This window comes from Semicossyphus pulcher, unplaced genomic scaffold (genome assembly GCF_022749685.1).
Source record: "Semicossyphus pulcher isolate SPU_LCO1_2020_fin unplaced genomic scaffold, fSemPul1.0.p SCAF_1, whole genome shotgun sequence".
NCBI classification, from domain to species: Eukaryota; Metazoa; Chordata; class Actinopteri; order Labriformes; family Labridae; genus Semicossyphus; species Semicossyphus pulcher.
The window spans coordinates 38,409,696-38,481,784 of NW_027211603.1; the positions used below are offsets into that span (position 1 = coordinate 38,409,696).

General features: G+C 42.0%; 1 protein-coding gene across 1 annotated transcript; it reads right to left on the bottom strand.

Moving 5' to 3' along the window:
- Nucleotides 1-6,743: 6,743 nt before the first annotated feature.
- On the bottom strand, nt 6,744-39,246 carry LOC138585329 (anoctamin-9-like). The gene is made up of 24 exons (XM_069657625.1): nt 39,064-39,246; nt 30,484-30,543; nt 29,178-29,300; nt 28,954-29,093; nt 26,215-26,264; nt 24,230-24,288; nt 23,724-23,803; nt 19,009-19,143; nt 17,824-17,917; nt 17,153-17,213; nt 16,949-17,031; nt 15,602-15,706; nt 15,355-15,519; nt 12,182-12,218; nt 11,902-12,013; nt 9,976-10,030; nt 9,736-9,833; nt 9,452-9,648; nt 9,087-9,239; nt 8,451-8,595; nt 8,251-8,373; nt 8,069-8,162; nt 7,839-7,951; nt 6,744-7,723 (listed from the first exon to the last, which is right to left on the bottom strand). The coding sequence occupies exons 1-24, from the start codon at nt 39,130-39,132 to the stop codon at nt 7,690-7,692; spliced, it is 2,385 nt and encodes a 794-aa protein (XP_069513726.1). The 5' UTR covers nt 39,133-39,246; the 3' UTR covers nt 6,744-7,689.
- Nucleotides 39,247-72,089: the final 32,843 nt, after the last annotated feature.

Sequence of the window (72,089 nt, forward strand, 5' to 3'; positions counted from 1 at the left end):
ACACATAGGGTCTAGCAGGGGCAACTACACAGACATGTGCAAGTGACTCCATATCTGAAGCGCTCTCTGCAATAGGTGGAAGAGGAGTCCAAAAGATTTTCCACTCCTCATCTTGTTTCATACATCCCCAGTCGGATGGGCTTGGCATTTCCGGTTGTTGCTTTAATGCCTCTCCCCACACGTATCCAGCCTCATAAGCTGCACGTTTGGCATGCTCCTTGAGTGCTGCTTGAGTTGGTGGGATCAGGTCATATGGTCTTTGTTTTCTGACAAAGAGATCAAGCCTCGCCTCATTCACAGTTGTGACATCGCTGGATCTGTCATACATTAGCACAACAAATCTCTCCAAAGCTTGCAGGTCGCTGTCATCAACTGCAGAGGGGCATTCACTGAGTTTTGCAAATGTGTTTGAGACCTCATCACACACGTCCCATGTTTTCTGAACGAGTTTTTCCTTTGTGTCCTGCTGACAAATACAACATCTGTCCCAGTTGGTTTTCTGAACTGAACACATTCTTGTGTCGGATACAACTAGGTTCATGCTTTCGCCCTACACCTAGTCCGATCGTTCATCCAATGCCATTTAAATCCTGTGCGATCTGTAAACCATCCGGTTAACTAAAACCCCGTTAACCTTGGCTCGGCTCTGCCGCGCTGGCACAACCTCTCAATTCAGGTGCGGCTATCTAACTGATTTGGGGTAAATTAGATAACATTTGGGATACTAACTTTCAATTAGCTGACATTGAACCCCACTCTGAGTTTAACAGCAGTGATATATCACCAGTGTGCCCTGGTAGTGCAGATATTCACTCTAGTCTAAATGACCTGTAATCACCAAATCAACACAAGTGTATTTCTATGCATCAGTGTTAGAGGTCATAAAATGACTCTAAATCCTCTTTACTGAAAAAACAATATTTATATGAGAAAATGGACCTTTTGAAGATCCATTAGGCGGCTCACGCCAGTTTCCATGCTTGTATTAGCCTAAATGCTCCAATAAGGTGGCAGCCATCTTGAAAAATGTCCGCCATCTTGAAATCTCAATTGGCTGTGAGCATTTTCTGGTCAACTGACCCATGTACACTGCGCATGCAAATTTTCATGTGTGTATCACCAACTAAATGATTACATCACTTAACTGCTCTACTAAGGTGGTGGCCATCTTGAAAAATGGCCGCCAACTTGAAATTTCAAGTGGCTGGGACAATTTTCTTGTTGAGTGACCCATGGAGACTGCTCATGCCAATTTTCATGCTTGTATCACCAAATGCACGATTCTGTGACTTATCTGCTCCACTAATTGGCTCTCCAGTATTTAAAGTTATTATTTGGGCTCATCTTTAATTTCAAACAGACTGGGGCATGATCTGAGATGGTGATTGTTTCTATATTACATTGAATAGCTCTAAAGGAGTCTGCCCCAGACATCAGGAACATATCTAACCTTGAGTGGGTGCCGTGAACATGTGAGAAAAAAGTGTCTTTTTCCTTGGGATGAAGGTGGCGCCAGACATCTACCAAGCCTAACTCCTGCATCAGTGTAGATAGAGCAAGAGACTTTTTAGATTTAGAACCTAAGTCTGCAGGGAGTTTATCAAAAGATGCCCTCAAAACACAGTTAAAATCTCCCCCTATCAGGAGAATTCCCTCTGCTCTATCTGCAATCAATGATGCAATATTTTTGAAGAAATTTGGGCTATCCTCGTCTGGAGCATATAAATTAAGCAGAGTTATTTTAATGCCCCCCACACTCCCAATTACCACCAAATATCGCCCCTCTTTATCAACGAAGCTTCTCTCATGACAAAAATAAATAGATTTATCGAAGAGAATTGCGACTCCCCTCTTTCTCCCATTTTGATATGAGGAGCTGTATTGTTGGTCTACCCATTCTCTCCTTAGCTTCACATGCTCCTTTTCTGAAAGGTGTGTTTCCTGGAGCATCGCTATGGCACAGTTAAGCTTTTTTAACTGGTTCAGCACCTTTTTTCTCTTAATAGGACTACCCAAGCCTTTAACGTTATAAGTAACACAAATAAAATTATCCATCTCGTTGTATTATGTACACATCTATTTTAACGCTGTATTGTTTCACACTTAGATCACAAAAACCTCATTCATTACAGGTTATAGAGTAATGGCCCATTTCCAGTCTCAGGACAAAAAGAACATTTACAATTGAAAGGATAACAAACGAACAGAACAGTGTTGGCTTCCACATACCAGACTGTATCCTCAAACCTGAGTAACCCAGTCCCCGATGTATGCTGGGCGGAGGTTGGTGACCGATCCTCCGTGGGGAAAAAAAACGGTGCGTGTTGTGTCGCTGTAGTCCGGTCTCAGAGCGGTCCGTTGCGGCTTAGCCGCGGATAGGTGATCCTCCACTCGCTTTTCTTTACGTCGCGTGCAAGGTTGAAACACTTTATTCTTCTTCTCCTAACCTGTTTTGTCAGAACAATCATATGAACTCGGCGAAGAAACACTTCACTCCTTTGTGCTGAAGAAGGTTTTAATCTCTGCGTGAGTAAATCCTGATCTCGCTCCCGCAGTGCTCCATCCGTCCCGGGACAGCTCCGTTTCCAGTCGCTCCCTCTCATCCACCCTCACCTGCACACCCATCTTTTTCAGTGCTGGGAGAGCGTACGACATTGTCGGGTAGGTTTTCTCGCCATCCTCAAGGAACACTCTCAGCTGTGCAGGGAAGATACACTTCGCTCTGATATTCTTCATTTTTAGCTGCTTTACCGCGTCTCGCACAAGCATTCTCTTCTTCTGCAGCTCGGGAGAGAAGTCGTGATCAAAGTAGATTTGCCCTTCGCTGTACATTACTCTTCTCTGCTCCCAGGCTTTTCGAAGTATGGTTTCTTTGACAGAGTAATCCAAAAACTTGACAATCAGAGAGCGCGGGGCAGTATTGGGATTCTTCGGCTTGGCGGTGAGGGCTCTGTGTGCTCTCTCGATGCCGATGTTGAGCTCGGGGGGAAGTTGCAAGACAGATTTAAGCAGCTCTTGTACAAAAAGCTTAACATCCCTTCCCTCGCTCCCCTCCGGCACACGATAAACACGATAAGTTATTTTGCCGAAGTCTGTTCTGCATGTCCTCGCACCGCACAGATAGGTGTATTTCTCTGTGCAACAAGTACCGAATGGCCTGCTCATGGCGCTTGGCGGTGTCCTCATTAGCGCTAATACGGCCCTCCGCCTCCGTGGTTCTATTTTTCAGTTTTGTCACATCTCCTCTCAGTCCCTTAAAAGAAGTTTCTAGTCTTGTTAAAGAGAGTTGGGTTTGCGTGTGTCCCTCTTGGTTGTCTTTCCTCAGTTTCTCGAGCTCTGCTAGTATTTTTGACTCCGAGTCATGCATGCTAACATCTGTAGCCGCAGGTCCACAGGAGGCTTGCTTCAGAGTTAACTGTTTCAAATTGTCGCCCTTGTCTTTAGCTTGATCCTGTTTGTGCGGTCCCTTACCTCTCAGGGATGATGCCATATTGTTTTAGGGAAAATTTGCCGAGTATTTTGTTAGTCAAGTTAGGAAATAATGAAATATGGACGGAGCATATACTTTAGGCTGCCACCTGTAACATGGCGTCACCGGAAGTCCAAAATCTCATTAACTCTTTTAATGCTACTTTTTCACCTTTAGAATTTTGGAGAAACGATGGTCTTTTCATGACTTTGTATGACCTCTTGCTCCACAATTCTACAAAGCGTATTAATGGGATGGTTTGTTACATTAGGACAAAACAAGCTCTTATGTTTAAAAGGAGCAGTGTTAGGGTCTGGACTTTTCTTGTGTTGTTTCTGGTTTTTTCTTTCCTCTTACCCCTCCTCATTGTGTTACCTTTTTTCCACAGTGTGTGTGGCAGGAGGTGTGGCTGACTCACTCTCGTGTGGAGCTGCAGCAGAGGCACACCTGTTCTCAATCTTCCAGTGATCACCGACTCCATAAAAGGCTGGTCAAGACTCCACTCTGCCAGATAATTCCGTCTTGTTCGGTAGTGCTAATGCGTGTACTTTTTGCCTCTAGCGTTCTTTAGTGTTTTTGCTAGTCTGTGTTTTCTCCCTGCTACCTGTAGCTTTAGCCTTTGGCCTAGTAATTGCTTTAGCTAACAGCTTTTTCTTTGGTGTTTTTTTAGTGTGTGTGCCCTGCAGCCTCGTCAGCCACCACCACCTGGCTCATTTTGGTTTAGCCCTTTATGGACTTTTTACTTTTTTGTTGAATAATTTTGCCTGTACTATTAATTAAACACCTTTAAATTGCTTTCTGTGTCTGTCTCCGGGTACTGTGGTCCTAACACTAGACCAGCCTTAACAAGTAGGCCCATATAATGTAGTATTAGCAGTAAGGTCAGTGTGGCTTCTAAAAAAATATCTCAGTTTGAGTTGCCTGAAACATTTAAACAGATATATGCCAACAACATTTGTACCCTCATTTGGTACAAAAGAAAGTCCTTTAGACCAGTGGTTCTCAAAGTGGGCCTGGGACCACAGCCTGGGGGTCTGCGGACCACAGCCTGGGGGTCTGCGAAATATAATAAAATCATTAAAAACTGCATGTCTACATGTGAGGACCATTTGCGCCAATGAAACAAGCATATTGTGTCCATTACTCAATTAATAAAAAGTGCAGATGTCATTCGGTAACGATCAATCGTTTTGATCGCTACGTCATTAATAAAGTCCCTCGTGCACACCCGGCTCACGTGCTGTGAGAACTGAATTGCAAGAGAAAATGATGCAGACAGTCAACACAGCAGACAGAGAGACAGACAGAAAGAGGGGGCGGGGCCAGCAGCTGTGCAGCGAGCAGAGGTGCAGGTGTGTTGGGGGACTGAAGCAAAGTGATCAGATTAAAGTAGTTTGTGAATTAAAACTTAATTAAGGTGAAGCAGAGAGAACAATTAAACTGTGGAAGGAAAATAAGCATCTAGAAAGAGAGTCATCCAGACTGAGTAAGTCTACATGTGATGTGCTGCTCACAGAAATCATTGATATATGTGATGATTGCCATGTGATGCTTTCAGCATATTGTTGAGCGTGCAGAACCTTTGAGGTTCTTCTGTAGAATATTCTGGACAGTATTTGTCTTTGTTTTGGAATGTTATAATAATAATACATTTGCATAAAGGAAGCATATTTGTCCATTGCCATGTTGATAAGAGGATTAAAAACTTTAAAAATATCTCTTTAAGGAACATGTACAACAGGTAAAAAATGTGCGATTGATTTGCGATTAATTGCCAGTTAACTATGGACAACCATGCGATTAATCGTGATGAAATATTCTAATCGATTGACAGCCCTGTTACAGATATAATGTAAAGTTGGCCGTCTTGTTGAAATGTGACCTGGCTGAATTGTTAGAAACGCTCAACTTAACTAGCCTGCTAAAATGATCCTAAATCATATCAAACGTAATATGGAAATAACATTTCTTACATGTTTTTGTGAAGCCAATGCCTTGCCTTTCCCATGACGTGCTGTGTTCCCTCCAAAAAACCCAGCTCTCGTGTAATGTTGTTGTGTTTTTCGTGGGCAGAACAGTTACTGTAAGTGGATTTACAGTAGACTCACACTACTGTTATAATCTACTTGTAATTATCTACTTGGATGAACCTGATGTCGGCTTGCCTAATTTAATGAATCTACTAGAATCCTATGGTCAGTACTCAGAACCTGTGTTTTTAATTTTATATCCTGTCCCTGAACTACTCTCCCTCTCAAGAAATCAAACATGAACAATTTCAGGTGGGATTCAAAACGTATTAGATATATGTAACATATGTATACGTCCTCTCCTCTCAGAGAGAGGCTGGGGGGACCACCACCCACACCCAGAAAATATTCTGCAGATGTGGAAGCCCCAGGCTCAGCATCCAGAGTGATGGGACATCCTGAAGAGTGTGAGAAGGTGGAAAGAAAGGGCTCAGGGAGAAATCCTCTTTTTCCTCTTAGGCTCATTTAAGTAAATGTTTCTTCCCCCTTTTAGCATTCAGGGCTAACCTCTAGCTCCATCCAGGACCAACAATTGTTTGTGTTTAATGTTTAATGTAATGTTTATTTAGTTGTTAAGGTTTTATGTTCTCCTGGTCGCAGCCCAGCCTTCTCAGAAGGTCTGTGACAACCACATAAGGGTCATCACGACTGCAGGACCTGCAGGACCTGTACGACAAGGAGCGCCCTGATGCAGGACCTGTACGACAAGGAGGGCCCTGATGCAGGACCTGTACAATGAGGAGGGCCCTGATGGAGGACCTGTACAATGAGGAGGGCCCTGATGCAGGACCTGTACGACAAGGAGGGCCCTGATGCAGGACCTGTACAATGAGGAGGGCCCTGATGGAGGACCTGTACAATGAGGAGGGCCCTGACGGAGGGCCCTGATGGAGGACCTGTACAATGAGGAGGGCCCTGATGGAGGACCTGTACAATGAGGAGGGCCCTGATGGAGGGCCCTGATGCAGGACCTGTACAATGAGGAGGGCCCTGACAGAGGACCTGTACAATGAGGAGGGCCCTGATGCAGGACCTGTACAATGAGGAGGGCCCTGATGGAGGGCCTGTACAATGAGGAGGGCCCTGACGGAGGGCCCTGATGGAGGACCTGTACAATGAGGAGGGCCCTGATGCAGGACCTGTACGATGAGAATAAACTGGGATCTTTGGCCGAGCTTTATTGCTGAAACAGGATTTTAGAGGAACATCAAAAACTACAGACCTTCAAACATTCCTGCATCATTTTCTTTATTTGTTTGTCAAATGTCAGATTGTATTTATTGTGTCCATTATTAAAATAAAATATGATTACATGTATCTTATAAAGGTAAAGCCTTGTACACAAACATGCTTGCTTAGCTCATGTTGTACAACAGGAGAGGCAGTCAGGCTGGCTGTGTGGAAACACATCTCCAGGTCAGAGAGAACATCCCGTCTAATACTGTTCACCATGCACAGGTACGTTCATATGTATTAACCATTTACATTGTCCAACATGAGAACAGGCTGACTCCATCCTGAAAACATTCTTCACCAGTAATGACACAGTAATAACTTTCTATAGACAGAGTAATGATAGTACTATAACACTAATTACACAGTAAAAACACAGTTAAAAACACATGGCAGCTTACTGGACACACTTATTTACAGTCTTTATGAACATGTGACAGACTATATAGTAAAAAAGCTATATACTGAATATAGTGTGACATAGCTTTAACTTCATGTCTTTTGCTTGTTGTTAGTCCTAAAACCAGTTCTTAGACTGGTTAGCACCCTCAGCTGTTGGGACTGATGTGGAGCAGTAAACTGGTTGAATGATGGCAAACTGGGAGGCGTGTTTAAATTCACTTATCATAACTGCACATTTAACAGGATGTGTGTATATACGTTACCATCTATAGCTGGGTAATAAACTGTTCTTTTAATGAGGTCACTCAGTGAACCTGCTTCTTCAAATAAAAATAACTTACAAACAACATTTACTGACAGAAACATATTCTGCTGGTGTGGAATGATGGTTGAGTGTTAGCATGTCAGCAGGAGTAAAGAAATTAGACACGTGAAGCTCAAACAGCAGTTCAGTCGATTTAGAAACCAGCCTCGAGATCAAACAGTAAATATAAATGAGAAAACCATCTTTCCCTTTGACTCTCCAACCAGCTGGACTCACGAGCAGGTCAGAGGTCAGACGTCTGTGGATCTGCTGCGTTTCCTTTCACTGGAATGAAAATAAAAACACATAGTGAGGAAACAGTGTAGAAACACAATTCTTTTATATTGTTTTTTAAACTAGCATTTTTAATTATTATATACATTTGTCCTGCGGTACTCACCGTAGCTCGTCTTTGAGTCGAGCCAGTTTGTCGTGCAGCCGATCATTCTTCACATGAATGGGATTGTTTGGGACAAACCAGGCAGCTATGAACTTACACACCACCACAACGTGCTGCAAAACGCACACAAGACAAACACTGTCAGACCCAAACCAGAGACTGTGTAACTTTAGTTTATATAGACGATAACATTTCGATGACACTGGCAGAGCCAAAGCCAGAGTACAAACCTCAAACAAGATGACAAAGGCAAAGCGCACAGCCAGGACCAACCAGAACTGAGAGGTCAGAGTGTAGTCTTCACCACTCCTGTAGTCTCTATAGCTGTAGGCACAAAGAGAGACAGACAGGTTGTCCTGTGCATCACTTCCTCCATCGCCCCCTCTGTTGTGTGAAAGGAAGCTCTTCTCACCTGCACTGTGTCACATTGTAGTTATGTTCTGTTACCATCTGCTCTGGGAGGAAGTCCTTCCCGACAGCAGGGTGAGACAAAAACGCGTTGGACAGAGTGTCATTAATGTAGCCCTGCATGCAGCTGCAACAAGCACAAACAACATGAGACACACACCTGACCTGGGATCAGCTGTCTCTACCAGCTGAAACATGACTCACTGTGTGTGCGTGGTCCCATTAGCACAGGGGCCGTAACGGTAGCGATAGACGAGGCGAGGGATAAAGTCCGAAGACACGCCGATGACCAGACCGTTAGCAATCACTGCTAACACGCCGATGACCTCCAACACCTTTGTCCACACACCTGCAGTGAGAGGTCATGAACCGTTACACAAACACCTGGGGACAGAAGACACTCTCACCTTTTACACCTTCATGGTCAAAGAATTTTCATTTAAAAACAACAATGTAACTTACTCATATTGTAGAAAACAATCGCTGCTAGCTTTGTATTTTCTGATGGTAATTTAATTATGTTAGATTATGAAATTGTCTTTCTTAATACTTGACAGTGGTGGAAAAAATGTCTTTGTTCAGACACAGTTAAAAGTTCTGAACAGAAGTGCTTTATATGACCATGTGCTTTTAGCACTGAAGGACACAACTTTAGATTTGCATATTCTAATGATTTCAAGTTTCTCTCTCATCCAATCACTGACGAGGAAACAAAATAGTACAAACTGTATGTAATTTTACATTTTGGAGTGCTCTTACATGGACCAGTTCGTTAGCGAGTTTGGGTATCTCAGTTTGCTCAGACTGTTCTACTGCTCTGCATAGAAACCTTACACTCACCAATGTCATTGGTCTTCCTAGGAACCAGCCGCCGTTCCAGGCGGACCATCTTGATGGCGTCCAGGCGGATCTCGAAGATGTTGTTGATGAGAGCCAGCAAGGGGGCGAGGGGGAATGCTGCCACAAATATGGTGGTGAAGCTGAACTGGACCACTAGAGGGGACAGTCGTAAAGAACATGAAAATGTCACTCTGTTTAGTACTGAAAAAGTGTTGAGATGAGTGAGAGAAGTTTACGTAACTGTTATGATGGAACAAACAGGAACTAAGCATCAGCAGGCACTGTGTGTTTGAGGATACAATCCACACTAAAACTAGTGAGTGTGATCTCCAGGTGTGAGGGTCTGGGGCAGCCTGTGGACTTACCCATCTCCAGGAACTCGTTGAACAGGCTGAAGGCGTCCGTGTTGGCCAGGTGGTAGTTACGCAGCCAGTCCCGGAGTTTGCAGATGTCACATGGTTCAACCTGTCCATGCTCATCTCTGCAGGCCTTCCTGTAACAGTGACCACACTTCCTCTGCAGCTTCTTCGCAGTGTTTCTGCTCAGGCAGCTCTTCAACCAGCTGGAAACACAACATGTTCACATGAGTGAGACAGTGATGTCACTATGAAGTGCTGCCTCACAGGAGGTGTGCTATGAAAACACTCACGGCACGGTGAACTCAAAGATGTTGTTGAGGGTCTGTTTGAGCAGCATGATAACAGCCATCTGGATGAAGAGGTCTGTCAGACAACCACTGGGATGGCACTACCACACACACACACACACACACACACACACACACACACACACACACACACACACACACACACACACACACACACAGGTAAGGGGAAGAGCTGTGCTGTCGACATGCTGGACGAATGAGTTCATCATGTGAGAGAATCACCTCCTCCAGTCTCCATCCAGCGATGCGCACGTAGTCTCCTGGGTGGCCGTTGATTCTGTGACAGGAACACATCAGCATATTAAGCTTCAGACTTTAGGGGCTGGTTGCTGACACACCAGTTCAAGGTGGGGGTGGGGGTTGCTCTAAGTGCAACTTTGACCATCAGCTGTAAATCGTTTATACATGGCCCAAAGAGTTACAGACACTCAGTTATGTTAAAGACAGACAGACATATTAGAGACAGGCAGTTACAGACAGACAGACAGACAGACAGACAGACAGTTATGTTACAGACAGGCAGACAGACAGACAGAAAATTAAAGAGACAGTTAAAGACAGTTACAGTCCCCTCCAAAACTATTGGAACAGCGAGGCCCATTCCTTTATTTTTTGTGCACTGAAAACATTTAGATTTGACATCAAAAGATGAACATGAGACAAGAGATCAGCATTTCAGCTTTTATTTCCAGGTATTTACATCTAGATCTGTTAAACAACTTAGAAGATAGCACCTTTTGTTTGAACCCACCAATTGTTCAAGTGAGCAAAATTATTGGAACATGTGACTAACAAGTGTTTTTCGTTGCTCAGGTGTGTCCTATCACACTGATAATTCAAACAAACTGAATGTCTACTCTCAGTGTCAGCTTTGGGTCTTGCCTGTGCAGACTACATTTACAGTTCAAAAGATGTAACCAATATGAAGCCCAGAGAGCTGTCTATGGAAGAAAAGCAAGCAATTTTGAAGCTGAGAGAAAATGGAAAATCAGTCAAAGCCATTGCACAAACATTGGCCATAGCCAGTACAACCATCTGGAATGTCCTGAAGGAGAAAGAATCCACTGGTTTACTGAGCAACAGACGTTAAACCGGTAGACCAAGGGAAACATCAGCAGCTGATGACAGAAGCTTTGTGAGAGCTGTAAAGAAAAACCCTAAAATAACTGTCAGTGACATCACCAATAACCTCCAGAGGGCAGGAGTAAAAGTATCACAAGCCACCATGCATAAACAAAAGTACAGAGGCTACACCAGAAGATGCAAACCACTCATTAGCAACAAGAATAGGAAGGCCAGATTGGAATTTGCCAAAAAGTACAGAGACAAGGCTCAAAACTTCTGGGGCAAAGTTTTATGGACTGATGGGACAAAGATGAACCTTTACCAAAGTGATGGAAAGGCTGCTGTGTGGAGACAGAAAGGATCTGCCCCTGATCCCAAACACACAAGCTCATCTGTAAAACACGGTGGAGGTCATGTCATGGCTTGGGCTTGCATGGCTTCTTCTGGGACGAGCTCATTGATCTTCATTGATGATGTAACACATGATGGCAGCAGCAAAATGAACTCAGAAGTCTACAGAAACATTTTGTCTGCCAATTTAAAGAGAGATGCAACCAAACTGATCAGGAGATCCTTCATCATGTAGCAAGACAACGACCCAAAACACACTGCCCAAACAACCAAGGAGTTCATCAGGGCAAAGAATGGGAAGGTTTTAGACTGGCCAAGTCAATCTCCAGACTTAAACTCTATTGAACATGCATTTTACCTGCTAAAGGAGAAACCCCCCAAAACAAACAACAACTGAAAGAGGCTGCGGGGAAAGCCTGGAAAACCATCACAAAAGAAGAATGCAAAAGTTTAGTGATGTCAGTGGGTCACACGCTTGATGCAGTCATTGCAAGCAAATGGATTTGCAACTAAATATTAATTATCATTTATTTCTATTTGAAGTCTGTTCCTATACTTTGAAATGCTGATCTCTTGTCTCATATTCATCTTTTGATGTCAAATCTAAATGTTTTCAGTGTACAGCAAAAATAAAGGAATGGGCCTCGCTGTTCCAATAGTTTTGGAGGGGACTGTATGTTACAGGCAGACAGTTAACAGACAGACAGACAGACAGACAGACAGAAGCAGTACCTGCCCAGGAAGAAGGCCACATAAAAGAGTGAGGAGAACAGAGTGAAGAACTGGAAGGTGAACATCTTGACTGTGAAGCTCCTCTCTGTGGCAGCGAACGAGTTTGTCTTCTCTGAACACATGCACGCACACGCACACGCACGCGCACACACACACACACACACACACACACAACACACAAGTGTTTGAGACTTATCATGATGGATCAATAGATTCTATATCTCTACATATGTATACTTCTGAACAACATAGTAAATAAAGCCTGGTACTGTGTTCTCACCGATTTCACAGAGCTTGAGAGAGACCCATCTGTTCACCTGCAGGAGGTGTTGAAGGAGACAGACACACAGAAAGGACACGTTTAGTTTCTACATTTTTGGCAGGTAGATTTTCATGATGAATAAGTGTGTTTCTTCACAGTTATGAATGTATGAGCTGCTCTTGACCAGCTTTGTGTCCCTCAGGGTCTGATGATGTTCCTGCCAGCTTGAACAGGATGGACAGAGCTATGTGAGAGTATTCATATTTACAGGTTTGTGAGGACATCATGATGATCATCGTGAGATGTGCTTCCACAAACTGAGAGCTGATGATTGACATGTGACCTTGTTTTGTTTCTGCCTCCAACTGCAAGTCTGTTCTGAAAATGTTAGTATTAAGGAGACAAAACTTCCCATTTAGGTGAGCTATATAGACTTTATTTAAACATATTCTTTTTATCTTGATAAGTGTATGTTTACTTTTTTGTACATGTATATTTTTTTTACTATTCACTTTTATATTCTCTTCACTATAATATACATTTACTTTTTAAACCTACAGACAAAATATTCTGTTGTTTTTATTTCTTCCCTTCCTTCTGCGTGTGTTTTCATGTGTACTTGTTTGTCTTTATGTGTACTTGTTTGTGTTCATGTGTACTTGTTTGTTTTAACGTGTACTTGTTTGTCTTCATGTGTACTCATTTGTCTTCATGTGTACTCGTTTCTTTTAATATGTACTTGTTTGTTTTAATGTGTACTTGTCTTCATGTGTACTTGTTTGTCTTCATGTGTACTTGTTTGTTTTAACGTGTACTTGTTTATCTTCATGTGTACTCATGTCTTCTAATGTGTACTTGTTTGTTTTAATGTGTACTTGTCTTCATGTGCACTGGTTTGTTTTCATGCTTACTTGTCTTCATGTGTACTTGTTTGTTTTAATGTGTACTTGTCTTCATATGTACTTGTTTGGTTTCATGTGTACTTGTTTGTCTTCGTGTGTACTCGTTTCTTTTAATGTGTACTTGTTTGTCTTCGTGTGTACTTGTTTGTTTTAATGTGTACTTGTCTTCATATGTACTTGTTTGTGTTCATGTGTACTTGTTTGTCTTCATGTGTACTTGTTTGTCTTCATGTGTACTTGTTTGGTTTCATGTGTACTTGTTTGGTTTCATGTGTACTTGTTTGTCTTCATGTGTACTTGTTTGTTTTAATGTGTACTTGTCTTCATATGTACTTGTTTGTTTTCATGTGTACTGGTCTTCATATGTACTTGTTTGTCTTCATGTGTACTTGTTTGTTTTAATGTGTACTTGTCTTCATATGTACTTGTTTGTTTTCATGTGTACTTGTTTGTCTTCATGTGTACTTGTTTGTTTTAATGTGTACTTGTCTTCATATGTACTTGTTTGTTTTCATATGTACTTGTTTGTCTTCATGTGTACTTGTTTGTCTTCATGTGTACTTGTTTGTTTTAATGTGTACTTGTCTTCATATGTACTTGTTTGTTTTCATGTGTACTGGTCTTGGTGTGTACTTGTTTGTTTTCACGAGTACTTGTCTTCATGTGCACTTATTTGTTTTCATGAGTACTTGTATTCATGTGTACTTGTTTGTTTCCATATGTAGTTGTTTGTCTTCATGTGCACTCGTTTGTATTCATGTGTACTTGTCTTCATGTGTACTTGTTTTTTTCATGTTTACTTGTTATTTTTCACGAGTACTTGTCTTTATGTGTACTTGTTTGTCTCCATGTGCACTTATTTGTTTTCATGTGTACTTGTTTGTTTTTATATGTACTTGTTTGTTTTCATGTGTACTTGTCTTCATGTGCATTTGTTTGTTTTCATGTGTACTTGTTTGTTTTTATATGTACTTGTTTGTTTTCATGTGTACTTGTCTTCATGTGCACTTATTTGTTTTCATGCTTACTTGTCTTCATGTGCACTGGTTTGTTTTCATGCTTACTTGTCTTCATGTGCACTGGTTTGTTTTCATGCTTACTTGTCTTCATGTGCACTGGTTTGTTTTCATGTGCACTTGTCTTCATGTGCACTTGTTTGTTTTCATGCTTACTTGTCTTCATGTGCACTGGTTTGTTTTCATGCTTACTTGTCTTCATGTGCACTGGTTTGTTTTCATGCTTACTTGTCTTCATGTGCACTGGTTTGTTTTCATGTTTACTTGTCTTCATGTGCACTGGTTTGTTTTCATGCTTACTTGTCTTCATGTGCACTGGTTTGTTTTCATGTTTACTTGTCTTCATGTGCACTGGTTTGTTTTCATGTGTACTTGTCTTCATTTGCACTGGTTTGTTTTCATGCTTACTTGTCTTCATGTGCACTGGTTTGTTTTCATGTTTACTTGTCTTCATGTGCACTGGTTTGTTTTCATGCTTACTTGTCTTCGTGTGCACTGGTTTGTTTTCATGTGTACTTGTCTTCATGTGCACTGGCTTGTTTGTCTTCATGTTTACTTGTCTTCATGTGCACTGGTTTGTTTTCATGTGTACTTGTCTTCATTTGCACTGGTTTGTTTTCATGCTTACTTGTCTTCATGTGCACTGGTTTGTTTTCATGTGTACTTGTCTTCATGTGCACTTGTTTGTCTTCATGTTTACTTGTCTTCATGTGCACTTGTTTGTTTTCATGCGTACTTGTCTTCATGTGCACTGGTTTGTTTTCATGCTTACTTGTCTTCATGTGCACTGGTTTGTTTTCATGCTTACTTGTCTTCATGTGCACTGGTTTGTTTTCATGCTTACTTGTCTTCATGTGCACTGGTTTGTTTTCATGTGTACTTGTCTTCATGTGCACTGGTTTGTTTTCATGCTTACTTGTCTTCATGTGCACTGGTTTGTTTTCATGCGTACTTGTCTTCATGTGCACTGGTTTGTTTTCATGCTTACTTGTCTTCATGTGCACTGGTTTGTTTTCATGCTTACTTGTCTTCATTTGCACTGGTTTGTTTTCATGTTTACTTGTCTTCATGTGCACTGGTTTGTTTTCATATGTACTTGAGTTTTCACCCGCGATCTCGTTTTCACAGCAGCAGGCGAGCCGCGTGGAGGCTCGTCTTTACGACCCAATCCTGAGTGGTTCTGAATGACACCGGCCCCGGCAGTAAGGCTAACCACTAACTAACAGCTGAGAGTGTGTGAATGCAGCATGAGGATCAGGTTTCAGGTACGTACCCGGGTCATGATCTGAATGGTGACGTAGTGCAGCACAGCTCCCAGCATCACAGCCACAGTGTTAGCGTGGTCGCTGATAAACTCCCAGCTGCCCTCAGACAACAGCGGGGCGGCCACCACCCGGAATACCACCAGGGCGTGAGCCAGGCCGATGATCAGCATCAGCTGGGACACAAACACACACAGAGACAGGCTGTGAAGCCTTTATTAAAGCGTGTGCGTGTAGGTGTGTAGGTGTGTGTCTTACCATGAGTGTCACCAGAGTGAGCACCAAGGTGCTGCGCAGGTAAGAGTGTCTGAACTGTTTGGATTTACAGTTTGGATCAGTGACAATATCCATAATCAGTTCCTCCTGTCAAAACACACACACGCACACGCACACACACACACACACACACACAGTTATAATAGTATTGAATTTTTCATTATTTTTCTGATTTCAGTGTCGGTTTGGTTTTTAAAGCTGGTTTCTTCGTTTGCTTGTCTGATGGGCTACCTGTCCAAATGGGATAGAAAAAGTATTGTGTAATAAAAACTGAAAGCATTATCCCAATCCTAAACATGTCTTAAAACACAGATGCATGCTGCCATCTGCTGTTGTAAAAATATACAATATGAGATATTTTGAGTTATTTTGTAAACATACAGTTTCAGTTATTCATCGTTTTCTCAAAAAGCCTCGGTCATATTTTCATTTTTGTCCAGTTAATGAAAATGATTGACTACGGAGCCCCTGAAGTCCAAAAAGGTGAACTTATTCTCTTGTTCGTTCAAGATAATAAGTTGTTTGTGTAGCAGCTGTGTACTCTCTCTTGCGTTGCGGGATGAATGAGGCATTAACATTCACTTTTGGCTCCATCACTCTGTTAACACTAATCGGAAACATCAGGCCTCTCACAGCCTCCTTTGTAGTAATAAAATGTACAAACACAGAATGAAATGATTTAGCGAGCTGTGGGCAAGTGAGCTCCACCACAGAGAATAATGCTGAAACTACGATTTAGCAAAGCATCAACACGGCGAGCTGACATTACCCTACAGCAAATCAATACGATCACAACAGTGTTTGATACTGAATTCAGAGATTCTCTGGGTAAAGAAGACTTAACCCAGAAAACTAACTCATTTCAACGTCTGTTAGCAGAGCTTATTACATATTAACACAACATGGGGCACATCACTCATGTCTGCAGCCTGTTAGTGAAAATGTGATTAACACGGGGTGACGTGTGCTGCACTTCTTCATACTAACTGGATATGACGTGCATATTGTTCACTATTTTTGCTGTGGGATATAATAATATCTTTACTGCATATGAATTAGATCTGGTTTAACCTCATGTTTAACTGAATGTTGTACAATATGAACTACTTATAGTTTTGGTCTCAAGTTCATGGTGCAGAATCAATGATGACTTATTTTAAAGTTCCTGTTCACCCAATAAAAAAACTGTTCTTTTGAATTTTCAAGAACAGGTTTTAAAGTTTGTTGGTATCTGCTTGTTAATATATTGTAGAGATGCTGTCACTGAGGAGCGACGTAACACTAAGCAGGATGTAGACTGAGAAGAGCTGCAGAATGATGTGTGTGTACCTCCTCCTCACACCAGTCGTAGACCTTCCATTCACACACATGCCGGGCTCTGTGTCTCTTCCACAGCTCCAGGAACAGAGTGGCTGAAACACACACAGACCCGCACCAGGAGATGAGACAGCAGAGACTCACAGTACATGATTACACATCTGATCAGCTACATTAGACACCGTTACATCGTGTGAGATGGGGTCACACACTCACCCCAGATAGCCATGAACATAGCAAAAGCCACAGTTCCCTCGTTGTCGAACAGATGGCTGACCTGTGAGGAAACAAACGTAGTGGTGAAGTGGTGACTGACACCTTCATCAGTCAGACACAAGGACTTTTATGTGCTAGCTGCTAACGCTCTTGTTGCTCACTCACTGAGAAGTACTTGTTGTGCTAGGTTTAATAAGCTTCCCCTCGTCTAACATCAGCAGCTCTCAGTTTTTACTTCAGCTTTACATTTCTCCACATGCTGTAAGAGTAAACCTCCTGTCCTCAGTGAGTTCATGTTAAACTCTGCTCCAGTGTTTAAAGGAAAGTGAGCATCCATAAAGCATGAAGCTGCTCAGTGAGGGTCACAGTGTGACGCTAAAAGAATAAAACAACCTGCTGAAACATGAAGATTAAATGTAGACCCTGTGATGTGATTTGTTTGCTAATAACGGGATCACATTCACTGAAAAGCCGCCTCGCGTAACTCCACGTCTGCCTCAATCATCCCGCTGACATCATACAGGCTATTCGGCTGCAGGGTGGCCCGCATGTTTACAGGCATGTGACACACAGGCCCAATCCCAGTCTCCACCCTAAAGCCTGAGCACCGAACCCTCACAGACTGTAATACAGGTCACATGTATAAAGAGTCATAGTTGAGATGAGCTCACCTTAGCGTAGGTGCATGTGTCTGACAGCTGCCACACTGTACACCTCTTATCACAGCGAGGACACATGATGACGCCGGACTGACACACTTCCTTACTGAGCACACACACACACACACACACACACACACACACACACACATACACACACAGATTACAGGGTCAGTGATGTTGTGTCAGTGTTTCATTCTTCTGCTTAAACATGACAAACAGGAACAGCTCAGTGCATCGGTCTGTATTTATGTAGTGGCACTTTGATGAAGAGCCGGTCTAAAAAGTATCCTATGTAATATTTACAGAGACGTATCCATCCCTCTGTGAGTGAGCGTGGCCACAGCTCTGGTACAGTGAAGCCTGGTGTGGAGGGATCACAGTTAGCTCGTCTCTGGGCTCTGTGAGGCCATGCTTGATCTCACTCCCTGATTATCCATCATATATAACAGTTCTTCTGAGATATACAGCACTCTCTATTTGTCGAGAGAAGGTTTTCTCCACCTCACTGTGTCATTGGGGGGGTGGATGTTTGTGTGTGTGTGTGTGTGTGAGAGAGAGAGAGACCAGTGCTAAGTCATCTCCAAAATCAAGGACCTCATGAGCTTTGACAAACATTATAAAGTCATGTTGACATCACACATCCGTGCCTCACTCCTGGCGTGACTTTAAATTGTGGCTGCTGTTTTGGCTACTACTTGGCATTGGGTTGTTCTGAGTACCGGTTCTGGTCCCTCAAAGCTTAAATAGGAATGACCTGTAAGTATTCAATCATTCTTTTACTGTAGTCACAGCAGACAGTTTTTGGAGTGGCTGCTGCGGTACCAAGCTTGCACTATAATCAATGAAACTAGCTTCCTCTGGCATGAGAGTGGTGTACATGTAGCACACAGTTCTGCTCTACAGGTGTAAAAACAGGTAAGTAGAAACAGGAAATCCTTCTTAGGTAACTTCATGAAAACACCCTCTGACCCATCAGCTGGTGCCTTCCTGCCCTGCCACATAGTTTCTTCCATCAAACTGTTAGTGACCCCTCATTGTTTGCACAGCTCCCCTCAGTCTTTAGCCTGCGGTTGGTCTTATCCTAAACCTCTCAGATACAGTCAGAGACGTTTCTGATAACAAGATGTTCTTTCTTCTGTATTTTCTGTTGCAAATATAAACAGTTACAAATGGACTTAAAGTAATGAGACTCACATGAGAGGGTTGGTGTTGAAGAAGGCGAGTCCATACAGAAACACAACAACACCCAGTGCAGCAGCTGGAACCAGCAGCCTGGTGTACCAGCCCAGCCACAGGTAGTATAGTGCCACCTTCTCTCCGAAGTAGGTCCTGCAGGAGCACACACACAGGCACACATGATGTAACACACTAACACATCACAACACCTTGACTTATTAATGAGGTCAGTTTCTTTCTTCTTCCTTTCACATGACATCAAAGTGCATGTTTCCCAGCTGATGTGGGTCAGAACTAAACTTGATGATCACCACACTCATGTTTACACATTAAAGGAATTTTTTTAATAGCTGTCAATTTACTTACTAAGGGCTGATATAACAGAACAAGGACAAAAGGGAAGCTGAAAAATACATTGTACAAAGCCTGTTATGTTGGAGCGGACCTGCTAAAGCTCGTTCGAGCTCAAGCCTTTAGTTCATGCTGGGGCGACTCATCAGTGTCATAGATCATTAAATATAGAAATACAGACATTTGAATTATGTGTGTTGGCATGTAGCAATGTCTGGGTCCTGTTGAAATATGGGTAGAAGAAGAAAATGGACGAGCTAACCCTAAAAGTGTCTGCAGTGTACCGACTGACAACAGAAAAGTGTCACTGGACCACGAAAGAACAGACTGTTTATTCACAATGAACATCGGGGATGTCATCTGAACGTGTAGGTCAATAAACCTAAAGAGTGCGGTCTGCACCTGCTCTGTTTGTAAAGTGGATAACTTTGCTTGTGATTTGGGGCTTTATAAATAAAAACTGATTGATTTCATGATTCTGTGTGCAGGTTTCAGACTTTGGTTTAAATCAGACTGCAGGAATAAGACACTGATGAGAGACGTGTTCAAACGAACCACAGCCACCTCCAAGAGCTGTTTGTCACAGCCATGTTGAAGTTCAACCGTGAGAATATGTTGGTGAGCGGTCCAATCAGCAGTCAGGATGCAGTAACTGACTTCCTGTTTTTAAAACTCCTACATGAAACTCCACGACACATTACATGCCACTGTAAAACCTGTTGCATCTGTGTGGAGCAGAGGTCTTGAAAACACTCCACTTTAGGGGTTTTCAAAGTGTGGGAAAGTGAGCCTCCCCTGAAATGTTCATTAACTTATTGTTGCTGCTGGATCACACGACTGTATTCTCCAGTGTGTGCGATGGACAGTGGACAGTGCAAAAATATCTGTGGGCGATTGTCAGCGCCACAGGTTATGTTTGAAGATTATAATAAATGTACCTCTTAGTTCCATGTGTGTGAGTGTGTGTCTGTTTCTGTATTATAGAGAGCATGCGTCAGAATGAGCACACATGATGAAGAGCTTGGCATCGGTCTCGGGCTGGTGGCGGGGCTCGCTTTTTGTTCATCTATGGTGCAGTTGCTTATTACGTCCTCCAGATCATTACGCAGCACCTGTTTGCCTGATCACACCTCATTTAAGACCAAAAAATGACTGCCAATGCAAAAATCAGTCAATGCAGGAAACCGATATGTGCCCTCTCTCTCTATAGTTATAAATATCGATCCATTTTGCCCCACACATTGCAGAAGTAAGCTAACCAGATGTTTACAGTTCTATTACTGGTTTATTTTTTCTCATGCTGTGCCTCCCCTGAAATCCTCTGGCGCCCCCCAGAGGAGGCGTGCCTCACACTTATAAGACCGTTATTCTACTACATGTAAACCGCTATGCCCACATCCTTAATCATAAGACAGACACTTACAGACAGACAGTTATAGACAGACAGTGAGACAGACAGTTGGACACAGTTACAGACAGAACGTTACAGTCAGATGGTTACAGACAGTTGCAACAGTTAGAGACACACAGACAGTTACTGACAGTTACAGACAGACAGACAGACAGACAGACAGTTACAGACAAGACAGACCAATACAGTCAGACAGTTACAGACAGTTACAAACAGTTAGAGACACCACAGACATTTACAGACAGTTACAGACAGACAGACAGTTACAGACAGGCAGACAGTTACAGACAGTTACAGACGGTTACAGACAGACAGACAGTTACAGATAGTTACAGACAGACAGTTACAGACAGTAACAGATAGTTACAGACAGACAGTAACAGATAGTTACAGACAGACAGTTACAGATAGTTACAGATAGTTACAGACAGACAGAAACAGACAGACAGTAACAGACAGACATTTACAGATAGTTACAGACAGATAGTTACAGACAGACAGTTACAGACAGTAACAGATAGTTACAGACAGACAGTTACAGATAGCTACAGACAGACAGTTACAGACAGTAACAGATAGTTACAGACAGACAGTTACAGACAGTAACAGATAGTTACAGACAGACAGTTACAGATAGTTACAGACAGACAGTTACAGACAGACAGTAACAGATAGTTACAGACAGTAACAGATAGTTACAGACAGACAGTTACAGATAGCTACAGACAGACAGTTACAGACAGACAGTTACAGATAGTTACAGACAGACATTTACAGACAGACAGTTACAGACAGACATTTACAGACAGACAGTTACAGACAGACAGTTACAGATAGTTACAGACAGACAGTAACAGACAGTAACAGACAGACAGTTACAGATAGTTACAGACAGACTGTTACAGACAGTAACAGACAGACAGTTACAGACAGTAACAGACAGACAGTTACAGATAGTTACAGACAGACAGTTACAGACAGTAACAGACAGACATTTAGAGATAGTTACAGACAGACTGTTACAGACAGTAACAGACAGACAGTTACAGACAGTAACAGACAGACAGTTACAGATAGTTACAGACAGACAGTTACAGACAGTAACAGACAGACATTTAGAGATAGTTACAGACAGATAGTTACAGACAGACAGTTACAGACAGTAACAGATAGTTACAGACAGACAGTTACAGATAGCTACAGACAGACAGTTACAGACAGTAACAGATAGTTACAGACAGACAGTTACAGACAGTAACAGATAGTTACAGACAGACAGTTACAGACAGTAACAGATAGTTACAGACAGACAGTTACAGATAGTTACAGACAGACAGTTACAGACAGACAGTAACAGATAGTTACAGACAGTAACAGATAGTTACAGACAGACAGTTACAGATAGCTACAGACAGACAGTTACAGACAGACAGTTACAGATAGTTACAGACAGACATTTACAGACAGACAGTTACAGATAGTTACAGACAGACATTTACAGACAGACAGTTACAGACAGACATTTACAGACAGACAGTTACAGACAGACAGTTACAGATAGTTACAGACAGACAGTAACAGACAGTAACAGACAGACAGTTACAGATAGTTACAGACAGACTGTTACAGACAGTAACAGACAGACAGTTACAGACAGTAACAGACAGACAGTTACAGATAGTTACAGACAGACAGTTACAGACAGTAACAGACAGACATTTAGAGATAGTTACAGACAGACTGTTACAGACAGTAACAGACAGACAGTTACAGACAGTAACAGACAGACAGTTACAGATAGTTACAGACAGACAGTTACAGACAGTAACAGACAGACATTTAGAGATAGTTACAGACAGATAGTTACAGACAGACAGTTACAGACAGTAACAGATAGTTACAGACAGACAGTTACAGATAGCTACAGACAGACAGTTACAGACAGTAACAGATAGTTACAGACAGACAGTTACAGACAGTAACAGATAGTTACAGACAGACAGTTACAGATAGTTACAGACAGACAGTTACAGACAGACAGTAACAGATAGTTACAGACAGTAACAGATAGTTACAGACAGACAGTTACAGATAGCTACAGACAGACAGTTACAGACAGACAGTTACAGATAGTTACAGACAGACATTTACAGACAGACAGTTACAGACAGACATTTACAGACAGACAGTTACAGACAGACAGTTACAGATAGTTACAGACAGACAGTAACAGACAGTAACAGACAGACAGTTACAGATAGTTACAGACAGACTGTTACAGACAGTAACAGACAGACAGTTACAGACAGTAACAGACAGACAGTTACAGATAGTTACAGACAGACAGTTACAGACAGTAACAGACAGACATTTAGAGATAGTTACAGACAGACTGTTACAGACAGTAACAGACAGACAGTTACAGACAGTAACAGACAGACAGTTACAGATAGTTACAGACAGACAGTTACAGACAGTAACAGACAGACATTTAGAGATAGTTACAGACAGACAATTACAGACAGTAACAGACAGACAGTTACAGACAGTAACAGACAGACATTTACAGATAGTTACAGACAGACAATTACAGACAGTAACAGACAGACATTTACAGACAGACAGTTACAGATAGTTACAGACAGACAGTTACAGACAGTAACAGACAGACATTTAGAGATAGTTACAGACAGACAGTTACAGACAGTAACAGACAGACAGTTACAGATAGTTACAGACACACAGTTACAGATAGTTACAGACAGACAGTAACAGACAGACAGTTACAGATAGTTACAGACAGTAACAGACAGACAGACAGGTACAGACAGTAACAGACAGACAGACAGTTACAGATAGTTACAGACAGACAGTTACAGACAGTAACAGACAGACAGACAGTTACAGACAGAAAAAAAGACAAACAGTTAGAGAGTGAGACAGTCAGACAAACATTGAGACAGAGACTGACTTGACTTCGTTGACTGGCTGTCCTACAAACAGACCGGACCATCGAGCCCACTTCTCCTGCAGATATTTCTGCTTCTTTCTCTAAGAATCATGGGAAAAATGAGCACACAGAGGTCAGGTGTCTGAACAAGGTTCACCTCACAGCATCGTATTAAGACTGCATTTTAACCATTCTCTGATACATTCAGTTTCTCTGTGCAGAGGTGGTACAACGTGTGCTGAGAAGAGCCCAGACCATCTATCAAGGCTGATGTGGGCCTTTTCGAAATAAGTCTTTTCAAAGATATTTTCTTTATCAGCTGTTGCAAAATAATGTTTATTCATTCAACATGTCTTTGTATGAGATCATGTTTACTGTGTATGATGAGCATGTTTTTTCAGAATAAATAATAAGTGGTGAGTTCTGTCTCTGCAGCTGTCACTCAGGTTAATGTATCAGACTGGAGTGTGTATTGGCAGATAATATTCAAGGATTGTGCAGAGACTCCAAGACAGAGACTGACTCACCTCATGGAGGCAGAACATGGTTTCAAACACATCATTCACGAACAGTTCCTCCAGGTTCTCTGATAGATAAAATATACCTGCATGAGACGCTGCTGTTTGACCAATATCACAACATGTTTATGTCTGTTTTATTAATAATCAATGATCAGAGGAAGCAGAAATATAATCAACTTCAGGGACAGACGTGTGTTCATCTAAATCATACATTTGATTCTATGTACTCACACACAGGAGTACATCTCAATACAGAGAGTAGACAGGACTGTTAACATATATATACTGCTCAAAAAAAATCAAGAGAACACTTAATCGTCACAGTATGACACCAAGTCAGTTAAACTTCAGGGATATCAATCCGTCCATTTAAGAAGCACAAGTGATTGTGAATCAATGTCACCTGCTATGGTGCAATTTAAAGAGACAACAGGTGCAATGGAGAGGAAAAAGCAAGACAACCCCCAAAAAGGGAATGGTTTTGCATGTGGTGGCCACAGACAGTTGCTCTCTGATACCTCCTGACTGATTCTTCTTTAGTTTTGTGTTCTGCTCGTGTCCTTGTCACTACTGGTAGCATGAGGCGGTACCTGCAGCCCAATCAGGTTGCACAGGTAGTCCAGCTCCTCCAGGATGGCACATCCATACGTGCAGTCGCAAGACGGTTTGCTGTGTCTCCCAGCACAGTCTCAAGAGCATGGAGGAGGTACCAGGAGACCGGAGGAGAGCTGGACAGGGCCGTAGAAGGGCATCAACCCAGCAGCAGGAGCGATATTTGCTACTTTGTGTGAGGAGGAACAGGAGGAGCACTGCCAGAGCCCTACAAGATGACCTCCAGCAGGCTACTGGCTTGCATGTTTCTGACCAAACTGTCAGGGCGGCATGAAGGCCCGACGTCCTCTAATGGGACCTGTGCTCACAGCCCAGCACCGTGCAGCTCCATTAGCATTCGCCAGAGAACACCAGAATTGGCAGGTCGGCCATTGGCGCCCCGTTCTCTTCTCAGATGAGAGCAGGTTCACACTGAGCACATGTGACAGACGTGAAAGAGTCTGGAGATGCTGTGGTGAACGTTATGCTGCCTGTAACATCATCCAGCATGACCGGTTTGGCGGTGGGTCAGTGATGGTCTGGGGAGGCATTTCCTTGGAGGGCCGCACAGACCTCCATGTCATAGCCAATGGTACCCTGCCTGCTGTTAGGTACCGGGATGACATCCTCCAAGCAATTGTTAAACCTCATGGTGGTGCAGTGGGCCCTGGGTTCCTCCTGGTGCAGGACAATGCCCGGCCTTGTGTGGCCACAGTGTGTAGGCAGTTCCTGGATGACGAAGGCATTGATGCCATTGACTGGCCCTCTCATTCTCCTGACCTAAATCCAATTGAGCACCTATGGGACATTATGTATCGGTGCATCAGACACGGCCAAGTACCGCCACAGACTGTCCAGGAGCTCACTGATGCCCTGATCCAGGTCTGAGAGGAGATCCCCCAGGGCACCATCTGCCGACTCATCAGGAGCATGCCCAGACGTTGTCAGGAGTGCATACGGGCATGTGGGGGCCATACACACTACTGAGTCACATCAGGAGTTGCCATGGTGACATTCACGCAAGTTGGATCAGCCTGTGACTTCATTTTTTTACTCTGATTTTGGGTGTGATTTTGAATCCAACCCTCAATGGGCTGATGATTTTGGTTTCCACTCACCGTTGTTACATCATTTTGTTCTCAACAAATTCAACAATGTACATCAGTGAAGATTTTCAACTTGAATTATACATTCATCAAGATCTGATATTTGATTTAAGTGTTCCCTTAATTTTTTTGAGCAGTGTATATATATACCGCATATGTATAAAGTATAGATATATGTGTGTAAAGCAGCAAAGTTTGACAACAAGAATACGCAGTCTAAATGTACATTGAATCATTCTGTAACTTATACACAACAAATACAAAAAGTGCATTAGACTGTATGAAAGGACTCACCTCCTGTGTTGATGAAGGTCTGATGGAGAATGAAATGAACGATTCGGATCCTGGAGAAGAAACAAAGAGTTTCACCAAGAGAAGTAAGAGAGAGGCTTTTTATGACCGTATACACATGTATGTAAACAGACTTTAATCTGTCTCTGAAACTTACAGCCTGCTCCCCCCACAGTCTGAGAACTAACTGTGGACTTTACATCTGTACTATATTCAGTGAGATACAAACATTAAAGATACAGCTTAATGGACCGCTGTGTTGGTCTGCATGTGTGCAACAACCACATCGCCAAAGTGAAAATCTGGGGTGTGGATCAACATTTCTCTGACAGGAGCCAGTGATCATGTGTGTGTGTAACATCTGTTGACTCCTCAAGTTGGAAGTGCAGTCAATATTAATGCTGTCAGTTATCAGCTGTGTTCCTGTTGCGAATGTCACCTGTGTGGAGGTGTTTCATGGTGTGTGGAGGTGTTTTGTGGTGTGTGGAGGCGTGTGGAGGTGTTTCATGGTGTGTGGAGGTGTTTCGTGGTTTGTGGAGGAGTGTGGAGGTGTTTCATGGTGTGTGGAGGTGTTTCGTGGTTTGTGGAGGAGTGTGGAGGTGTTTCATGGTGTGTGGAGGTGTTTCATGATGTGTGGAGGTGTTTCGTGGTATGTGGAGGTGTTTCATGGTGTGTGGAGGTGTTTTGTGGTATGTGGAGGTGTTTCATGGTGTGTGGAGGTGTTTCGTGGTTTGTGGAGGTGTTTGATGGTGTTTCATGGTGTGTGGAGGTGTTTCGTGGTTTGTGGAGGTGTTTGGTGGTGTTTCATGATGTGTGGAGGTGTTTCGTGGTGTGTGGAGGTGTTTGGTGGTGTTTCATGGTGTGTGGAGGTGTTTCGTGGTTTGTGGAGGTGTGTGGAGGTGTTTCATGGTGTGTGGAGGTGTTTCGTGGTTTGTGGAGGTGTTTGGTGGTGTTTCATGATGTGTGGAGGTGTTTCGTGATGTGTGGAGGTGTTTCATGATGTGTGGAGGTGTTTCATGATGTGTGGAGGTGTTTCGTGATGTGTGGAGGTGTTTCATGATGTGTGGAGGTGTTTCATGATGTGTGGAGGTGTTTCATGATGTGTGGAGGTGTTTCATGATGTGTGGAGGTGTTTCGTGGTGTGTGGAGGTGTTTCATGATGTGTGGAGGTGTTTCGTGGTGTGTGGAGGTGTTTCATGATGTGTGGAGGTGTTTCATGATGTGTGGAGGTGTTTCGTGATGTGTGGAGGTGTTTCATGATGTGTGGAGGTGTTTCATGATGTGTGGAGGTGTTTCATGATGTGTGGAGGTGTTTCGTGATGTGTGGAGGTGTTTCATGATGTGTGGAGGTGTTTCATGATGTGTGGAGGTGTTTCATGATGTGTGGAGGTGTTTCGTGGTGTGTGGAGGTGTTTCATGATGTGTGGAGGTGTTTCGTGGTGTGTGGAGGTGTTTCATGATGTGTGGAGGTGTTTCGTGGTGTGTGGAGGTGTTTCGTGGTATGTGGAGGTGTTTCATGATGTGTGGAGGTGTTTCATGATGTGTGGAGGTGTTTCATGATGTGTGGAGGTGTTTCGTGGTGTGTGGAGGTGTTTCGTGGTATGTGGAGGTGTTTCATGATGTGTGGAGGTGTTTCATGATGTGTGGAGGTGTTTCATGATGTGTGGAGGTGTTTCGTGGTGTGTGGAGGTGTTTCGTGGTATGTGGAGGTGTTTCATGGTGTGTGGAGGTGTTTCGTGGTATGTGGAGGTGTTTCATGGTGTGTGGAGGTGTTTCGTGGTGTGTGGAGGTGTTTCATGGTGTGTGGAGGTGTTTCGTGGTGTGTGGAGGTGTTTCATGGTGTGTGGAGGTGTTTCGTGGTGTGTGGAGGTGTTTCGTGGTGTGTGGAGGTGTGTGGAGGTGTTTTGTGGTGTGTGGAGGTGTTTCGTGGTGTGTGGAGGCGTGTGGAGGTGTTTCATGATGTGTGGAGGTGTTTCATGATGTGTGGAGGTGTTTCGTGGTGTGTGGAGGTGTTTCGTGGTGTGTGGAGGTGTGTGGAGGTGTTTTGTGGTGTGTGGAGGTGTTTCGTGGTGTGTGGAGGTGTGTGGAGGTGTTTTGTGGTGTGTGGAGGTGTTTCGTGGTGTGTGGAGGTGTGTGGAGGTGTTTCGTGGTGTGTGGAGGTGTGTGGAGGTGTTTTGTGGTGTGTGGAGGTGTTTCGTGGTGTGTGGAGGTGTTTCGTGGTGTGTGGAGGTGTTTAATGGTGTGTGGAGGTGTTTCATGATGTGTGGAGGTGTTTCATGATGTGTGGAGGTGTTTCATGATGTGTGGAGGTGTTTCATGATGTGTGGAGGTGTTTCGTGATGTGTGGAGGTGTTTCATGATGTGTGGAGGTGTTTCATGATGTGTGGAGGTGTTTCGTGGTGTGTGGAGGTGTGTGGAGGTGTTTCATGATGTGTGGAGGTGCTTCGTGGTGTGTGGAGGTGCTTCGTGGTGTGTGGAGGTGTTTCATTGTGGGAAATGGATCCTAGATGTTTCAGGACTAGACTAACGTGTCCTTCTAAATCAGTGAAATAACTTCACTCAGAGTCACAATCAGTGTAATAAAAACATGTACCTTTTAAACCTAATATTTATCAACCTATCGTGGACATCAATGGGACAAATAAATGATGTCACCTAATTGGAGCACAACATTCAGAACTGGGTCTCATTCATGAAGTTTAACTGTGACAAAAAACATAGCTTGGTGTGTGTGTGCGTTACCTGGTTGCCTGGGCGATGCTGCCCCTCACATCACCACACCAGTTGCAGGAGTCGGACACCTTGAGCAGGTACTGGTAGTCTTCAAACACCTCACACGGAGCACGAAGGCCAAAGAACACTTTGTCATCGTGGTCGATTTTCTGAAGCACATTAGGGAAAACTCTGAGACTGCGAAAGGTCACATGTGTGAGGTCACGTGACCGTCAGCTAGGAGGCAGACTCACAGTGACCGCGATGTTCTTCTTCTCCAGCTGCTGGATGAAGGCCCTCTGCCTCTGGGCCCTCTGGTCTGAGTCATCATCCACTTTGTGGGCCACCAGGACGTAGTCGAATGTCCTCTGAGCGGGCTGTCAAACATTTGAATATTGATGCTTTTTATTAGAAAGTTATGAGCTCTAAAGAGAAGACAGGGATCCAAATATAGTTGGCAAGTAGCATCAGATTTATTAAACAGGGAAGCACGCACTTCTAAACTAAGTGAATTGTACATCCATCTTATTTATTCATACATAGGTCTGAATTAGGTTTACATGTGTTTAGGTTTATTCCCCAGTCAGCAGATTCTGATCTCATTTACTATCGCTGTAAAAAGGGGTGAAACACACCTTTCACACTTTATTAGCTGATGGTTTAAACTCTACCTGATTTTAGGGGGTCCAAATACTGAAGTGAGCTGATCCTTCACATGGCACAGTGACCACACTGTGTGTTCATGGACACACAGCAAAGACCAGCATGCTGATGAAGCTGGAACATTTCATCATTATCTTTTACCAAGTTAAGCAGCCAGTCCTTTGAACACACAGTGCTTCAACGTGTCACCTTCTGACTATGTTTATGTTAAGACTAAATCTAACCAGCTCTTTATAGCGCTGTGAATGTCTCACACACGGTTCATTTTATTCTCGATATCTCTGATCGAAAAAGTGTCAGATGAAGTATCGAGAATAAAGTCAAAATGTCGAGAAGAATAAAGATGAAATATCGAGAATAAAGTCAAAATGTCGAGAAGAATAAAGATGAAATATCGAGAATAAAGTCAAAATGTCGAGAAGAGTAAAGTCAAAATGTTGAGAAGAATAAGATGAAATGTCCAGATTAAAGATGAAATGTGGTCAACAGTAAATTTGAAGTGGTATTAAAAAGACCTCCACCCCCCTCCACTATCCGCACTTCAGCTGCCCTCTGTAACACCTGTTCAGGTGCTGTCACTGTGGAGGGTAAACACAGACATGTGATACCGTTACAGAAACCCTGAGCTCATGTCCCAGCATGTTTGTTTCAGTCAACATACAGCATGTAAAAGAGACAGCTCTCTGTTTGAACTGAGACATCTGTTCCTGTCACATTTACATGCTCAGTGTTTACTGAAGCTAACAGTCTGTATGGGAACTGACTGGAGCTCAGTGTTCATGTGTTCATCACTGTTTATCTGTGTCAAACAGTCAGACTATCATTTTCATAAGAGCACAGATACAGTCGGTGTTTGCATGACACTTATCTGCTTCCTGAAACACGAGACACACTCACCGTAGAAGGAAGTAAAGGTTCAGAGCCGTCCTTCTGTCTGTCCCACAGCTCAATGTTGTCCTACAACACACACACGCACGCGCACACACACACACGCACACACACACACACACACACACACACACACACACACACACACACACACACACACACACACACAGATTAGATGTACATACAGCATGCTGTTTTGATGAAGAACAGATTGACTTCCTCTGTCACATTAAGCTGGAACTTGTTTTCATGTTGCTGCTGGTGTGTTGTGGGTGTTCCTTCCTCTCACATATAAAACATTCACTCTGAATGAATCACACTGATGGTCAGTTCACTCAGGTGTGACAGTTTCACCTGCTCTGGTTAGACTGGTTAGCTCATGGTGGCTAATGTTAGCAAACATCACTGACTCAGTTCTCTCCTCACTTGCACTCCTGTGACATTAGCGTAGCTTGTTAGCTAAAGGCAGTGGTGGTAGCATTAGCATTTAGTCAGTTCACTGTGTATCTATTTACATGTGATGAGTGATAACTGGTCTTTACCTTCTCATAATGCAGAGTTATCTTTTTGGATATGTAAACTAATGACTGGTTATCAGCTGCTGCTCAGGAAGTCTAACATGTGAGACTGTGTCAGTACAGACATAAAAAACATTACCTTGCACATGTCACACTTCATTAAGACTTTAAACAGTTCTTTATCTAACAGAACGCCTGGTCTGCTCTGGTTTATGACCTTTCTTTATTTGACTTATCTTCACAGTGTTTATCTTTTAACATGTTTCATTCACAAGCTGCTGTTGACTCTGCATCATCTCTGTATTTGTATCATCTAAACTAAAATTGCTTCTAGCAGAAAGGCCAGTCAGTGCTCAGTGATCCATAGACCTGTGAGGTCAGTGTGTGTAGATCTGTGACACGTAGAATGAACCTACTAGCAGGAGGGCTTCCTGCAGGACTTCACACAGTTCATCTTCACCTGCATATAATATATGAACTGCACAAGTGTTAAGGCTGACTGGAAGAGATCTACAGGTACATCTCTATGGAACCAGTGAACAGTAAAACTCCAACATCTGTGTTTGTTATTGAGTGTTTCTCAGCTCTGATTCAGGAGCAGCAGGTGGCAGGAGGCTTTGTGTTTGTGACTAACAGACACTGCAAGTCCAGACCTGTTCCCTCCGCCTCTCCTGTGTTGTGTTCACTGTCAGCTCAGTTCAGTCTTTACTGTGGTCTCTGTTCAGTCTTTACTGTGGTCTCTGATCAGTCTCTACTGTGGTCTCTGATCAGTTTTTACTGTGATCTCTGATCAGTCTTTACTGTGGTCTCTGATCAGTCTTTACCTTGTCTCTGATCAGTTTTTACCTTGTCTCTGATCAGTCTTTACTGTGGTCTCTGTTCAGTCTTTACTGTGGTCTCTGATCAGTCTTTACCTTGTCTCTGTTCAGTCTTTACTGTGGTCTCTGATCAGTCTTTACTGTGCTCTCTGATCAGTCTTTACCTTGTCTCTGTTCAGTCTTTACTGTGGTCTCTGTTCAGTCTTTACTGTGCTCTCTGATCAGTCTTTACTGTGGTCTCTGATCAGTCTTTACTGTGGTCTCTGATCAGTCTTTACTGTGGTCTCTGATCAGTCTTACTGTGGTCTCTGTTCAGTCTTTACTGTGGTCTCTGTTCAGTCTTTACTGTGGTCTCTGATCAGTCTTTACTGTGGTCTCTGATCAGTCTTTACCTTGTCTCTGATCAGTTTTTACCTTGTCTCAGTTCAGTCTTTATTGTGGTCTCTGTTCAGTCTCTACTGTGGTCTCTGTTCAGTCTCTACTGTGGTCTCTGTTCAGTCTCTACTGTGGTCTCTGTTCAGTCTCTACTGTGGTCTTTGATCAGTCTTTACTGTGGTCTCTGATCAGTCTTACTGTGGTCTCTGTTCAGTCTTTACTGTGGTCTCTGTTCAGTCTTTACTGTGCTCTCTGATCAGTCTTTACCTTGTCTCTGATCAGCCTTTACTGTGGTTTCTGTTCAGTCTTTACTGTGGTCTCTGATCAGTCTTTACCTTGTCTCTGTTCAGTCTTTACTGTGGTCTCTGATCAGTCTTTACTGTGGTCTCTGATCAGTCTTTACTGTGCTCTCTGATCAGTCTTTACTGTGGTCTCTGATCAGTCTTTACTGTGGTCTCTGTTCAGTCTTTACTGTGGTCTCTGATCAGTCTTTACTGTGCTTTCTGATCAGTCTTTACCGTGGTCTCTGATCAGTCTTACTGTGGTCTCTGATCAGTCTTACTGTGGTCTCTGTTCAGTCTTTACTGTGGTCTCTGTTCAGTCTTTACTGTGGTCTCTGATCAGTCTTTACTGTGGTCTCTGTTCAGTCTTTACTGTGGTCTCTGTTCAGTCTTTACCTTGTCTCTGATCAGTCTTTACTGTGGTCTCTGATTAGTCTTTACCTTGTCTCTGATCAGTCTTTACTGTGCTCTCTGATCAGTCTTTACCTTGTCTCTGTTCAGTCTTTACTGTGGTCTCTGATCAGTCTTTACTGTGCTCTCTGATCAGTCTTTACCTTGTCTCTGTTCAGTCTTTACTGTGGTCTCTGATCAGTCTTTACTGTGCTCTCTGATCAGTCTTTACCTTGTCTCTGATCAGTCTTTACTGTGCTCTCTGATCAGTCTTTACCTTGTCTCTGTTCAGTCTTTACTGTGGTCTCTGATCAGTCTTACTGTGCTCTCTGATCAGTCTTTACCTTGTCTCTGTTCAGTCTTTACTGTGGTCTCTGATCAGTCTTTACTGTGGTCTCTGATCAGTCTTACTGTGGTCTCTGTTCAGTCTTTACTGTGGTCTCTGATCAGTCTTACTGTGGTCTCTGATCAGTCTTACTGTGGTCTCTGTTCAGTCTTTACTGTGGTCTCTGATCAGTCTTACTGTGGTCTCTGATCAGTCTTACTGTGGTCTCTGTTCAGTCTTTACTGTGCTCTCTGATCAGTTTTTACCTTGTCTCAGTTCAGTTTTTATCTTGTCTCAGTTCAGTCTTTATTGTGGTCTCTGTTCAGTCTCTACTGTGGTCTCTGTTCAGTCTCTACTGTGGTCTCTGTTCAGTCTCTACTGTGGTCCCTGATCAGTCTCTACTGTGGTCTCTGATCAGTCTCTACTGTGGTCCCTGTTCAGTCTCTACTGTGGTCTCTGATCAGTCTCTACTGTGGTCCCTGTTCAGTCTCTACTGTGCTCTCTGATCAGTCTCTACTGTGGTCTCTGATCAGTCTTTACTGTGATCTCTGATCAGTCTTTACTGTGGTCTCTGTTCAGTCTTTACTGTGCTCTCTGATCAGTCTTTACCTTGTCTCTGTTCAGTCTTTACTGTGGTCTCTGATCAGTCTTTACTGTGGTCTCTGATCAGTCTTTACTGTGCTCTCTGATCAGTCTTTACCTTGTCTCTGATCAGCCTTTACTGTGGTTTCTGTTCAGTCTTTACTGTGGTCTCTGATCAGTCTTTACCTTGTCTCTGTTCAGTCTTTACTGTGGTCTCTGATCAGTCTTTACTGTGCTCTCTGATCAGTCTTTACTGTGGTCTCTGATCAGTCTTTACTGTGGTCTCTGATCAGTCTTTACTGTGGTCTCTGTTCAGTCTTTACTGTGGTCTCTGATCAGTCTTTACTGTGCTCTCTGATCAGTCTTTACCGTGGTCTCTGATCAGTCTTTACTGTGGTCTCTGTTCAGTCTTTACTGTGGTCTCTGATCAGTCTTACTGTGGTCTCTGTTCAGTCTTTACCTTGTCTCTGATCAGTCTTTACTGTGCTCTCTGATCAGTCTTTACCTTGTCTCTGTTCAGTCTTTACTGTGGTCTCTGATCAGTCTTACTGTGCTCTCTGATCAGTCTTTACCTTGTCTCTGTTCAGTCTTTACTGTGCTCTCTGATCAGACTTACTGTGCTCTCTGTTCAGTCTTTACTGTGGTCTCTGTTCAGTCTTTACTGTGCTCTCTGATCAGTCTTTACTGTGGTCTCTGATCAGTCTTTACCTTGTCTCTGTTCAGTCTTTACTGTGGTCTCTGTTCAGTCTTTACTGTGGTCTCTGATCAGTCTCTACTGTGGTCTCTGATCAGTTTTTACTGTGATCTCTGATCAGTCTTTACTGTGGTCTCTGATCAGTCTTTACCTTGTCTCTGATCAGTTTTTACCTTGTCTCTGATCAGTCTTTACTGTGGTCTCTGTTCAGTCTTTACTGTGGTCTCTGATCAGTCTTTACCTTGTCTCTGTTCAGTCTTTACTGTGGTCTCTGATCAGTCTTTACTGTGCTCTCTGATCAGTCTTTACCTTGTCTCTGTTCAGTCTTTACTGTGGTCTCTGTTCAGTCTTTACTGTGCTCTCTGATCAGTCTTTACTGTGGTCTCTGATCAGTCTTTACTGTGGTCTCTGATCAGTCTTTACTGTGGTCTCTGATCAGTCTTACTGTGGTCTCTGTTCAGTCTTTACTGTGGTCTCTGTTCAGTCTTTACTGTGGTCTCTGATCAGTCTTTACTGTGGTCTCTGATCAGTCTTTACCTTGTCTCTGATCAGTTTTTACCTTGTCTCAGTTCAGTCTTTATTGTGGTCTCTGTTCAGTCTCTACTGTGGTCTCTGTTCAGTCTCTACTGTGGTCTCTGTTCAGTCTCTACTGTGGTCTCTGTTCAGTCTCTACTGTGGTCTTTGATCAGTCTTTACTGTGGTCTCTGATCAGTCTTACTGTGGTCTCTGTTCAGTCTTTACTGTGGTCTCTGTTCAGTCTTTACTGTGCTCTCTGATCAGTCTTTACCTTGTCTCTGATCAGCCTTTACTGTGGTTTCTGTTCAGTCTTTACTGTGGTCTCTGATCAGTCTTTACCTTGTCTCTGTTCAGTCTTTACTGTGGTCTCTGATCAGTCTTTACTGTGGTCTCTGATCAGTCTTTACTGTGCTCTCTGATCAGTCTTTACTGTGGTCTCTGATCAGTCTTTACTGTGGTCTCTGTTCAGTCTTTACTGTGGTCTCTGATCAGTCTTTACTGTGCTTTCTGATCAGTCTTTACTGTGGTCTCTGATCAGTCTTACTGTGGTCTCTGATCAGTCTTACTGTGGTCTCTGTTCAGTCTTTACTGTGGTCTCTGTTCAGTCTTTACTGTGGTCTCTGATCAGTCTTTACTGTGGTCTCTGTTCAGTCTTTACTGTGGTCTCTGTTCAGTCTTTACCTTGTCTCTGATCAGTCTTTACTGTGGTCTCTGATTAGTCTTTACCTTGTCTCTGATCAGTCTTTACTGTGCTCTCTGATCAGTCTTTACCTTGTCTCTGTTCAGTCTTTACTGTGGTCTCTGATCAGTCTTTACTGTGCTCTCTGATCAGTCTTTACCTTGTCTCTGTTCAGTCTTTACTGTGGTCTCTGATCAGTCTTTACTGTGCTCTCTGATCAGTCTTTACCTTGTCTCTGATCAGTCTTTACTGTGCTCTCTGATCAGTCTTTACCTTGTCTCTGTTCAGTCTTTACTGTGGTCTCTGATCAGTCTTACTGTGCTCTCTGATCAGTCTTTACCTTGTCTCTGTTCAGTCTTTACTGTGGTCTCTGATCAGTCTTTACTGTGGTCTCTGATCAGTCTTACTGTGGTCTCTGTTCAGTCTTTACTGTGGTCTCTGATCAGTCTTACTGTGGTCTCTGATCAGTCTTACTGTGGTCTCTGTTCAGTCTTTACTGTGGTCTCTGATCAGTCTTACTGTGGTCTCTGATCAGTCTTACTGTGGTCTCTGTTCAGTCTTTACTGTGCTCTCTGATCAGTTTTTACCTTGTCTCAGTTCAGTTTTTATCTTGTCTCAGTTCAGTCTTTATTGTGGTCTCTGTTCAGTCTCTACTGTGGTCTCTGTTCAGTCTCTACTGTGGTCTCTGTTCAGTCTCTACTGTGGTCCCTGATCAGTCTCTACTGTGGTCTCTGATCAGTCTCTACTGTGGTCCCTGTTCAGTCTCTACTGTGGTCTCTGATCAGTCTCTACTGTGGTCCCTGTTCAGTCTCTACTGTGCTCTCTGATCAGTCTCTACTGTGGTCTCTGATCAGTCTTTACTGTGATCTCTGATCAGTCTTTACTGTGGTCTCTGTTCAGTCTTTACTGTGCTCTCTGATCAGTCTTTACCTTGTCTCTGTTCAGTCTTTACTGTGGTCTCTGATCAGTCTTTACTGTGGTCTCTGATCAGTCTTTACTGTGCTCTCTGATCAGTCTTTACCTTGTCTCTGATCAGCCTTTACTGTGGTTTCTGTTCAGTCTTTACTGTGGTCTCTGATCAGTCTTTACCTTGTCTCTGTTCAGTCTTTACTGTGGTCTCTGATCAGTCTTTACTGTGCTCTCTGATCAGTCTTTACTGTGGTCTCTGATCAGTCTTTACTGTGGTCTCTGATCAGTCTTTACTGTGGTCTCTGTTCAGTCTTTACTGTGGTCTCTGATCAGTCTTTACTGTGCTCTCTGATCAGTCTTTACCGTGGTCTCTGATCAGTCTTTACTGTGGTCTCTGTTCAGTCTTTACTGTGGTCTCTGATCAGTCTTACTGTGGTCTCTGTTCAGTCTTTACCTTGTCTCTGATCAGTCTTTACTGTGCTCTCTGATCAGTCTTTACCTTGTCTCTGTTCAGTCTTTACTGTGGTCTCTGATCAGTCTTACTGTGCTCTCTGATCAGTCTTTACCTTGTCTCTGTTCAGTCTTTACTGTGCTCTCTGATCAGACTTACTGTGCTCTCTGTTCAGTCTTTACTGTGGTCTCTGTTCAGTCTTTACTGTGCTCTCTGATCAGTCTTTACTGTGGTCTCTGATCAGTCTTTACCTTGTCTCTGTTCAGTCTTTACTGTGGTCTCTGATCAGTCTTTACTGTGGTCTCTGATCAGTCTTACTGTGGTCTCTGTTCAGTCTTTACTGTGGTCTCTGATCAGTCTTACTGTGGTCTCTGATCAGTCTTACTGTGGTCTCTGTTCAGTCTTTACTGTGGTCTCTGTTCAGTCTTTACTGTGGTCTCTGATTAGTCTTTACTGTGGTCTCTGATCAGTCTTTACTGTGGTCTCTGATCAGTCTTTACTGTGGTCTCTGATCAGTCTTTACTGTGCTCTCTGATCAGTCTTACTGTGGTCTCTGTTCAGTCTTTACTGTGGTCTCTGATCAGTCTTTACTGTGGTCTCTGATCAGTCTTACTGTGGTCTCTGATCAGTCTTTACCTTGTCTCTGTTCAGTCTTTACTGTGCTCTCTGATCAGTCTTTACTGTGCTCTCTGATCAGTCTCTACTCCATATTAAGTGTTCTGCAGTGAACTTTCAGCAGGGTGTGACCTTGACTGCTCCTACTGATAAACTGGTTCACACACACACACACACACACACACGCACGCACGCACGCACGCACGCACGCACGCACGCACGCACGCACGCACACACACACACACACACACACACACACACACGCACGCACGCACACACACACACACACACACACACACACACACACACACACACACACACACACACACACACACACTGTCACAGTAAACCCTGCTGAGTGTGTATTACAGTGACAGAGAGAAGCCTTCAAAAACTTTACTTTCTGCTTACACATAAAAACAGCAGCTGATCAATCACTGAATATAAATCAATAACTGAAGCTACAGTCCTGTTTCTAACCTCCACCTCAGTGTGTCAGAGGTGAATATGATCTGAGCTTCACTTTTCTCTGAGATTAAACTGAAGTTCTCTGAGCTGCAGGTAAACGACATGTTAGAAATTCAAACACTTTATGACCTAATAATCTTTATCAGAGGAGACAAACAGCTGATGTTTTCAACACTAAAACTACATCAAGAAACGTCTTTACCCTCTGGGGATCAAAGGATTATCTTACGTTTGTATCTGTGCATGTTAATGGATGTTGAAGTGTTTTAGCAGTGTGAGAATTAAGACACTCTGAGTGTTCTCAGGTCAGCCCACACGTCGAGTGTAAACAGGATAGGTCAGGGTTCAATGATGTGTCACTTTTAGAGCATTAATACACTCACACACTCCGTCTCTGTCAGGAACTAAACTTCTCTCATCATATCTGTCCTCTCTCTGAGCATGTGACTCCGTCTGCTGTGCTCTGGTGTTTAAATACATTTAGTATCCTGTTGCATGAAAAGAACTTGCAGAGATTCAGTCAGATGAAAACATGTTTCATATGAGTTATGAAGTGACAGACAGATGAATAAGAAGAGTGTCTGCTGTTTGATGAAACATATTCCACATTATTTATCATGTAGTATTTCTCCTCTAACTGTCTGACTGACTGCTTTCTCCAGAGGAACATCAGCACTAAAGCAGAACTTTACAAACGGAGCGTTAACTGTAGAACAGGTACTTCAACATGGAGCTGCACAGGTAAACTGTACTCCCAGCATGATGTGCTGAGTACATACTGAGTACAAGCACTTCCTTAATACTGTAAGCGCCAGTGTTAGAGTTTATAACCGCGCAAGAGTTAGCAGTTAGCTCAGGTGTTATGCGTTCGTGTCTGTGTCTATGTGTGTGTGGGTGTGTGTGTGTGTGTGTATGTGTGTGTGTGTGTGTGTGTGTGTGTGTGCGTGTGTGTGTGCGCGCGTGTTTACCTGAGCGCTCTTGTAGAACATGCTGGCTCTGGTTCCGGTGTTGAGGTGAAGTTCTGTCTGAGGAAACATGTCTCAGCTCGTCCTCTTCATTAAATCCATCACTTTAATCCACCAATCGCTCTCATGCTCTTAATCAATAACTCCGATCCGCGCGACACTTCCGCATTTCCCTACAGCCTTAGCTCTGTTTGGGAGCGCGCGTGGGCAGGTAAAGGTGTGCCGCGTCACCTGGATCCGCTGACGTCAACTTCCCCGTAAAGAGCAATGACTGCATGGTAAAGAGACTATCGAATGTTGCGTTTACGTTCCGCAGAAAAGCTCGGAAATGTGAGCGTCTATATCGGTCAAAATCGGTAACATCTTTTAAATCTCTTCTAAAAACTCACTTTTATAGGCTTTTACGTGATGTCGTCCTCTTATCGTCTTCTTATTGGCTCTTATTTATGTTTTTAAAATGTTATTTCACCTTATTGTTACTTTTCCATCTTTCATTGTTTTTATTGATCCTTTATCTCCTTTATTGCTTTTATTGCTTTAATCTCTTTCGTTGCTTTACTGATTTGATTCCTTTTTACTGCTTGTATTGCTTTAGCTCTTTTATTGTTTTTATTGACTTTTACTGGTTTCTATCTCTCCTATTGCTTTTACAGCTTTTATTTATTTATTTGTTTTTGCATTATTTCCTTTCTTTATCTCTTTTAGGTATTTTATTTTATTTCATTTTATTTACTCTTTCTGCTTCTTCCTGCTTTGTCCCCTTGGTCTTGGTTGTGTGGGTTCTCCTGTTGCCTATTGGGTATTGGGTATTTGTGCTTTGCTTGTTTTGTGAATTGCTGGTTTTGTGTGACTTGCTGGTTTTGTGCTTTGCTTGTTGTGTGATTTGCTGGTCCTGGGTGAGTTGCTGGTTTTGTGATCTGCTGGTTTTATGATCTGCTTGTTCTCTGCTTTACTTTGTTTGCTTGGCTGTCAAAGCACTTTGTAAACTCTTGTTTTTAAAGGTGCTATATAAATAAAGTTATTATTATTATTTTTATTATTATTATCACATTATATTAAGCATGTATTAAACAACGTCCAGTTTATATTATTGATCATTACAACAAATAATAATTGTGATTATCAGTCTTAAAGAAGTAAACAACAACAAAAAACCATAAAAAACTATAAAATCTATTTATCTATTTAATTAATCTAAACATAAATAATTCAGAGAGCTTAAAGCATCTTTTTTTCAAGTTTTAAATGTTTAAAAAAGGCGATTCGCACATCCGTTTCAAAACAGGTGCGTAGGAGAGGTGATAATGGCGTTGTTGTCTTCCATAACCCATATGTCTGAAAAAGGTACCCTTTTGTCTCCGTAGTTCCATGTAAACTCCAGGTTGCTTTCGAAGCCGTTCAACAGAGAATCAAAGTCTGCTAGCTCCTCAGGGCTGCCATCAAAAATGCAAAAAATGTCATCAATGTATCTGAACCATTTAATGATGTTAGACAAGTGTGTGTTCTTAGCTGGATCAGAAAAAAGTTCTTTAAAAAAAAACAAAAAAAACAAATACATTTGCATAGTTTGGTGCACAAATAGTGCCCATATGTGTGCCTGAGACCTGCAAATAAAAGTATTTTTCAAAACAGAAGTAATTGTACTTCATGACACATTTGGTCAGGTCAAGAATCAGCTGGTTAGAAGGATTCAGTTCACTGTTTCGGTCTTGTAAGTAAAAAGCTAAAGCCTCCAACCATGGGGTATGTTTGTGTAGAGGCTTGTGATGTCCAAAGGAAGGGTATTGTCAGGCAAATTACTCAGTTAAGATATTTTCTAGATAAAGTCAGTGGAATCCTTTCTTTTTTTTTTTAAATTGGTGTAATAACGTGACAATAATATGACGGAGTATTAGAGCCAAACTAAGAAAAAAAAAAAGAGATTGTTTTTAATTAATTTAGTATTTCGAGAATAAAGTCAAAATATCGAGAATAAAGTACAAATGTCCCGAATAAGCCGAAATATCGAGAATGAAGTCAAAATATCGAGAATAAAGTCAAAATGTCCAGAATAGTGGAGCAGATAAGTCACATAATCGTACATTTGGTGATACAGGCATGACAATTTGCATGGGCAGTCTCCATGAGTCACTTGACAAGAAAATTGTCCCACTTGAAATTTCAAGTTGGTGGCCATTTTTCAAGATGGCCGCCACCTTAGTAGAGCAGTTAAGTGATGTAATCATTTAGTTGGTGATACACACATGAAAATTTGCATGCGCAGTGTACATGGGTCAGTTGACCAGAAAATGCTCACAGCCAATTGAGATTTCAAGATGGCGGACATTTTTCAAGATGGCTGCCACCTTATTGGAGCATTTAGGCTAATACAAGCATGGAAACTGGCGTGAGCCGCCTAATGGATCTTCAAAAGGTCCATTTTCTCATATAAATATTGTTTTTTCAGTAAAGAGGATTTAGAGTCATTTTATGACCTCTAACACTGATGCATAGAAATACACTTGTGTTGATTTGGTGATTACAGGTCATTTAGACTAGAGTGAATATCTGCACTACCAGGGCACACTGGTGATATATCACTGCTGTTAAACTCAGAGTGGGGTTCAATGTCAGCTAATTGAAAGTTAGTATCCCAAATGTTATCTAATTTACCCCAAATCAGTTAGATAGCCGCACCTGAATTGAGAGGTTGTGCCAGCGCGGCAGAGCCGAGCCAAGGTTAACGGGGTTTTAGTTAACCGGATGGTTTACAGATCGCACAGGATTTAAATGGCATTGGATGAACGATCGGACTAGGTGTAGGGCGAAAGCATGAACCTAGTTGTATCCGACACAAGAATGTGTTCAGTTCAGAAAACCAACTGGGACAGATGTTGTATTTGTCAGCAGGACACAAAGGAAAAACTCGTTCAGAAAACATGGGACGTGTGTGATGAGGTCTCAAACACATTTGCAAAACTCAGTGAATGCCCCTCTGCAGTTGATGACAGCGACCTGCAAGCTTTGGAGAGATTTGTTGTGCTAATGTATGACAGATCCAGCGATGTCACAACTGTGAATGAGGCGAGGCTTGATCTCTTTGTCAGAAAACAAAGACCATATGACCTGATCCCACCAACTCAAGCAGCACTCAAGGAGCATGCCAAACGTGCAGCTTATGAGGCTGGATACGTGTGGGGAGAGGCATTAAAGCAACAACCGGAAATGCCAAGCCCATCCGACTGGGGATGTATGAAACAAGATGAGGAGTGGAAAATCTTTTGGACTCCTCTTCCACCTATTGCAGAGAGCGCTTCAGATATGGAGTCACTTGCACATGTCTGTGTAGTTGCCCCTGCTAGACCCTATGTGTGTATTCTTTTGCCAGGGTCACTCCCCCTTGGCCACATGTGTTTTCTGGTGTAGACCTATGGCTCGGCGTCCCATCGTCACATCAGTGTGTCTTCAGTTCTAACAGTGAATCACATTTTTAGTTTAGTTCTTTAGTATTGTTTTCCACTGGCTAATTACCAGTGAGAGATATTTTTAGTTGAGGAGTTACTTTGTAATGTCAGCACCTCTACCTTTTATTTGTGAGAGATATTTTCAGTTTGGCATGGTTCCACGGCTGTGTCAGTCAGAGCTGCTGTTGCCTCTGGATCTGCCTATATTGCCATTCAGTACTAATTGCTCAATAATTTTTTGGAGCGCTGTCCATTCAGCACCACAGCTGTGCTATTTCACTAATCTTCCTTTTTGTTTTCCCATCCCTCAGTATTTATTTGACAACGTAACTGTCTGTTTTTTTAGGCCTTAAAAAACAAACAAAAAAACCCTCCCTTGTGACTGTTACCTTGTCGTGGTAAGGGAGCTTGTGTACTTCACTGAACCCTGAGAGCTATGCTGTTAGGAGGCAACTCCTGGCAGGTTTTACCACATCGGACAGGTCAAGGGTGAGAAGTTAGACAAAACACAGTCAAAAAAACACTCTTGGCCTTTTTAGGAACTCAAATTAACATGAGAAAATATATTATTTAAAGATCCTGGTGGCAATCTCAAAGAATAGCTGCCATCTTGAAATCTCAATTGGCTGTGAGCAGTTTCTGGTCAAGTGACCCAAGTACACTGCTCATGCCAATTTTCATGTGTGTATCACCAATTGAATGATTACATCACTTAACTGCTCTACTAAGGTGGCAGCCATCTTGAAAATGGCCGCCATCTTGAAATTTCAAGTGGCTGGGACAATTTTCTTGTCAAGTGACTCATGGAGACTGCCCATGCCAATTGTCATGCCTATATCACCAATCAAACAATAACATCACTTAATTGTTCGACCAAGGTGGCGGCCATCTTGAAAAATGGCCGCCAACTTGAAATTTCAAGTGGCTGGGACAATTTTCTTGTCAAGTGACCCATGGAGACTGCTCATGCCAATTTTCATGCTTGTATCACCAAATGCACGATTCTGCCTAAAATCAGCTCTTAGCCGCTCCACTATTGCGAGAAAATCCTCTGGTGTAGGTTTTACCTTTTTCACTCGCTTGATGGTTGATTTTAATATCTGGCTGATCCGGTCCAGTTTCTTTAATCCGTTATTTTTCACTTAAACTTCTCCTCTCGAACAGATTTTGAAGAAGAGAGCGTACAGAGCTGTTTGCGGTGTCAGCGTCCATCATTGTCATTTCCATCACTCATAGACTGATCAGACTTCAACCCCCGAGACTAACGAGGGATTATTTTCTACGACGCTGATTGGCCGCATTCACATTGATATGCGCATATCTTGCCCCAGCAACAGTCCCTGATTGGCTACTCGCGCTGGAAAAAGCGCCCCTAAAGCAGAGACAAGTAGCCTAACGCTTGTTTCCCACATTTCCAATGAACATTAATTAATGTATATATTTTTTTGTATATATACATGTATATATATTGCATATTTAAATAAGTAATTTTGTTAATATTAGTTTTTTAAAATAAAATAAATAAAAATAAAAAAACACTCTCCACTAGGGAGGGCGGCGCTCAAGCTATGTACTTTAGTACAATGTGAGGAATTTGTACTTTACTTGAGTGTCTCTGTATATGCCACTTTATACTTCCACCCCACTACATTTTGAAGGCAGATATTCTTTTTACTCCACTACAATCATTTCATTTGAATCGTTTATTTACTTTACAGATTACAAGCTGCATCAGAGTCAAAGAAGCATTTTTTAAGTGAATTAATTTTATTTACAATTGGTTAACACAAACAAATAACTATTATTTTCATCATCTTTTAATCTGTAGATTAATATGCTTTGTATAATTTTCAATAGCCCAAGATGACATCTCCAATGTTATGTTATGTCTGACCAACAGACCATAACCCAGAGATAATCAGTTTACTATCATATTAAGTAAAGAATCAAATTGACACGAGGCTACAACCAGCATTTGTTGAAAAATTACTACAATGATTATTCAGTTGAGACAGTAGTCGTTAACTAATCTGTTCAGTGACTAATTGATGCAGTCCGAAATAACTTCGAATCAATTACTGTACTCACTGTACTTAAGGGGGACTTTGAGGCTTTTGCAGTTATTTGTCATCTACTGCAGTAAAACACAATGTCAGTTGTCACAGCCCGGCTCAGGGGAGGGACAAGAAGGAGAGGACCACACATTACTTACTTTAACACTACCAATGTTAAACGTGTTTATCAGTAATATCAGTAATGTCCAGTGTGTTGAATGAGTGTGAATGTCATGTGAGAAACCAAGGAAACTAAATCAGAAAACAGTCTAACCCAAACAACAAACCATATGCCCAGGAAGAGAGAGCGAGACTGGCTGAATCCAGCAGCTTATATACTGTAGCTGAGGAGCAGCAGACACAGGTGCAATGATTAGCCGATTGCACTTCCTGGTTCTCGCCTAAAAAAGGAAAAGACAGCCCCACACAGGAAGCCAAGAGGGCTGTCACACAATTTAAAACCAATCAAAGGAAAGATTAAATGCACTGTTTGATATATCTGTATCAAAAAAACTGAGATACACTATATTATAAACCAAACGTGGCCACATTAAGTCTTTGCTGTGCATGGGGGCTAAATGGAAAAAAATAACCACTCATATAATGGCAAAAATAACTTTATTTTAATGCAATTTAAAGGTGCTGGTTGTAAGAAAAGTTTATTTTTGAGTCTCATGCCCAACTCATCAAATAATGACACTCTGGGATTGGAGGACGGGTGTGCTGCCATCCTAAAGCACAGCAAAACTCAAAAAACACCTTTAAGGACTTTGTTGAACAGTTTTGAGCAGTTAACATTAAAACAGCTGCTGTTCTACACATCACTTCTGATTCCTGAGGCAGTTTCAACACAACAAACAAATGTTATCATCTCAGTTCCAGCTTATTTTGAAATAGGAAGACAGATTTGTTCATGATTGTGGGTTTTTCCTGTTTCCTTTTACGAGTTGTGATGGCATTGTATACTTTGTTCTTAACATCCCTCCAATCTCGCCTGCAGAGTACCGGTTCTGCATCAAGAGCCTTGACACCTGCTTCTTTACCAGGAACTCTTTGCAGAGTGATGTACCGTCCCAGCTGTCGCCACACTGGTTCTTTTTCTTTAGAACTCCAAGGCCTGCGATGGCTTTTTCTCGGGGCTCCACACCTGAAACAGAAATGAGCAAAAACATGAATGTAGAATGGTGCTGACATCCTCACAAATATATTATGCAGTCCTCTGTATGTTATGGAATGATGGTTTTCTTTTTCTACTGGTTTTCAAAAAAAGACTCGTTAGATCACTGTACTTCATACCCAATATTACCTTTACAACATTGCCAAGTGGTGAATGCAGCTGCTTTTTTGCTTGACTGGAGGTCTTGAAGGTGAGGTCTCTGATGTCATAATGTGTGTTTCTTCTACAAGAACAAAACAACACCTCAGCATTAACTACAAACTATCATACTGAAATATACAATAATACGAGACATAATATGAGACAATTTTAGACAATATCTCAAGGGAGATATTGTCTAAAGTGTTTAGAGCTGAGACTAACTGAGAATCAGCAGAAGGATATTTTTTAATAAACTTTGACGAGGAAGCCAGAGATGATGAGTTAATTTTGATTCTGATCTCATCCATTTTATTGCAAAAGAAATCTGAGAAACCATTTGCATTAAAGGGTGTATTAATAATTAAGTGCACTATCTCGTTGGACATGCTTATTCCATTTTCCTACAGGCCTGCTTGAGATCTCGGGTTTCATTAGTTAACCAGGGATTAGATTTCTTTGGTCGTCTCGTCTTGGTAGAGACCGCTGCCACAGAAGAGAGAGTTAACTTCATTTGTGAAACTTTCCACAGGTTTTGTCACAGTTGCAAAAGGAGCCAGGACCCCAGGCAATTTAACACTGAGCGTCGCTATGATTGCTGGGCTGATGTGACGAGAAGTAAAAACATTTGTGTCACTGATACAGGGACGGGCTAATAGCTTCAGATGTAATGAGAGAGTGGTCTGACACAGCAGAGGAGACGGAAGCGACGTTCAGGGCTGACACATCTAGTCCATGGGAAATGATCCAATCCAGAGTGTTACCACTGGAACGAGTAGGTTCATGGAGGGTCAGAGGGCTTATTAAGTGGACATCGAAATCCCCAATAATTAGGATCTTATCTGAGCAAGTCACAAGATCTGCAATAAATTCACAGAATTCTTCTAGGAATGGGGAGTAAGGCCCTGGAGGTCTGTACAGTACAACCAGGTGAAAGCCTGTTCCCTGGACAAGGCTGTTACTATTTGATGAAGATGGTTTTAAAACCAGAGCCTCAAATGAAGTAAATTTAATATCCTGGTTGGAGCTTAGACTGAAAATAGATTTGTAGATTAGAGCAACACCTCCCCCCTGTTTAGAGGCCCGAGCAACATGGGCGTAGTTATAATCAGGAGGAGAGGCTTCGTTTAATGGCAGAAAAGTATTAGGCTTCAGCCATGTTTCACATAAGCCAATCATGTCCAGCTCATGCTCAGTGATCAAATCATTAATCAGTAAGGCTTTGGTTGACAGTGATCTAGTATTAATAAAGCAACATTTTCGGGTTTAAAGCTCATCGGAGCAGTTTCCAGCGACAGGCCGTTCAGTGGAGCTTATGGTAGATCATTTAGGAATTGGAACATACCTTTTAGTAGTAGTAAGTTTTGGCTGCCTATGCAGGTAGGGATGCCAGGATATCGTAGTGATTAGCTTCGGTAGTTTATTATGTAAGACAGTGGGGAAATGTCTCAGCATGCACCTTACATAGTCAGAGGTGGAGATCAAGATTAGATTAGCTAGTGGACTCCATACCAGCACTAACAGTAACACTAGCAGGCTCTCACCTGCGACCTGCTGAGTGCTACATCCCTGGTGTCAAACCTGCTTCAAACACCTGTCTATATTGCTAGACAAAACAGCAGCGCCGACTCCAGTAGGATGAAGGCCGTGTGCTCTCAGCAGGTGGGGGCGACCCCAGAAAGAGGGCCAGTTATCCGCGAACCTGTATCCCTGCTCCCTACAGTGACGCACCAGCCAGCGGCTCATAGCTGTAAGCCTACTGTACGTGTCATCATTACCCCGCTGGGGTGAGGGACCAGAGACAATTACTCGATGCCGACACATCTTACTTGCAGCCTGAAAAGTCCTGGCTAGGCTCTTTTGTAATCTCAGACTGCTTCTGATGAATATTGTTGGCGCCAGCATGAATTACAATGTTGCTGTAGCTTGTGGTGCTGTGTGCCTGAGTTCCCTTTTTCTCCCTGCCTGATGCCAGCACCCTAAGATTAGCCTCTATGTCGGAAGCTCTGGCCCCAGGTAAACAGTAAACAGTGGCTGGCGACGCTAACTTAACAATGCGGGTAATGGAGTCCCCTATCACTAGAATGTGGAGTTTAGCCTTGTGGGCCGGGGCTGGGGAGGCACGCGAGCCAGCCGGACTAACAACAGGGCTAGCAAGGACAGAAAACTAGTTAGCAGTTGGGAGGGGTGACTGCTGGCCAGGCCACACAACCGGTGACCTGCTCCTGCGCCCACTCCTGCGCCCCCTCCCACGCCGCAACCGAGCAGGAACAAAATCCACAGCAGCTGCCTACGAGACTGAGCTAGTGCTAAGGCTATCAGGCCCGGGGCTAACACTATCTGCAGTGCCCGTGTTTCTGGCTGAAAGAAGCTGCTCTAGCTCACGGACACGTCTCTCTAATAGAGACGCCCTATCAGTAACTGCAGAACAGTCAGCACAGGCCATCGTAACACTTGTTTATTGAGGCTGTGTTGACTGCGGTGAAAGGCAAAAAAGCAATGAGCTAGGCTAGTTTGAGGAAGCTAACCGGGCAGCAACAGACTACCCAGTAAAAGAAGCTCAATTCGACAAAATATGTACAGGTTATAAAGTCTAGCAGTAGCTACGGTACAAAACCAGTGTGACTATGAAGACTAAGAAATCAAAGAAGAATAAACAGCTAAGATAGACGGAGAAGGAGAGAGACACAGAGCGTCACAGGAAGCGTCGTCACAGGAAGCGTCGTCACAGGAAGCGTGGAAGCGGAACAATTCTACTATCATAAAACAGTGTGAACTTCACAGGAGGAAACATTGATTGGTATTCACAGTGATTATTTCATTACTTTCTGACATTGATAGACAATATAATTGATGAATAAGAACAGTAAGCAGCATAATAATCAATGATGAAAAGGAAATTGTCAGTTGCTGCCCAAGTAACTTCCTACCATCTGATTCTTGAGTGGATTTGGAAGACCTCTCACTGAGGACCTTCTCAACACTTCCACTAATATGTGACTCCTGTACAGGTCCCACTTCGGAAGATGAGGGAACTGTTATGACATAATATACACAGAACAACAAAATCATGTCAAAATATCACCTCAAACTGCTCAAATGTTTTAGTTTGACGATCGGTGCGCAGGACTTCATCTCCTAAGCCTCCTCCTCCTAAATAACTGTTTCATGCCTAAAAACTCTGGCCAAGAACTCAGGCGGAAATCTCACCTAAAGAAAAACGCGAGCTGCACGCATTGTGCACACACGCTGAAATGTATAATCATGTTGTTGTTGTCTGGAAATGTGCAGTCTAATCCAGGGCCTGACATAAACTCTGAACGCTTTGAAACTCCCAAAGACTTCCAGCACAGATCTGGTATTGGTTTTGTGCACGAGTCTTTTACCGAAAATCGATATGGTTAGGATTTGGGCTAAGACAACAAATGCTGATATCATGGTATTATCAGAGACATGGCTAAGTAGATCTACTCCAGACAGTCATGTTTGTATGGATGGATACAACATCTTTCGCACTGACCGCCGTCCAAAGGTGGAGGAGTTGGATTTATATAAAAAACACACAAAAACACTATTATTCAAATCTGAACCTGAACAGTACGAGCTGCTTGTATTGAAAGTTGAATTCACTGAAGGTTGTATTATGACACTTGTGGGATGTTACAGACCTCCCTCTGCTCCAAGGGGAACTTTGTCTTCACTATCTGAATCCCTGTCTATGTTCTGTATGAGTGAGCTTGTTGTTATGGGGGATTTAAACTGGGACTGGCTGGCTCCTATCTCTGAACCTGTTAAATATTTTTGCGATTCTGCACACTTGACGCAGCTTATAGAATCTCCGACAAGGTCCAACCGTAAACATCCTGAAAAGTCAACGCTCCTTGACTTATTTTTAACTAGCTCTCCCCACAAATATAAAGCCACAGTGAGATACAAAGCTCCCGAAGAAACAACCACGTATTCTATACAAAAGACATTTCAAATACTTCTGTGAGCAAGCATTTCTATATGATCTTTATCTATGTGACTGGGACAGAATATGTCTGATTCCAGACCCTGAAATGGCTTATTTTAAATCACTTTTCTTAGAAGTCATAAATAGGCATGCTCCTCTTAGAAAATGTAAAGTCAAAGGACGTGACAATCCATGGTTTTCAGATAAACTCTCTGATATTATTCAAGTGAAATAGAGAGAGAGAGAAATAGCGAAAGAAAACAGAACTGCAAATTAATTTTAATGAATGTGAATACATTTTTTAATTGATATGTATTTTTGATTCGCTCACCCTCAGGATCTGGATGTCCTGCCGCAGCTGCCGGACCTCCCGCTCCAATTCCCTCACCTGCTGGAAGGCATTAATGCAGGAGGGGTTCTGGTAGCCACCAGGCCCCTCTTCAGGATCCTCCTCGTCCAGGTCCAGCTGGCTGACCATCGGAGGATTTGGGTTTGATGCCCTCAGGTCAGCCAGCTGCTTCATTGCACAACGTTTTTTGAGGGACCTCAGCTCCCTGTCCACCCGGCGCTGGGTGAGGTCTTTATGACCTCTGGGGTGCTTTTCCAAATGCAAAACATGAGTATTGCAGAGGACCAGCGGGCACTGTCCCCCACCCAGGAGGACTCTCCCCGTGGCCAGATTGTTCAGGATGGCCCGCTCCTTCAACTTGTGGATCACCCGCAAGTGTTTAGCCACACATTGGAGCAGCTTTCCACAAAGTGGGCATTCGCAGTTGGTCTTAGTTTTTGTCATGCCTAAAAGGAAATCAAGTAACATAATAATTAAACATCATAATTAATATTAAAGCTGCAAGCAGCGTCACGTGTTAGCATTCAAAAGCATAATTTTTATGCATACGTAGTAAATAATGGCATCCAGACGCACGGCGCCAGCGCATGCAAAACGGACTTTTAAACTTCATATTTCGGCTTCAAACGCATTAAACAACTTTGTGAACATGTACTGACTGTGTAAGCACTAATCAAACTACTAACAGTGAAAATGTGTCACGTTGTAGCATTTAAAAACATGTTTGGGGGTCACGTGATGTAATCGCCCTGAGCAGTCGACCGTCGCTGAGCTCCCACTGCTAACGAGCTATATCTGCTAAAATACCTACTTAAGACATAACAACCATACAAACGTTACTTTATAAAATCCCGACAGCATGCCTAACCAGAAGACTTCGAAATCTACAACTAAACTGCCTGCGGTGTAGCAAGAAGCAAGGAAGAAAATGCTAGCTAGCATGGAAGCTACATCGCATGAGTTACCAAGTGTGGACAGTGGAGCTCTCGCTATGGATATATCACAGAATGTCATTTTCTAAATCTGGAAACCAAGTGGGGAATCATCAAAATTGACCGTGCCCACAGGACTCTTGGTCCGCCTAAACCTGACCGACCCCGCATGGTGATTATTAAGCTGCATCACTCCAGAGACAAGCCCAGGATTCTCGCCGCTGCCAAGGAACACGGCCCGCTGAAATACGAGGATCAAACTATTTTCATCTGACAGGACCTGGCCGCTCCAGTCAAGGAGATGCGACGTGCTTTTAACGGCGTCTGTGCACGACTCATCGAAAAAGGACATGAAGTTCACTATGCGCTTCCCGGCCACCCTGACCATCTCCCACGGAGGTCAAAACCACTCGTTTCGCTCACCAAAGGATGCGCTTGCCTTTCTGGATGGACTGGACTCATTTTCTTTATCGCATTTCCTTGCCAGACAATGGACATGAAGGTATGTTGTTGTGGATATGCTTAACTGCCTAGTTACATGCCCATTCTAAATTGTTTAAACTGCTAAACGGTTGCCATGGCTCAAGCTCATGATGTGCGGGAGAGAGGATTTAGACTTCTCTCTTTCGGTGGCGCTCGTGCTCGGTTTCATGTGCCCCGCTAGGGCTGGGATTTGCACAGGTACCTATCGTTTGGGGATGGGTGTTTCTTTTTCGTTTTGTTCATGTTCATGTCATCAAACAAATTAAGCCATTTGTATTTTATGTGATGCTGCTGTTTGTTTGCAAAGCCATGATAGAACTGTCTCTCTCTGCGGCGCCACAAGACTCTCCCTACTACCATTAGTTCACAAATATCTATTAGATCTGTCATGACCGACCTCAAAATAGTCTCCCTTAATGTTAAGGGAATCAACCATGTAATAAAAAGACAAAAGATCCTCTCTCTTCTGAAAAAGGAGAAAGCAAATATAGCCCTACTATCAGAAACACACTTAAATGACTTGGAGCACCTAAAATTGAGAAGGGGCTGGGTGGGACAGGTATTTTACTCCTCTCACAACACTAGGAGCAGAGGGGTGGCTATTCTGATTCACCGTAGACTGCCATTCACTCTTGAGAGAACAATTAAAGATAGTGATGGCCGCTACATTCTCATATCAGGATATGTGTATGGGGAACATATACTTATAGGTTGTATATATGGGCCTAACTCATATGATGGCTCATTTTTCTCTAAGCTGCTATCTGATTTTTCTTCATTTTCTGTCCCTTATGTGGTGCTAGGGGGAGATTTTAACTGTTTATTTGACCCATCTGTTGATCAGTCTCCAGCTAACACATGCTCAACTAACAGAAAAAGTCAAAGACTGATAGAATTCTGCCATGACCTAGAGCTATTTGATACATGGAGGATAACTAATCCAATGAAGAGAGACTACACTTTCTTCTCCAAACCCCATCAGACTCTCAACAATTGATTTTTTTCTATCTTCTAGGATGGTTTTGGATAGGGTAAAGGAGTGCTCAATTGGCATATGCTCACTTTCTGACCACTCTCATGTTAGTCTTATCATCAGTCCTCCTTATTCTGACCCTGCCTCTCGCCAGTGGAGGATGGACCCATCTTTACGGAGTAGTCCTGCGGTCATTGAATATATTACTAATAATTGGAACATTTTTATCTCTAATAAAAACCCAGATGTTAGTCCTTCATTACTGTGGGAAGCTGCCAAAGCATATCTCAGAGGCTGCATTATCTCTTATACCACAGCTCAGAAAAAGGCTGCTCTAAAAGAACAACTTAAGTTCGAGAGCACGATAAAACAACTAGAGACCAAATTCAAAAGTACACCTTCCAAAACTCTCCTCAGAGAATTAGAGGCAGCCTGCTCTGCCCTTAACCAGTTGTTAACTAAAAAAGCAGCATCAAACATTTTCTTTGCAAGACACGGGCTCTACGAGTCAGGAAATAAACCTTGGCGAGACTGGCGAAAGGCAGGGCTGAGGCAAGACACTTGCCTTAGCAAATATCACACTCAAACTAAAGAAAGGCAAACCACCTGATACTTGTTCTTCTTACAGACCCATCAGCCTTATCAATGTAGATTGTAAACTACTCTCCAAAATTCTTGCAACCAGATTGGAGAAGCTCCTGCCATCCCTTATAAATCCGGACCAAACGGGATTCATACAAAATCGATTATCTCTCTCTAACGTAAGAAAGTTACTTAACATGATAGAACACTCAAGACAAACAGATAGTAAAGCATATGCCATATCCTTAGACGCCGAAAAGGCGTTTGACAGGGTCGAATTGGGGTACTTATTTGACATCTTAGAGAGGTTCGGGCTTGGGGAAAACTTTATTGGATGGATTAGGACACTGTACAGTTCTCCGAAAGCTTGTGTAGTAACCAATGGCATACAATCATCGCCCTTTTCACCGTTTAGAGGGACAAGGCAGGGCTGCCCCCTGTCCCCGTTGCTCTTTGCACTGGCTCTCGAGCCTTTAGCTGAGGCCTTAAGGCAACAACAAGACATTCATGGCATAGCAATTAATGGCACAGTTTACAAAATTGCAATGTATGCTGATGACATTTTATTGTTCTTAACTGAGCCTGAATTGTCAATATCTTCCACTTTGTCTATTATTGAAGAGTTCAGCTCCTTTTCAGGTTACAAAATTAACTTTGGTAAATCAGAGATCATGCCGCTGAGTGGATCTGCTGGTCTGTCCCCACCTCTTAGCTGCCCCTTTCAATGGTCCCCTTTAGGTTTCACCTATCTCGGAATAAGGGTATCCCCAGACCTAACAGAGTTATGGAAACTTAACTTTTCTCCAATCCTAAATGCGTTAAAGAGGGATTTGGACAGATGGCACGATCTCCCCTTGTCTAAGATGGGTCGAGTAAGCTTAATTAAAATGAATGTTCTCCCTCGTATACTATACCCCCTGCAAATGTTACCACTTTGGATCTCCAAAAAGTCGCTCTTGAAATAGATAAAGCACTCTCTAGATTCATCTGGCAAGGCAAAAAGCCAAGGCAGAAAATAGAACCATTACAATTGCCATCTGACAGGGGAGGCCTGGCTTTGCCTGACATACTTCTTTACAATTGGGCATGTCACGCTCGTTTCCTGTGGGAGTGGCTACATGCTCATCTCAATTCTAAGCCTTGTCTGGATTCCTTGTCTGCCCTACCTTTTTCGTTGTGGAGTCTGATTACAGGTGATAAAAAGGTTTCTAGGCACATCAAGAATAATCTCGTCATTTATAACACAGTTAGAGTGTGGTGGAGAGTCTGTAGATTTGCAGGTCGAAGTGACTATGCTTCTTTTTTGACTCCTCTTACAAGCAATCAAGACTTTACCCCTGGTCTCCACTCTAATATGTTTGTTAAGTGGCATGAAAAAGGGACACGTGTGATTGGAGATTTATATCGAGATCGACATTTATATGACATTCCAAGAATTACAGACAAGGTTCAATATTCCTGAAGAACATTACTGAGATTTTGAAACTATTAGCTATTTAAAGATATAGTGAAGTAATTGTGTCCTGAGCAAAGAATGGGGCCTTGTTGCAGTTGTTCACATTGTTATCACTGTTTAGCCATTCACCAGCTCAGCCGCCTCCATTGTTGAGAGTCGTGTAGAAACAATCTGAATCAGATGAATTTCATCTGGAGCCCCTTTAAGGTGTCCTGTATACAGTTAAACCAGTTTTCCAGTAAAATATTTCTACACCACAATCAATCTCATGTATGGAACACACTACGTATGAGGGAAAAACTTTGTGTCTCAAAAAGAAAAAAAGCTAATACTTTTGACATCTGTCACTTGGCTATAATGCTTACCTTCTTGAAAACAACAAGGTGCTTCTCAGCATGTGAGGCGGACACCTTGCCCGGCCTTTTCCGGCCTTGGGCTGAAGGAGGAATCAGGTGGAGGAGGAGGATAATCGAAGAAAGATCCCTGTCCAATCCTGTACTCAGAAACAAAAGAATAAAATGTTATGCAAATGTGCTATAATCTTTACATTTTAAAACACCTTTCCTTTAAAGCTTCAACAAGAAAAAGTCACAGTCCTAGAGGAAGTAAATCAAACTACCAGAGGAGACAGTTTCATCATCCATTTGCTCTTCATCTGGCCTTGGCTTCTGCGCAAACAATCAGTTCTTCAAGGTCTGTTGAGGTAGGGAGAGTTTTGCTCTGCTGGATGACCTTGAGCTTGAACGTAGTTGGCCACCTAGACAGGAAGATACTATTAAACATGGAGGAATTCACCAATAACTGAAGAAAAAAGTTAAATGTTTAAGTAATAAAAATAATTTAAAACAATTTTAAAAAGTGACCATTGTGTAATATATCATCATAACCATATTGTAATTGCCATACTAGCATGGCAACAATTTGTAGATGAATTGCATAACAAATACTGCTTTATTCTGAGTATGCCAATATGGAGTATTTAAGTGTAGATGTGAAACAGGGAATGGATATTCAACAGAATCGCCTATTTGAGGACCACCTCATAGACCCGCAAAGTGTTTGTTTGTTTTGGCTAGGACTCATTTAAAGTCGGGACTAACCTCTCCAAAAACTGGCTGCTACATCTTCTCCAAACTCCAAGATGAAGTCTTGCTCAATCTGAAATAGATGACAGGAGGACAAGAGTGTTTCTGTTAACAATAATTTGTAATTGTATGGCACATTTTTCTGGAAAAAAAACTCATCACCAGGCCTTAACGTCTTTAAAGCGCGGAAATTCAGTCAAGACATCTGGTGATTTCTCATCGTCAAGGACCATATTGCGTCAATGTTCGAACGTCATCTTCATCTTCTGCTTGATAGTGGCCTCATCAGTGGAATACTTCATGAAGGACATGGCCTCCCTACATTGCTCTTCACTCAGCGTCACCTCAGGACTAAATAAAGCATCTCTTGTAGCTGTCGGCCCTCCACCAGTCAGCTGACCTGGTGACCCTTCGCTCTCTGATGAAGCACTCTTCCTCTGGATGGTTTTGAGCCTCTAGCCAAGTAACCAGTGCCACTTTCTCCATCATAGAAATGTTCCTTGAAAATTCAAATAGGATTAAATGTAATGAAGTTAACGGATGTAATACAGACAATGAAGTATTTGGAAATAGTAACTCATTATTTACAGTGTATGGCTCGTGCATCAGGTCTCAAAAGTGTAACAGTTTAGTTGTACATGGAATCTAAGTAAGTTACATTTGGGCACACAAGTTTGATCACATTTGCTTGTGTTTGTGGCTTTTGCCTCTTTCCTTTTTTCAAGTGATAATTGTCTCCCAAGAGTCTATAAAAAAAACAAAAACGTACATATCCATTTTTGGAATAGGGATCCATCAGGTAAGGGAACATGGCAACTATGCCTCGAGCATACTTCTCCCTCACACTCCGTGGCGGTGCAGTCCTGACAAGAGCAGAGTGAATAGGTCAATTCATTTTAATGCTTACAATAAGATTCACTGACAAGGTTGAAATAACTGGCTCAAATGTCACAAACATGGAAGTAAAGTTCTGCTTTAAAAAAAAGACAACTGAATTACCCATGAATATCAGTCATGTCTGCAGCGAGGATGTTAATCATCTGTCGCCGGGACCAATCAGTCAGACCTTTCGTCCGGTTGTATTCCTTGACAATACGGTCTCCACCAGGTTTTTTTGGTAAGTGCAGATTCAACCACCTGTGAAAGAAGTATAACACAAGGCAACGTTCACTAAAAATGTCATAGTTTTAAACAACTGACAGTACATAGACCAAATTTCATTCAAATTGTACCCATCAACTTACATGTTTAGCATCATAATCAGCCTTCTGACTGTTATCCTCATCCACAATGATTGTATCATCAGAGCTGCAGGCTGAGAGTTCCAGTGCTGAATTGGTTGAGACATCTGGGACATCAAGCAATGAACTTGGGGATGAAGTTGCTGCCCTGGGAACCTAAGTTTGGTTAAGGAGAGAGAGGAAGAAGAGAAAAAATAAACACACCTACCATTTGTTGTTGTTTTGCCATTTTCCCAACTTAAAAGTGCAACTGAGTCCAAGTTAACATCCCATGGACTATTCTGAAAGTGGGAATAAAGAGAGAACAAGTTTACCGTTGTCAAATCTGATAGTAAATACACCAGCATTAGGTTGCTGTGCTACTTCTTCAAAGACATCTGCCTCCACCTCAGTTCCAGTCTCATCGTAAACTCTGATGCCTTCACTGACGGCTGATGAAATGCTTGAGATTAACAAAGACAGTACCCCTGAGGCACCCTCAGTGATACCTACTGACCATGCCACTGGTCCCATCACAGTCTGAAAAACAATGAGGGATAACTGAAAGCTTACCAGATTTCAAGAATTCATCCAGGCTCAGTTCACTGATCTTGACGTATTTCTGTTCATTCTCAATCTTTGTTGTAATCAACATGATGGTATCTGTAAAAACAGCTAAACTGAATCCGTATTGTGATATTCAAGACTAAGCTACTCCGACATATCAGAATTTAATGTCTGGATCGTCTCCTCCTGGGGAGCTTCCTGAAAGTATGCTTGAATAACAAAAAAGTGTGCACAGTTGTCCAGAAACAGGAGGTGGTACACATTGCCCCACTCTCCCCAAATTTTTTACATGCTCCTCTTTTACATATGTTTTGCAGTTAGCTGTTGACAAGTTGCTAAGTAGTGCTTTCACACTACAATGATGAGAGCTAATTTAGGGATTGGTTTTGTCAGAGATCAATAGGACTCATCACAATTCACTTTCACCGTGTATTTCGGCCGAGAACCGCGCGCGGGTCGCAGTAAAAATAGGCGAGCCCCCTATTCTCTAGATTTTCGGCGAGTGAGCAGAGCGAGACTCTCGCAGGATTATCTGTTTTCATGCATTTTCATCCTCGTATTGATTATTGTTGAGTCATGATTACTGTCTGTCTGTAACTCTGTGTGTTGCTGCTGTCCAAAGCAGGTCTCTCTTGAGAATGAGACCCCGTGTCTCAACAAGATTACCTGTTTAAATAAAGACTAAAATGAAAATGAACACGCCACGCAGCCGTAACACACACGCCAAGCTTCATGTGTGAATTAGCCGTTAGCTGATATATTTCAGACTGCAGCAAAGAGCTACGTGCGCTGCAACTCTGTAGTTGGAAAATGTAACTTGTGTGGTCGCTGCTGCAAAACTTACTTAGTAAAAGAGCGAAGCTACTGAAAAGCGAAGCTACCACTAAGCTACGGAGAAATGTAGTTAAAATGGATTAAAAATCATGTATTATCTAGGCCCGAAGCTGTTCACTGTGGACTGGCTCTAAAAAGTCTTCACAAAAAACAAAACAAACCACATTGACAAACAGGAACAAATAAAATCAGGTGAACAAAGGAAAAGATTAAACTCAGAAGAAGTTAAAAAAAATTTAAAAACATACTGTGCTTGTTACAAAGTTGCACAGGTCTGCTGAGTTTCTGATTTGCAGCTCCTGTGTATTTCAACTACAACCGTATCTGATTGGAACTGGGTTAGGGTTAGAATAAATAAAGTAAATAAATAGATAAATAAAGGAATAATGTTAAAAGTGAACAAATATAACAAGGGGAACAGGAACAAAGTGAAAAATAAACAAAATAAACAGGCGAACACAGGAACAGGTTTAAAACAAATCAGAAAATTTTCAAACTAATATCCTAAATTATTCTATTAAAAAGCTCCCCGCCCTCCATATTAAAACAAATTAGAAAATGAACAAACAATTACACAAATTACACAATTAAAAAGTTTCCCCCTTCAGGTCTTGGAAGCTCCTTTTCTTCCTCCTCACCCTTAATCAAATGTGCCATGGTTGGTGTCTCAAAAACAAATCAGGGTTGAACAAAAATATCAGGGGAACAGGAACAGATTTAGGGGTGAACAAATATATCAAGGGGAACAGGAACAAAGTGAAAAAAAACAAAAAAAAACAGGTGAACACAGGAACAGTATTAAAACAAATCAGGAAAATGTACAAACAATTACAAAAAATGTTAGCGTCTCTTTGGTTTACAGGGTGACATTTACCTCGGAGCAAACACTGACGGCTCGATTCATGCTGCTTGGTGCATGTTTGGCTCTGATACTTGTTAGGAAATAAAACAATCTTTGGTCCATAATAGTGGATCTGTCACGGTTTCAATTCAAACAAAAAGGTGAGGACCCAGACGCAGACTTAGATAACGGATTTAATTAAATAAAAGGCAAAAATGCACAAACAAAATCTAAACTCCAACAAAAGACAAAAAGGAAAATCAAAAGACACAGCAAAAAACTTACAAACAAAACCGGGAAAAAGGTAATCCAAAGGAACACGAGGAGCAACGAGGAAATCAGGGGAGGCACGAAGATAATCCAGAGTAAGGTCAGGGACATAGACTCACACACGATGGACGACAATGAACTGGCCACGAGACAGGGGAGCACAAAGACTAAATAAACTTAGGAGGTGAGGCTAATGAGACACAGATGAGACAATCAAGGGGCAGGTGAAAACAATCAGGGCAGGGCACAGAATCAAACAAGCGGGAAACACAAAGGCAGGAAGTGGACCAACACGAGAGACATGGGCTGCTTCCCAAGTCTCTTATTTGATAGCTCCTCGCTCCTCGCTCCTCGCCCGAACCAGAAGTAATTCCGGAGCCGCCATATTGAGGACCGTCTCAAAGCTCTTGGCTGCTTCCCAAGTCTCTTAAATTGCATCCATGTTCCCTTCACTTGCGTCGTTCACTTGCGTCTTAGTCCCTCCCACCAGAGAGGCATGGAGAGACGTGAGGAAACCAAGAAAGGAGAGAGGAAACGAGGGAATGTTTTTTAAGAGACATGAGACGTCCTTTCTGATGAAGCGTCACGTGCTGCGACGTCCGTTTGTGATGATCGCGTCAGCTGATCACATCTGGATCAGCTGTCAGTCTGCTTTAACAGCTGTTTGTGTCTGTACACATGTGAACTGTATTCATTCTAATGAAACACACAGTAACAGTGTTTCCTCTCTGTGTCCTGTTACCTGTGTAACAAACACCTGCACATGAAGAACAGGCTGCAGTCTGTGTTCCTGCTGCAGAGCCAGACGGACATTTCTTACCAGCACTGTGTCTTTATATTATTTGTTCATTATTTACATTTTCTATCACTGATCATCTGATCTGAATTAATTATTTAATAAGCCCAAATACTGTCTGTTCATGAACTATGAAAATGATTTATTAGGCTCAAAGTTTCAGGATAAATAGAAATCACGTCACGCTGATCAAACCCGACCTCACTGATGATCACTCTCACACGTAAAAAGTGTTACCTGCTGACAGAGAGACTCTCCTGCTCCCTCTGAATTCATTCATTCATCTGTAATAAAAGTTAGCAGGGGAATAACTGATCATGACGAGAGGTATTTTTTTAGATTAAATTTAATAGAAATGAATCTGTTTTTGCCACTTTTGATTTTTAGACAATTAACTTATTTTTACTCAGATGTTGACTCAGAAAACAAATCAAATCAGCAGTTATTCACTGCATTTTATATATTTTACGACAAGTTATGATCAATATTTCGTTCTAAACGATCTCAGCTTGTCAGATACCAATTCATTATACCGACGTTGTTTAAAGTCGGTTTCAAGGCGCCCTGACATCTGGATGACTGGAAACTTTCTGCTACTTAATTCAGACAAAACTGAAGTTATTGTGCTCGGCCCAAAACACCTAAGAGATTCTTTCTCTAATGATATAGCTGCCCTAGATGGCATCAGCCTGGCATCCAGCACTACTGTTAGGAATCTGGGAGTTCTGTTTGATCAGGATATGTCCTTCATCTCCCACATTAAACAAATATCAAGGACAGCCTTCTTTCATCTTCGCAACAAACATCAGACACATCTTGTCTCAACACGATGCAGAAAAACTAGTCCATGCATTCGTTACTTCCAGGTTGGATTATTGTAAGTCGTTACTATCAGGCTGCCCTAATAAGTCACTAAAAACTCTGCAGCTGGTACAAAATGCTGCAGCACGTGTGCTGACAAGAACTAGGAAGAGAGATCACATCTCTCCTGTATGAGCCTCTCTGCACTGGCTTCCTGTAAAATCTAGAATAGAATTTAAAATCCTTCTTCTTACTTACAAAGCTCTTAATGGTCAGGCACCATCATATCTTAAAGAGCTCATAGTGTCATATTACCCCTCTAGAACATTGCGCTCCCAGGATGCAGGCCTGCTGGTGGTACCTAAAGTGTCTAAGAGTAGTGTTGGAGGTAGAGCCTTCAATTACCAGGCCCCCCTCCTCTGGAACAATCTACCAGTCAAGGTCCGGGAGGCAGACACCCTCTCTTCTTTGAAGAGTAGACTTAAAACTTTCCTCTTTGATAAAGCTTATAGTTAGGGCTGGCTCAGGCTTGGACTAGCCCATAGTTATGCTGCTATAGGTTTAGACTGCCGAGGGGATCTGACACACCAAGCTCCTCTCTGTCCCTCTCTCTCTCTCTCTCTCTGACTCTCTCTCTCTCTCTCTCTCTCTCTCTCTCTCTCTCTCTCTCTCTCTCTGTCATATTAATGCAGCTCATTAACTCTGTATCTTCTGGTCCCATTAACATTACTAACCACATATCTTCCCGGGAGTTCTTGTGCTCCCTTGTCTTGAAGGTTCCTGGGGATCGTTGCTGCAGACCACCTGCTGCTGTGGACCTGCTCGACTGCAACAACTACTAACATCAGCCTTCCCCATAGTATCATTATTGTTGCTGCTAATGCTAAATAGTAGACCTGTTGACTTCACCTGTTACAATTACGATTACCTCAGCCTTTATCATTACTCTGCTTCTCTCGCTAATTTATTTATTGCTAATCTTCACACTAGTGTACCACTATTATTATGTCTCTATCCTGCATCTCCTTCTATCCCATTCTCGGCCCATCCAGTCGAGGCAGATGGCTGTTCAACATGAGTCTGGTTCTGCTCGAGGTTTCTGCCTGTTCAAAGGAAGTTGTTCTGCCAATGTGCCGAATTGCTAAGTGCTACTCATGGTGATTCATGTTGGGCCTCTCTTTAAATAACAGAACAAAGAGTCGGTCTAGACCTGCTCTTTCTGTAAAGTGTCTTGAGATAACTCTGGTTATGATTTGGCGCTATACAAATAAAATTTGATTTGATTTGATTTGATTTGATATTTGGCTGCAGTATGTTTTATTTGTTTTTCTCATGAATGTGATAACGTAACGTGAGTGACATTAAACCAGTGACATGCGTTCTTTCATTGTATTTTTGCGTCCATAAATTAGACTATTTAAAGCCTATTTACCGATGACATAGAGTCTCCTTCCATCTTATGTCTATCAAAAGTGCTGTTGAAACCTTCGTTGACAATGCCCAACGCTGTCTTAATCATGTTTGAGCAGAAAAGGATCAGAAAAATCTGCAGAGACCGTCTGTAAAAAATACATTACCACCCGAAATTACAGAGATGCCGATATGCATCAAAGGGTTGAATTTAACATTTATATAGTGATTTAGAGGAGAAATCAGAATATCGAGATATATATCGTGTATCGCGATATAGCCTAAAAATATCGATATTGGTTTTAGGCCATATCGCGCAGCCCTAATTCCAAGAGTAATAAAACAAGCCGTCAGATAAACCTGAACTCTTTTTTACTTAAGAGAGAGCATGGACAATAACTCTCTGTCACAGCACCCCAGATTGAATTCAGGCCTGGGCTGTTGCTTCCTCTTTTTCATCCGCTGTGTCTCTATGCTGTCCTCTCCTATAAAGCATCGTTTGTCATTAAAACAATGTTGTGTTTTGCAGGCCACAAGTCGTCATTTTCGTCGCCTGAAGAATCTCAAAGCACACCATGATGTGTGTGAGAGACGCTATAACAAAGTGCAAACAGAGAGGTTAAAAGTCAATAGGGACAGCAAGTTGGTTTTACACAACAACCAGAACACGATGGTAAGTTATAAAGCAAATTTTACACACTTAACATAATGTTACAGGAGTGAGAGAACTCTTTCCCTGAGGCCTGACAACACCTGGTATGTTATCTGAATTATCCTACCACGAGTGTCCTTGGTTCAGGTTTAGTTCCGTTGGTATAGTGCACACTCTTCAACTCCAGCCCTCGCTCCTTTGCTGCATGTCATCCCTACCTTCTCTACGCCTTATTGCTCTCCTCTGTAATCAGGAAGGATGCCAAAACAATGCATCGAGGGCACATTGAGATCCAACTCTACATTACTAATCAAACACAAATATGTTCTGAGCCAAAGTGAAAGACAGCCGACAGCGATCAAAGGCAGCAGTCAGATTTCATGTTATCTTTAATTCTCTCTGATGTAAAACTTTTCTGCTATATCATCTTGGAAATAAAAATGTCCTTGTAATTCTAAGCATGTCAAGATGTATTTTATGCAATATAGCAGGTTGTTTACTTAAATATGGGAAATAGTAGTAAAAGGATCTTTGTTTATCTCTCTCTTGCTCTCGCTCTGCTGAGTCTGCACCACTTTTTTATCATTTAAAATACTTTTTAAGTTCAATGAAGGGGAATGAGGCTACATGTTTTTATTGATACCTTAAGTAAATACTCTGTGCCGTTTTCTGTTTAACTAGTTTTAACGGTTTCAGTTACATTATTAGTCTTTGCTTTAGATAAAAATGACTTTGCTACTACATTATTAAAGTGACTATATGAATGTCAGTAGTGATTAGTGAATTATACATTCCCAGCTGTAGTTTCCTTGCTAAACAAGTACTATAAAGTAGGGCTGCACGATATTGGAAAAAAACTGACATTGCTTTTTTTTTTTTTTCTGCGATAAGATAAAAAAATGACATTTTAATAACCATCTCTCTTGGCGTCTATGGCACTACTCTGAAACAGAACAGAAATGTTTGGCTCCTGCTTAGTTTTTACCTTCTTCCATTATTCTTGATCCCGAGGTTTTTGATCGAAGATCGATCTCATTAATGAATCAAATGATGAAGAAATGATCCCTTACAGACTCTCACCTGTCTGCCACAGACCTGGAACTGTTAAATACAGCCCCTTATATGATGTTAACTATAAGCAAACTGTCAGATTGTCAAAATCCCTGCTCTGCTCCGCTCACATTCACCGCTCCCTCTCTATCAGTCGCTCGACCAATCAGGCACGTCGCTCTTTTAATAAAGAAGGACGGTTACCGACCACTGTAAGAACCCAAATCAGAGTAAATGATGTTATTCCAGACATACTTCTTTTGTAGGTGAATCACGGAAAAGAAAAGTACATGATGAATTTTCCTCTTAGCAATCAGCAAAGGAGTTGTAGAATGACGTTTTGAGTTAATTTGCTCCCTCTCTCACATCGTCGTCATCACGATGTGACTGTTGCACACATCGCGATGAAACGTAAAATGGTGCAGCTCTACTATAAAGCATAAAAAAACCCATTCTCTTACCATAAAGGTAGACTCATATATTTTGACCAAAGATACAATGTCACAATTCCTCAACACAACAAGATGCCTAAAAACTCGTCTGTTCTGGCAGAAAACTGCCATTGTCATATTTAGTGCTTCTAATTTTTCTTCTTGTCCCCCCCCAGGAAGCTGATCAGTGCTCAAGTGACACTGATAATACCATTGGCCTCACGTCACCTGATGTAGACAAGGACAGAGAGGACAAGGACAGTGTACCTGAGCTGAAAAGAACTGAGAGTGTTTCAGTCAGTTGACCTGCCATGGCTTTTGTCAGTTTACTCCATGATCTTCCTGCATAGAGGACGCAGTCATAGTTTCTCACACTCACAGAAGGCTGATATATCCTGGAAAGAACCTTTTCAAATATTTGTATGAAATTGATTTCCATTACTTTATCATATGCTTTTGGGTTAACTACCTCTGATAAAATGGACAATGATAATAATTTTGGGGCATATTACTTAAAAGGTGATCTATGTAGTTTTGGTGGAGAAATGTGGAAGTTGGACAAGTGTACAGATTCTGTGGTATATGTTCATAACTCTATACACAAACTGTGTTTGAAGATAAAATGCTACGCAGGAAGTTATGGTGGGGGGGTCTGCATCAGTGACACCGTAACGCTCCTGGTAGCTTTTTAGCTCCAAACAGTGTTCAGGGACCCATTTTTGCTTTGAATACAGTTTGTGTATTCAGTTCAGACAATATAGCATAGAATTGTTTCACTTCTCCCAATTACCTACCAAAATGACACAGTGCACCATGAATTAAAAAAGGTTATCTTGTGTATTTTGCACATCCCAAATGTCCATGTTTGCACTTTTTGGTACTTTGTTTATGCCTATGAAAAATTTGTATTTGTCATTTGATTCGGCAGTATATAAAAAAAACATTTTATGCATGCATAGGGTTAAGGTTGTATGTGTGCTCAACTCACCTTCCCCATCAGCACCACCTCTGAACACAGCCTTTTCTTTTGTTTTTACATTTCTGATGTAAAGATAATTATAATTAGACAATTCACCTAATAATCAAAACTTCAAAACACTATTTTTGTGTTTTTAGCTGACCAGACAAATGCTGGGGAACACAGACTATCTTCTGTCAAGTTCTGGGAGCAGCACAGAGTTTTATGTTCCTGATTCTGCTGACGAAGCCGACGATGAATGTTCAGAAGAAGACAGTTCTGCCGAGGTCAAACAGCACAAGTATAAGAAGAGAAAAAGTGTTTAACAAACACTCAGGCAGCACAAATCGTCCAACCACACAAACAAAGACAGAAGACACGTTCGGTGGCCAAAAAAGGCAATGGAGAAGGATAGTTCAAACGTGAAGGTAATGATGCTACAGAAGAAACCGAATGGTGGCAGACTGTACACCAAAAGGTTTTACTGTGTGTTTTGCTCAAAGGCTTGCAGTAAAATTGCCCGCCATTTAGAAACAAAACACAATGACAAACCAGAAGTGGCCAGAGCAATGACAAATCAAAAGGGGTCAAAAGAGAGAAAAATGCAAGTGAGCTTACTGAGAAACCAAGGGAATCGTCTACATAACAATACGGTGCTGAAAGAAGGAAAAGGAGTGGTAGTTCCCAGTCAACAGTCCAGCACTGAAGGCGAGGATTATGGAAATGTCTTAAAGGTGCGCTATGTAGTTTTGCTAGAGAAATGTGAAAGTTAGAGAAGTGTACAGATTCTGTGGTATACGTTCATAACTCTATACACAAACTTACTCAAAGGAAAAAAAGGGTCCCTGGAACACTGAAGATAAAATGCTACGTGAGAAGTTCTGGTGGGGGGCCCAAGAGTGAAACTCCCCTGGTAGCTTTTTAGATCCAAAAAGTGTTCCAGGGACCCATTTTTTGTTTGTGTATTCAGTTCAGAAAATATAGCATAGAAGTGTTTCACTTCAACAACGTTCACATTTCACCTCCAAAACTCCATAGTTCACCTTTAATGCTTAAATTCAGAGGTGGAAAGAGTACAAGAATATTGTTCTCACGTAAAATAACAGTTAAGGTTTTACTTGCGTAGATTTAAAATGACTACTAAACTGCTCTTTACTAAAAGTACTGAAAAGAAAATATGATCTCTCTGTCCTATGTCGTGCAAAAACAAGAGAATATGAATCTTCAACCAAGGACCAACTTTACAGTAAAGTGCAATGACACATTTTATCATGTGGAATCAGTACTCATGATCATGATCCTGAGCAGTTTAACTAAAATATATATGAAGCGGTTTATAAACAAGCCATCAAAGTAGCCTTCAAACTCATATCTTATTGACATACGTAAAATATTACAGATATCCAAATCATGTGAAATCTTCCAATGGTGAGACCATACAGGTTTAGATGAAAGGTGGTTGTATAGAGTAAATAGTTTTCCTTAATGTTAGACGGTACAGTAGATCTGGATTTGTATATCCAGACAACAGTTCATTTATGTCCTTTTGATCACGGTTTGGTCTGACTCGTCGATCTGTCTCCTCCTCCACCTCCTCCTCTTCCTTTGATCGCCTTTTTGCCTTTTGATTTTTTTACATGGTAGCAGATGCTATTTAAGTTGTAGAAAAGTACAATACTTCTCTCAAAATAAACTTCACTAAAAAGTACAATGACTGATTTTAGAAACTCCTCAGAAATAGGACAGGGTCACAATAATTACTCGATTCGATTACTCGACTTTTCTTGGTATTGGGAGTAGTGTTTACTGTAGAGTTGTGTCATAGCGCCCTCTAGCGATCGTTAGCGGACATATCGCTCCATTCCCGTCTCTCGTCAGTCTGCACTGAACATGACTGTGAGAGGTACGTACTCAAAGCAGCGCGATCATAAAGTCTGAAGTTTACGTTTTAACATTGGTTTGAATGCTCACAGCAGTTTCTTTAGTTACAATATTGTTATTGTTTTTCTGACATGTTTTTACCTGTAAATGTGAGTTTTGAGAGCTTGAAAAACTAGCTAAAACACGTGTTAACTGTAATGTTAAGTGGCTGGCTTTCGCCATTTTACCTTCTCATAGGATCCATGTTTAAGCTTATCCTTTTCTCATGTTAGGCGTGCTTTGTGAAGATAGGAAGCCTGACAGCGTTTTTGCTCTGTTTGAACTCACTGCAGCAATAAACCTGAGTTCGCCAAGAATTGTCACTTTCCAGTGGTTCTTTGCACGCCTACCCAGAACACAACGCAGAGTGGCGGGGACCGGCAGACTACCCCAGTTACACAAGCCTTGACTAGCATGGACTACCTCAACACCAGGACTGTTCCTGGGAAAAATCTCAGAGTCTGGAGTGCAAGAAGATTGATATTAATAAAGAGGAGTTGATAGTTTCCGAAATGTTTAATGTGCAAAAAAACACGAGCACTTAAAAGCGAGAATTAGAAAACCCATTTGTGAACAATTTCAGGAGTTGAAAGTCTCGCCTGTTTACTGTATTTTCCTTTTGTCCGCGAAAGAGCAACTGAGTTTACCTAAATACCCTAAGCTGCTGTAGTGTATGTGTCTTAGTCTCTAAGTCTCCGTTAAAAGATTGTAAAAGATGATCAACAGATTTACTGATCATAAACTATAATCAGTTGATATTTACAGTTGTTAAATGCCAAGAAAATAAGGGGAATTATTTCCCAGAGCCCAAAGGGGTCTTTTCAACAGCCTATTTTGTGTAGTTTGTTCCTAAACTGAGTTCATTTTTTATAAGCTGTGCAAAGCAAATGTTTGATTTTTTTGGCTTGAAGTTATGAAGCTATATAATTCTATAAACAGTTCACCCATCTTAAGAGTTTTGTACTATTGACATAATGGTATGGAGAGCTCTAAAGTTTGTGAACCGTTTTACAAATGTAAATACTGTATTTGGATATATCTCCAACAACATGTATTTTGAAACCTCATTAGCATGTATGTGTTGCATGGCTTGTATTTTGTGTGTTGATCTTTGGAACTAATGTTTTTGCATATCATTAATGATGTGTAATAATGTTGTGTTGCAGCTTGCAGCTCTTTGAACTTACCACACTTAGTGTACAGTTTTTGTACATTTCTTTAATTTGAAACCTTAACACTCGAAAGTGTAATGTACATGTATATTTGTTTTACAGTACAGTGCAGCATACAGCACTTCCGTTTGTATTTACAGTGCAGTAAATGTTTAACAAGAAAGCTGAATAAAAACTGCAGACTAATCCAGGTAAGAGACATTTTTTAAAGCTATCTATTGACTCTAAACTTTCCTTGTATTGCCTTGCGTAAACAAGCCTGTAAATGTATTTACATTGTTGTTCTTTTGACAGATGTGAAACGGTGACCCCTGGTGGTGGTTTGTAGTAAGACACAATGGGTCTGTCCTCACCGGAATAGAAAAACCAGAAAAAAATTAAGATTTTAAAATTTTTGAAATATTGATACTTGAATACATTTTTGGGATACCAGAGCCCTTTTAGATTTTTTGGAGTTAAAACAAAGTCATGATAACATTTAAAAAATGTTATCCTCACCTTTCACCTCCTTGCAGGAATCCCCACGAGGTAGCATAAACAAGTATGTGAGAGTGAGAGAGAGAAAAGGGTGTGTCCGTCTCCGGACAGGAAGAGACCCAAATGGAGGTTGTGTCCATTAAGTGACCACATGGCTTCAGTGGCAAATAGGGGAGACAAAGAACTCATAAAATGGCCGTCTTAAGGATGGCCACTGAATGCTGTCCTTTGTCTCAACCAACTTGCACTGAGCACATGGGACGGGTTGAGACCCAGAGAAAGAACCGGGAGGTTTAATTCCTGGCTAAAGGTCAAAAGGTCAAAAGGTCAGTCCAAAATCTTGTATGTGTGTAAGTTTTAAGAGTGCCGGGTTAGGAAAGAGAGAGGTTAATTTAGCAGGCAGACTGTCTTTGTGTAATCAACTACCATCAATACCTGACTATGGCCCTATAGTGGATGACTTTGTGCAGCGGTGTGAAGAGTCACATCTTCAACTTAATATATCCAAAACAAAGGATATGCTGATTGTTTTTAGCAAACAAACCCACACACGATGCCACAACCATAAAAGGTCAGTCAGTGGAATGTGTGGAATCCTACAAATACCTTGGGACTATTATAGATTTTAAACTGAACCTTTAAAAAAACTGTGAGGCTGTATGTAGAAAAGGACAACAGCATTTGCACTGTCTGAGAAAATTGTCCTATTTTCGTGTAGACAAAACCATGATGACCTTATTTTATCATGCTTTTATTGAATCCATTTTATCCTTGTCCTTGGTGTCATGGTTTGAAGCCTCTCTGTTAAGAACAAGAACTCCTTAAATCAAATTGTGAAATGGTCAAGTTAGCTGACCGGCGAGTCCCAGCTGAACCCCTCTTTCCTGTATAACAAGCAGTTACAGCCGATAGCCACGACCATTTGAAATGACGGTTCGCATCCTTTGCACAGTGAGTTCCAGCTTCTTTCCTCGGGTCGGAGGCTCTTAGTCCCACGCTGTAGAACGAAACGTTTCAAAAACAGCTTTGTTCCAGCTGCAATCACACTGGTAAACAAGCTGCAGAACCTTTGCACAGAACTGCACGAGTCACTTTGGAGCATGTATCTTATATCTTACTTTTTATGGATGGATTGATTCTTATCCCATTGTTTTATTCTATTTTATTGAACTGTTTTTATTCTTTTAACCTATGTCTGGTAGGAATTTTTACTTGTGGCCTTTTTAATTATCTTAATTATTTGCTTTTATTCCATGCTTGTATTTCATGGATTGCAGCACTCTTGTTTCTTGTTTATGTTTCTTGTTTTATGTCTTGTCTAGATTGTCAAACTGTGTTGGATGTTTCGACTCTCGACTGCAAAGCTAGTTTACCCTTGGGTATCAATAAAGTAACCTGAACATGAACCTGAACAGACATTACAACAATACAACTCGGTAACGAATCAAATCAATAACATTACAATTTTCATGAACCGGGGACCAAAAGGAAGGACTCAACAGCAAACACAAAACCAGTGGACAGATTTCAGAATGGTTTAATGCCAGGCAAGGTTCAGTACACAAAATAAGAAGTCAGAAACAAGCAGACGTATCCAAAGAAGGTGAGGCGAAAAGGCAAGGTAAAAGGCAAAACAGGCTCAGAATCAGAGGTCAAAACACGAGAGCTAGGAACAAAATGCTGGAACGCGACACAAGGATACAAACGAACTGGCGACGAGACAGGGGAAGACAGGGGGTTAAATACCCGAGGTAATGAGAGTGATGAGACACAGCTGGGGAGAGCACAATCAGGAGCAGGTGAGCACACGACGGGGGAGGGGCAGGACACAGACCTGAAACAGATACAGGGGTGAGTGATTTCAAAATAAAACAGGAAGTACCAGACAAGACACATGAGGAGAAAATAAAGGAAAACTTAACCTAACAGGCAGACATGACAGCAATAGAGTAAATATTCCTGCTTATGTAACCGGCTGATTGGTAGGGTGCGCTCCGGAGTGTGTCAGGTTAAGGGGGGAACCAATCACCTGTGCTTTTCACTCAGTTTCTGGGGATAAAATACCCTGTCTTTGCTCCCCTCACCCTCTGCAGTACTTCCGTTTCCAGGGCAGGTATGGGCCGCGCTGAGTTTCATGCTGTCTGTATTTGTGTAGATTGTGATTTTAACTTTATTCCAGGCCGGCGGTTGACTGGTTGCTGTCGCTGCTGTGTCGGTGAGCGGGGGTGTTGTGACATGTCGGGGTGGCGAGCTTAGGGAGCGATGCCGCTGTAGCGTTGCGGACAGCCGAGGTAACCCCTTATTGTTTATTTTTGTTTATATTAATTATAATTTTGGTGTCATGTTGGTCAGTCAAAATATTAACATGTTCTATTTTCTTTTGGTTGCAGACGGCCACTGTTGTCTTGCCTTTTGTTGCCTTTAGTTAAAGCTGTTGTTGCCTTTAGTTAAAGCTGTTGTTGCCTCTAGTTAAAGCTGTTGTTGCCTTTAGTTAAAGCTTTTGTTGCCTTTATTTATTGCTTTTGTTGCCTTTAGTTATAGCTGTTGTTGCCTTTAGTTAAAGCTTTTGTTGCCTTTATTTATTGCTTTTGTTGCCTTTATTTATTGCTTTTGTTGCCTTTAGTTATAGCTGTTGTTGCCTTTATTTATTGCTTTTGTTGCCTTTAGTTAAAGCTGTTGTTGCCTTTATTTATTGCTTTTGTTGCCTTTAGTTATAGCTTTTGTTGCCTTTAGTTAAAGCTGTCGTTGCCTTTAGTTAAAGCTTTCGTTGCCTTTAGTTATAGCTGTTGTTGCCTTTAGTTAAAGCTGTCGTTGCCTTTAGTTAAAGCTGTCGTTGCCTTTAGTTAAAGCTGTTGTTTCCATGAGTTAAAGCATTGCTTTGTCTTCAGTTATATTTTGCTCAGTATTATTCTGTTGACGCGGTTGCTCGTGTGCTGCGTAGATCTAACCTGCTCAGTAGTCTTCACGTTGTGGGAAGGGGCAGTAGGGGTATCGGCGCCGGAC

Bases quoted from the DNA above. Each gene is read 5' to 3' on its own strand.
- LOC138585329 (XM_069657625.1), bottom strand. From the start codon at position 39,132: ATGTTTCCTCAGACAGAACTTCACCTCAACACCGGAACCAGAGCCAGC. The intron at 12,014-12,181 runs GTGAGAACACAG...GCATGTGTTCAG, and splicing joins TCTCAAGCTCTGTGAAATCG to AGAAGACAAACTCGTTCGCT. The intron at 8,163-8,250 runs GTGAGAAGAGCT...TTGTGCCTACAG, and splicing joins TACAATGTGACACAGTGCAG to CTATAGAGACTACAGGAGTG.